General features: G+C 41.4%; 1 long non-coding RNA gene across 1 annotated transcript; it reads left to right on the plus strand.

The window, feature by feature from the left end:
* The first annotated feature begins 5,597 nt into the window (after positions 1-5,597).
* Positions 5,598-50,928, plus strand: LOC310749415. The gene is made up of 3 exons (XR_014541610.1): positions 5,598-5,638; positions 32,201-32,439; positions 50,760-50,928. It is a non-coding gene; the product is annotated as an uncharacterized lncRNA (long non-coding RNA).
* Positions 50,929-72,089: the final 21,161 nt, after the last annotated feature.

A 72,089-nucleotide genomic window follows, 5' to 3' on the forward strand; every position in this document is an offset into this window, starting at 1 on the left:
CAGTCTCCAACTGTTGTCAGCTTGGCACCTTTTTATGAACACAAGATAAGTTTCCTTTATATATAAAAAGTATAGCTCCTTGTGCTCCTGCTGCCTTGGACTTCATAGAAATCACTGTCTCCTTGCAGAAATTGCCGTCTCCTTTTAAATAAGCCAAGGTACAAAATAATCTAGCTCAAAGACTTCAGAGCATCTCAAATCTCAAAGCCTGCTACTTTGTTACTAAATAATGCAGTGAAAGGAAAACCTTCCCTGCACAGCAAGGTAAGACAGGACTGGAGGATTTGAGCCAAAGGAGTCAATTAAGGTAAGGATGGCAGCTGTCCCATAGGATGAATTTTCAATGTGCAGCAATAGTGTCCTGCAGAGAGATATCACCAGCAAAGAAGGTCTGATGGGTCTGTGAATGCAGCATTGCCTCACCCCCCATCACAGTCCCTCTCTAGGGCAGGAGCAACTGGGCATAACCTGAGTTGATGCGGCCTCCCCACAGTTTCTGTGAGTGCTGCCTGCAAGACATCTGGCAGCCTCTTGTTAATTTAGGGCTCAGTTTTTGCAACTGATGCTCTCAGGGATGCTTTTAAGAAGAGAAAAGTGGCAGCGTAGGATCTCCTATTAGGACAGCTGCTGAATCAGCATGCCACTTTCCACAGGCGATTAGGAAGGAGAAACTCAGAATGCTGTCATGCACACTTGAATCTGGCAGCCATTTGCCAGAGATGGATTGCAGGTGAACACACACAATCTGCATGGATGGGGCTACAGCACAGTGGCAGAGCACATATTCCGATGCAGAAAGTTCCAAAATGGTTTGGTTCTTCTCAGTTGGAAGATTCCAGGCAGCAGGGCTGGGCAAGTCAAGAGGGCTCATGGAGCTGCTGCCAGTTAGAGGACTAAGAACTGGTCTTGATGGACTAATGGTGTATTGAATGCAGCTTTGCTTATATTAGCATGCCACACAACTTGTGGCATATTTGGTTGTAAACAGATGGAAGGAAATAACAAATGGAAGGAAGGCTCGTATCTTAAGAACATAGGGAAAACTTTGCTAGATCAGGCCAAGACCCATCTAGTTCAACATCCTGTTTTTACAGTAGCCAACCAGATGCCTGTAAGAATCCCTTAAGCAAGTCCTGAGTGTAACAGCCTCTGCGCCAGAGAAGGTGAGAAAGAGTTGCAGTGGCAGAGCATATGTGCTGCATACAGACCCCCCCCCCATTCCCACCACCTGTCATCTGCAGGCAGGACTGAAAAAGATCCCTGCCTGAAACCCTGGAAGCTGTGACCAGTTGGTGTAGTAGACAATAACTGAGATCAATGGAACAATGATCTGACTCAGTAGCATCCCATTAATCCAATGCCTCAATGCATCCACATGCACACAATGGCCTTCCTATTGAGGTTTGCTGTGTCTAAAATGAATAAATAGCAGTCATTTGTTTATATGGGGGAAAAGAAAATGGGACCAACACTGTGTGGAAGCAAAATTTGCCTATCTAGTAAGCTCTTGACTCAATGACCAATCTCAATGGTATTACAGACTACAGCTGTTTTCTTCTGTCCATAGACCTAAAAGGTAGCCACTGAGAACCAAGACAGCCCCTATCTACATAGCTTCTGGAAGTGTGACAGAAGTTTAAAATATGGGGTGGATGGGTGGGTGGATGAATGAATGGATGGTTGGACAGATAGATGGTCCTCCAAGGAACCTATATGCTAGCATGGTAGAATGGATTGTAGGGTGGTACTTTGGGGCAGTTTGCTGGACTGAGCAAGATATTCATTTAGAAAATGGCAGCAATAAAAATCTTTTAGTTAAACTATAAACCTTTGACTGTAAGAGACCTAAAGCAGAGCAATTTGCTTCTTCTTGGAAGGTCTTCAGCATATTGCTGTCTCTTACCTTTAATGGAATAATGAAGACTTGCCTCACAGGTTTCTTATTAAGAGAAATGAAATAAGAATAAGAAAGACATGTTCCACAAATTATAAATAGAAGGTGTCCATGAACTGTGGTATATGTAATGGCTAATTGCAATAGTGTGTAGGCGACAGAGGGCTTTGGGTTTTGCATTCCACCTGCAACAGGAAATCACCAGACAGATCTCTAAAGCAGATATAAGAATGCTCAGCCTGTATTGCTCCTGCATTTGTATTATATCTTTTTTAAAAGGAAAGATTAGCTTGGATCTCCTCTTGGGTCCTATATCTGGGCATGCCTGGATGGCGGCCAAGAACAGATGGTCTGGTTAAATTAACACATTTCCCACAGTCCACAGTGTGCCTGAGAGAAAACAAAATGGCTCTGAATGGTTACCATATCCATAAAATATGTTTCTTAATAGCAACAACAAGAGCCAAAATGACAGTGCAACCCTGCCTCACATATTTATATTGTTGATGGTTGTAGAAATTTCCTTCAAAGGCTGGGCAGATGTTAGGAGGACTGCATTTTTGTACAAGATATCTCCTCTCAGTGTACACTTAGACTTGGGAGACCGCCGGGTCCCATTCAATTCAATGATTCGATGAACAGTGACATAGAGATCTCATTCTTGGGAGTCTGAGATATAAACCACATAGCATCTCATGGGGAAATATAGTTCTGCACATGGATGACAATAAGATTCTTGCATGCCAAATACAACCCTCATCATCAGCATTCCCATATCAATTACTTCCAAATGTGACTTTATCCTAGGGACAAGTGCATCAGTCTGTTTCTTTCTTTCTTTCTTTCTTTCTTTCTTTCTTTCTTTCTTTCTTTCTTTTAAAAAATAGTTTTTAAAGGTTTTTTGTGTTACAAAGCAAACAGATAAACAGGAAGCAGTACACCTATTGTCTCCATATTCTTTTTCACAGTTCATTTACATTTGGTGAGAGACACTTCTGTCATAGATATCTTGCAGTTGGAGCAGAGGAACGGGGATCTTCTTTCATTTTATTGCCTATTTTTAGTGTGGGGGTTTGTGTCAGCATCACGTGGGTAGGTCCTTTGTTTGCATATTTATTTATTTTTATTGATCTTGTGAGAGGTTAGGGGTTCCCGAGCTTGGTTGGTTGTGTTCAGTTGATGGTGGTGTGGCTTATTTATGTGAGGGGCATCACTCAGTTTCCACCCTTCTGCAGGTATTTATCCATCAGTTCACTCTAGCCCATTTCTGCATTAATCTGCAATGTGCTTTTTAAATTTATAAACCCATGCAAAAATAAATAAATAATGCATTCGCATGCATATTTAAACATTTTCTCTTACAATCACATTTTAAATGTACATATTATCCCTAGAAATATAGATTTTGAAATGAATAAGGAAGTGTGAACACTCAGTGCATAACAATATTATGATTCACACATTAACCCAGATAGTGTGAATCAGGTCAGTTCATAATGGAATTCGCAATGAATGAATTCCTCCAGCAGAGGATCCTAAGAACATAGAAAGAGCCCTGCTGGATCTGACAAAAGGCCCATCTAGTCCAGCATCATGTTCTCACAGCGGCTAATCAAATGTCCATGGGAAGCCCAGAAGCAAGGTAGGAGCACAACGACATTCATTAGCATATGATCTGCAGTAGGGTACCAGGCAAGGGATAACTTTACAAATTTAACTATTCAGGTAGGTAGCCGTGTTGTTCTGACACAGTCAAAATATGTTTTAAAAAATTTTAAAAATCGTCCAGTAGCACCTTAGAGACCAACTAACTTTGTTCTTGGTATAAGCTTTTGTGTGCATGCCAAGAACAAACTTAGTTGGTCTCTAAGGTGCTACTGGACATTTTGGGCCCCCCATTTTTTTAAACTATGTTCTGCTTGCTTCAGCTGTCATACTCTGAGCTGTATTAGCAGCTGTATCAGACACATCCCACCTGTCCTGCCTTTGACAACCCCAAATGCCTACTTAGGGGTGCCATATTCAAAGAGGGTCTTGATGTGTAAAATCCAGTGCACCCCAGCCCATTTTGCATAGTTGAGTTCTGGATTTTGCCTGAGATACTGACCACATGAAATGAGACCAGGGGAAACTCGGTTGCTGCTTTCTTGCCCTGGGTGATTAACTCTCAGCTTAGTCTGCTTTCTCATATCCTCAAACATTTCTCTGATGAAAACAGGGACGTCCCATTCCATACCTTCCAACATTTCTTCAATGAAAATAGGGACTTCCTAAGGAAAAGCAGGACATTCTTGAATTAAATCAGAAACCAGGATGGCCTCTGGGACTGTCCTTGGAAAACAGGGACACTTGGAGTGTCTGCTTTCTGGAACAAAATGTCTCCATTTGTGCCTAGGCAGAAGGAGCAAGATGAGTGTGCTTCCTTAAGAATACTGTGTTTTGTGATAGTGAAGAGGAACATATAAGAATAAATGTTTGAGTAAAAAGGAGGATGCATTCTACATTGTTGCTAACATCTAAAATAAATCTGATCCAAACTCTTGAAATATCCTTATAGTAACCATCTGCCTTGATGTTATGCAGGGGTCCTATTCACAAGCATTGCATGCTAGACAGAAGAACAGGAGTTAGTTCAATAATTTTACGAATTAGTTAACTGGGAGTAAACGATGTCAGAATGCCAGCTCCATGTTATATTTTGTCATGTGGATATTTGTGAGCAGATAACATTACCCAAGTGCCTTAGAAATGCCAATGGAAATAATATCATTCACACTGTGTTCACTGTACTTTAATTTCAAATAGTTACAGGCAAGGCTGAATCAGATTAAAAGTAAATAAATAAAAAAGCACCAAAGAGAAACAGCAAGCTGAGTGGAAAATTGGCTGGAAATTGGAAATAAAATTGCAATGGGTAATGGCTTATAGAGGCAAATAGTGGGGTTTCTTGGTTTTCTATCTCTATCAATTACATAGATGAAAGAATAACAAGCCACCTTTCAGAAATTTGCCTGTGATATTAACATGATAAGCAAAGGAAATTGGGTTTCAGATGCCAATAGTGCCTGATGAAACCAGCAAGGCAAGAGCTCTGACACAGAAACCCTGCAAATAGAATTTTAACACAGATAAGTGGCCTTTGCGTAATGAAAGTTAAATATTAATTGTAACAGTGAACTAAAGAGCAAACAATACAAGCAACAAATACTAAAGGAGTTAATGAACTGTAATAGGCGCTTCTTGCTAACTTTCATTATAAGAGCAACGGGGAAGGTTGAACACTGGCGTACTTGGTTTGACACAAATCATAGACAAATGGCTAGGTGATAATGGAATTCTATACCTAGCTGCTACTAGAGGTTAAGCATCTTTTAAGTAACAAATTTATAGTAAACACTCACAGATGAATGTGCTAGTAATAATTGCTCCCAGATATGAGCTCCTACACATTCTGAATGGCTGTACAGAAATCTGCCAGCCTCCTGGCAAATTTGCACATAGAAACTGTGAAGCAGGGAGTCATAATAACTGCCTTTCCTACACTTAAGATTCTACATGGTCACACATTATTTGTTCTATAATTGTAGCCCTACTAGAACGTTCAGTGTCTATCCATGATGACAATTGTATAAGGGAGAGTGGGAGGGCTCTTCTAAGCTCCTCCCTTTCCAGCATGTCCCCATCTCCTTTTTGCCATCTGTCCACAAGCTGCAGGGCAAAGTTGTAGAGCAGGAAGCTTCGCACGTAAGTTCCATTGTTTCTTCCTAATTTCTTCCTAGTAAGCATGTTTAAGGATAGCCATGGGTGCCAACTATAGAGGTTAAAGGGCTTTTGACCCCCTTAATATGGATAGCTCAGTTGGTTAAAGTGTGGTGCTGATAACACCAAGGTTGCAGTTTTGCTCCCCGTATGAGACGGTTGCATATTCCTGCATTGTAGGGGGTTGGACTACATGAACCTCAGGGTCCCCTTCCAACTGGACAATACTATGATTCTATTATTGCAGCTTCACAATGCAATCCTGTCTATTTATCTGTCTCTACTCATAGATGAGAGCATAGCTCAATGGGAATAAGAGTTGTATAGGGTTGTAGCTTTGGGTTGCAAGGATTTCTGTTTATGCAATGGAACCTCTCCCCCTCCTCTCTCTGTGCATGGCCCATGCCCTCCCCAGCATTATGTGTTCTCACAAATTCTTGTGATACCTCTTTGCAACAAACCATCTGGGTTCTCATGACACATGTCAAAATGTGCCCCCCAGGCTTTTTTAACTGGTTCTTGGAAATCTCCCCGAGCCTTTCCTCACAGTTTCATTGACCTGGACTGTATCCCTGTACTCTGATAAATGTTTATCTAACCCTGTGCTAAGCCATCTCTTCTACATCATCCAATCCTACTATATTGTCTTTAGTGTTAAAAGAACATAAACTTGCCTGAGAGTGGCTCGGTAGTTGCCCAGCTGAACATCACTATGATACAATGCAATATTTGATAAAATATAGATCGAGGAGGGAAGGACCACATGCATCACCCATGATGCAATTTGACCATGATCCCCTCCCCCCCCCCAAGCAGCATAACGAGCTTCAGCCCTGGTTACAATGCCACTCCCGACATCCGGAGGGGGGGGTTGCGGGCTCACGCCCCATTCACACCCTCGCGGGGCTGGCTGCAGCCCCGCGGGACCAAGGGAATCCCGGGATCATTAGTATTCATTATTCACCGCGCCAGCCAATCGGCTGGCGGCGGGGGCGGGACTTGTAAGGGGCATTTAAGGTCGGGGCAGCCCATGCTTGCCCCTTTCTTTTCCTTTCAGCAGCTGCGGTTTCCCACCCTCCCGCCCTGTAGGTTCTCATCTGGACTTTGCTATGGGCTTTGGCTGGTCGCCGCAAGGGGCCTGGTAGGAGTTTTTCCATTTGGCTAATTGGCTATATTTTGGAAGCCACATGTTTTTTTCGCCTACCTCGTAGCAAAACGTCACAACACCTTGGTTTGGGCGGTTAGGCATTGGCAGGGGTATTATTATGCAAATGAGATGGGGGGGAGGAATGCCATCACCTCCCCCAAATGTTGAAGGGTAGTTCGTTAAAGGACTCCGGGGAGCGTCGCCTCGTCCAAAACCTATGGAGGCTAGGGCCTAAAGCGCGCTCCCGAGCGGTAACCCCTCGGGGACCGCCTAGGGATGTGCATCTCGGGGGCTCCCCCTGTTGGTGCTTAATCCTTCCTGGTTATACCGGTTAGTCTGATAGGGCCAATGCCTAAAGCCAATACCGCTCTTACCTGTAATCAATAAAGTTGTGGCCATTTTTCACCCATTAACCTAAATTCTGGTGTCCTGTGTCTTTATTTATTCCATTCTGTGGGAGGGGGCGGGAATAGCCACCCAATGAAAAGGTGGGAGACAAATGTGTCTGCAGAGGGAGAGTGGACACATTGAAAACAGTGAGTTTTCTCTACCTAAAGCCAGGAAAACAACTGGTCATAGAATTCCTCCTGTGACTCACACTTGACTACTCAACAGGCAAGCTATTAAATGCACAATACAGGTGGCACATTGCTAACAGGTTTGTTATTTCCCTCACAGCTATTTATTTGTTAAGTGTGGAAACAAAGCATATCGTTTCCCCTACTTCTCTTGTAAATTACTTCTAGATGTGTGCAGTTACTGCTGATGAGGGGAATATTATGTGCAATAACAGTACAGAATAGAGGTTATAAAGGAACAATGAATCTGGGAAGTTTTGTGTGTATGTGTGTGTGTGTGTGTGTGTGAGAGAGAGAGAGAGAGAGAGAGAGAGAGAGAGAGACATATGCACAAAAACAGATGCATCACATCTATGTTTGTTGCTGAGAGACCCATAGCTTCAGTGTTCCCATTGTGCTTTGACACACTGGGGTCAAGACTGCTGAAATATAGATTTGTGGACCTCATTCAGATACCTGGCCTCTGTCTCTTCAGACAGCATTAACAGGGCTCTAGCAGTGCTCTCAATGCAATATTAATGTAGCAATCCATTCCACTCACAATGGTCCATTTTCATTTTTAATAGGGACAGCTCTGTCATCCCTGCAAAACCTATTTTCCTGTCAACCTATTTATTTCCCTTACCTCCTTGCCTGTGGACTTTATTTGTTGTGCACCTATTTTTGGCTCCTTCTTTATGGCCACCCTGGAAGCCATCCCTTTTCGGACTCCTGCTGCTATTCTGCTCTGTATATGGGAGATGGCATTTCATAGCACGGCGTCGTAGGCAAAGGTGCATGAGGCAAAAGTAGGAGAGCCCAAAACTTTATAGATACTCTGGTGGCAATGAAAACATTCTTATGACTCTTGAGGAGCCATTTCTCTTGACGAGCGATCGGTAGCTAACTCCATACCATTTCAGTCTCTCTGGTGTGCAATCATAGGTCTATTTTGTCCCTTTGTACAGATTTTTTGAAAATTAGTGCAAAGTTTGCATTTAAGTTCTGCACATTTGGTATGTCCTTTTTGAAACACCTGCTTTTCAATATGGCCTGGTCCCTGGATACCTGAAATATACTTTTCAGAACAGAGCTTGCCCCCACCCTCAGCTCTTTCCGGTGAGATGCTTGTCAATGACAGCTGGACCAAAATATTCTCTATTGGCATGATTGTGCATGAGGGAAATAAACTTATTTACTTTTGAATGGTCTCACTGTGGGCTCAGAGCAACAGGTAGAGCATAATAGAGCTTGGTGGGGGAAGAAGATGGATTTGGCCAAGCCTGGCGCCCCAAGTCGGAATCAGATAGAGTGGGATAAAACACAAACACAATTTTATTTTTATTTATTAAATTTCTATACTGCCCTTCATCTGAAGATCAGAGGCTGGTTTACAATATAAAATCACAAAAAAATACATACCGTCAAACAAAATAACCACTCCCCACAGTTTAAAAGGCCATAGATTATTTAATTATCGAAAGGTAAAATAGTCCCTCCCCCAGTTCTAGTTCCTTATGTTGAGGGTTTACTCCTTACACTAGAAACTCTGAGAAGACTTTCTCATTTGTATTAAATACTGATACAAGATAACCTTCAGTCCAAAGGGCCTGGAGTTCCATTTATCCTTACTTAACTTTTATTTCTCTGCTTTGATTGTATTGGCTGTTTTGCTCTGATGTCACAGAGTCAGGGGTCCACTTCTTTCAACAAATTAATCCTTTGTATAAGTATGTATAAGTGGGACGCGGGTGGCGCTGTGGGTAAAACCTCAGTGCCTAGGACTTGCTGATCGTAAGGTCGGCGGTTCGAATCCCCGCGGCGGGGTGAGCTCCCGTCGTTCAGTCCCAGCTCCTGCCCACCTAGCAGTTCGAAAGCACCCGTAAGTGCAAGTAGATAAATAGGTACCGCTTTATAGCGGGAAGGTAAACGGCGTTTCCGTGTGCGGCACTGGTGCTGGCTCGCCAGTTGCAGCTTCGTCACGCTGGCCACGTGACCCGGAAGTGTCTTCGGACAGCGACGGCTCCCGGCCTCTTGAGCAAGATGAGCGCACAACCCTAGAATCGGTCATGACTGGCCCGTACGGGCAGGGGTACCTTTACCTTTTTTTATAAGTATGGCATTGGAGAACCTAATGTAGGCACCAAGTATCACAATACTGCCTACAGCCTATCTGTCAGGATTTTGTAATCTTTGAGTAGGGCTGTTGGTTTCTGAATTCTGAAGTCAGGGAACTTTGCACTAACACAGAGCTGCAGTTTATTTAAATTGTGGAAGAGGAGCCTGTGTATCCCTCCAGATGTTGCTGGATTACAGGTCCCATCATTCCCGTTCCCTGGCTGGTGCTGATAGAAGTTGGAATCCAGAAGCATCTGGAGGGCCACAGGGTCCCCATCCCTGATTTACACTGTGGGCTTTTAGATGCAGATTGGTTGAATGGCCTTGGCCTCTAGTCTTTAGCCAAAAGTACACATTTCCTATTTACTGAATAGAATGTAAAATTTATTCTCATGGACTGATCTCTTTTTAAAGTTGCTCCCTTGGGACTTGATTAATTCAGTCTGATGGCAGCCCATTTCATTACAGTACAATTAGCAACATGGGGCAGTCAGTCTAAAATTGGGGATGATGCTTGAGCTTTAACAATTTTCATTTCTCATGCTGACAAGATAAGGGATTAAGAGCTTCTTAATGTGGATAGCTCACTGTCATGAATACCATGCCTAGTTGCATGAAATAATCCTACTTGGCTAAAGAAGCAAGATGTGATATATAATGAGATCTTAATGTAAATTTGAGCAACTGGCATTCATACCGGAACTGAAGATCTAAGGTGCTGGTACATATCTATTGCCTTTTGCCTGGTCTTGTCCACTACTACACTGTGTACATTAGGCACAGCTTCTAGAAATCACAGTAGTAGAGAGATACATTTTCTGACATCTATTACTGCTATCCAGCATTTCTGTAGGATTTTACATTATCCTCCAGATTATTTCCCATAGTTATGGCCAATATTATCTCCACAATGTGGGCTTTTTTGCATAACAAGGTGGTGCTTCCAAGTTCATAATTTCATCTCTTCTTGGTCATGGTGAAACAAAGGACTGTGGTACCATTGATTTTTTTTCATATATAGCAGCAATGTGCTTTACAACCACATCTTCTAAATTCATCTTCTAAATGGCCCTTGATAATAGGACAGTGTTATTTCAATTAGATGGGGAACTGAGACACAGTCACTTGCTGAACTCTTTGCAATGACTCTAGGACAGAAGTGGAGCCTGAAGTTATTGGACCACAGCCATTCTATACATATTACATGGCAGATAACCCCAGTTTGCAACTGAGTGTATACCTGACAGAGAGCTACACTCAATCCTGGCTTTCTGCTAAGTATCCATATCATTCACAGTATGTTTCCCTCATTGACAAATCACATTTTTAGGTGTTTTGGGGGCTTAACAAATTTCAATTCTTCACATTCAAATTTAATGCTTTACATATTTGAAACCATATGTGTGAAGTCACTTCTCTTAATTCATCTCTCCTCAGAACTCACCTGTACTGTGACCTTTTTGGCACACTTAGATCCAGTACCCTACCACAGAGGCAGCCAATGTGGTGGCCTTCAAATGCTGTTGGACTCCAGCTCTCATCATTCCTGGCCATTGCCAATGCTGACTGGGGCTCATGGGTGTTGGCGTCCAACAAGATCTGGAAGGCACCACATTGGCCTGCCCTACCATAACTAAGCATAAGTATACATATGTGAAATAAATTCATATTTTCCCCTCACCTATCTTTGTTTCCATCTTTCTACCTTTCTTCTTTTGTCCCTCTGTGTCAAATTTTAGACAGAACAGAGACCTATCCACCTATATTTTAAAGCACCATGCACAATGATTATCAGTATTCATTGTTGTTGTTTAGTCGTTTAGTCGTGTCCAACTCTTCGTGACCCCATGGACCAGAGCACGCCAGGCACTCCTGTCTTCCACTGCCTCCCGCAGTTTGGTCAAACTCATGCTGGTAGCTTCAAGAACACTATCCAACCATCTTGTCTTCTGTCGTCCCCTTCTCCTTGTGCCCTCCATCTTTCCCAACATCAGGGTCTTTTCCAGGGAGTCTTCTCTTCTCATGAGGTGGCCATAGTATTGGAGTCTCAGCTTCATGATCTGTCCTTCCAGTGATCACTCAGGGCTGATTTCCTTAAGAATGGATAGGTTTGATCTTCTTGCAGTCCATGGGACTCTCAAGAGACTCTTCCAGCACCATAATTCAAAAATTCAGTATTCATTACCAGTATTATTAAACAGGCCTTTATTTAGTTATTAAAAATGACCTTGTCCCAGAATACCAGCTTTTGCCTTTAAATTACAAGAGACAGAGTGCACCTTACCAATAAATTATATTACAGAATGCATCTAAAACAGCAGTGCATAATCTGTGGCTCTCCAAATATCATTGGACTCCAAGTCCTATCATCCCCAGCCAGCATCGCCAATGATCAGGATTCATTGGAGTTCAAACTGGTTTCCCATCCACGATCAAAAACATGTTATAATTGCATTGTTGAGAAAATAATGTCTTCTGCTACATAGCCACACAATCTAATTTTGTGTGGCTATGTAGCATGGTGATTGCCATAATCAGTGGAGGAAGGGAACTCCATCTGCATTACCCTTCATATGTTGGTTCCTGAACTCTTTTCTTGGAATCCTTTAGAAATTGTTCCCATTTCTATTCAGAACACTTGTCGGAAAGATTATCACTTCAAGTGAAGCCCTTAACCCAGTGACTCCACTTCGGAAATAATGTTTATTCATAAAGAGAATAATGAGCAATGTTTATTTATAAGTATGAGGTGGCATGATGAGCTATATTATGCAAATTGTCATCCAGGAAATGTAGCAATATTCTCAGTAAAATGGACAAGAACACCAATTTGTGATCTTCCTCTGCAAATGGGTTCTGCCCTCGGATGGCAGGCAGCAAAATGAAGGGCAAAGTTCTTCACTTGCTAAGCAGAGTGGGCTGGGTGAACATTTATTTGGCTACAGGACCTGGAACCCAAAGAATGCTGCTCCTTCCTTTTGAATTTATGGCCTAATCTAATGCATGCTCATGTTAAAATTAAGTATCATTGGATTAAATGGGACTTACTCCCAAGTTAGTGTGCATAGGATTATAACTGTTGTTGTTGTTTAGTTGTTTAGTCATGTCCGACTCTTCGTGACCCCATGGACCAGAGCACGCCAGGCACTCCTGTCTTCCACTGCCTCCCGCAGTTTGGTCAAACTCATGTTGGTAGCTTCGAGAACACTGTCCAACCATCTCGTCCTCTGTTGTCCCAGCTGGCAATAAATCACACCATTCAAAGTTGGAGTTAATTCTTCATTATCATAAACATAATCTTCACAGACTTGGTTGAGTATTAGGCCTAATTAGCACAGCAGCTCATCCCGGTAGGTCTTAGTTGCCAATACTGAAAGTCCCCACCTCCCCACAGTCATCTGCGTCCCCTCATCTCCAGGACTTGTTCCAGCAATCAAAGACTGCACCTGTGTGCAGCCTAGCACTGTTCCACCCCTTTCAGCCCTCTTTTGGTTCTGGAAGACGGGGTGGGTGGGCACTTGTCACAGTACGAAGGGAAAATACCCATGACTCTTCACCAGCCTGACTCATCTCTGCCTCTTGCCCTCTCTCCTCCCACTTGCCTTATTCTGGACTTCTCTCTGCCACAGAGTCTCCCAGCTCACTAAGTCCCATTATTTCTTCAGCTTCCAACACTTCCTCTTCTCAGTCTTCTTCCTCTTCTCCCTCTGACCACTCATCATTGTCCTGCCACTACTCCCCAGGCTCTGAGCCTTCTTTCCTTGGTGGTTCCTCAGCTGGTTCCTCCCCACATTCATCTACGTTCAACCAGTCAATGACACTACCATGTGTATAGACCCAATATATACTACTGAGAGGAACAGAACTTTTTGTGTGAGCTGTGAGCCACCTAATCATTGAAAACCTGACATTTAAGTATATTTTTGATGCTGACTAAGGAGAAGGGGGGGCTTGCTTAGTGAGGGAATAACATGGCCCCAAATCCTTTGAACTTTTTTCTGTTCCTTCTGGTTTACTATTATGTTTTGTGAGATAAGTTTGAAGTAAGTAGGACATGGCCTTAATTTAGGAAAGAGAACGTCTTTATCTCTGTAATATCTGAATCATAAATTTACCTTAAAAGTGATCTTCACTATCTGTTTGGAGTATGGTTCCTGCTTACAGATGTATGACAAACAGTTAACTCCCTGGCAAATATGTGAATTCCTACTCTGATCTCTTATTTAACAATTAGGGTCATGATGCTAGCTGTTCTTTACAGATCTTGTAGAAGGTAGCAGCTTGTACCAGGTGACCAATGGCTCATAAGGGGTATATTTTATATTAACTATCAGCTATTCTAATACCATGATCCATAGAAATTAACTATGTTAAAAGTCTACACTAGCACCTGTTACATCAGTAAGCATCCATACAGGTATCACAAAATAGATAAGGAGAAATTTAAAGGAAACAGGATAAAGAGTTGAACTGAAAGACAACTTTCACTTGGTAGAAAATAAACCACTGGGTCCCCAGAACTTTGAAACTCATGCTGTTTCAAGATTTTCATTAGCAATGCTAAGTGGGCAACAAAAGTAAAATTGTACAAATGCTTTTGCGATAGTGCCAATAAGAAAGTGGGTTGTCTAAAAGTGTTATGAAGACAGAATCAGATTAAATTAAATAGACTAACACCATTTAGTAAAATTGATCTTATGTTTGTGCAAATTGAATGACTAGGCTTTCAATTATATGGGGCTTCTGGAGCTGTCCTTGGGCCCTATTGTTTGGCATTTTGCAGCAAGAGCTGTTTTCCACTAAAAAAAGGACTGTATAATTCACAAGACCTTGACCATGATCAACACATGAATAATGAACTCAGACTCATATGTATTTTATAGCCCATTCCTAAGTATGTTTATTAGAAGTAACTGTCATGGTTTTTCAAGGACTGTCCACTTGGAAGTAAATCTCATTGATTTGTTTGGCGTTTACTCCTAGGTAAGTGGATAAACAACTACATTGTTAGTCTATCTAATGGCCTACAGTTTTAAAGTAGGATAATATTTAGCTTAAAAACATGTAGCTGGGGATGATGTTACTTCTTCAGTGACAAATCAAGGGTACACGTTATGCTTTAAAAAAGAATCACAAGGTTAGTATGTTGAAAAGGAATAGAAATTTGAGTCATCCCTGACTCTGATAGGATTCCCAGCAAGCTAGCTTAAAATACAACAGGAGTGACCTAAATAAATTGGGGCCTCATCCTAATTTGCTAAATTTGACCTAGATTCCAGGTACCTGCAGTGCCAGCTGTCTTCCTTTGGTACCAGATTCTAGAGTTATTAATATACTCTGAATGTTAAAATCCTAAAATCCTAATGTCAAAGAGGCATGATGAGAAGCCAATGGAAATGGCTTCTCTTTCTGTGTTGCAAACCTAAGGCAGTGGAAGCAAGGTGAAATGTGTGCACTTAATGTTATGAATCAGCTGTCAGACAATTACTGCTTTTCTTCTATCTGAACCATTAGAAATAAACAGTGAAAGCCAGCAACTGGTTGCTTAAGACAGGGGCTGTAATTAAAAGTCTGATTCTTTCTGCATGTGTACGCAAGCAAGGAGTGTTAATTACTGATTAACAGGGGTTGAGATGAGCTTGGGCACGAGGCGAGACTGCCTTGTCCAGCCCAATACTGTAGAACATTTTTCACCAAGGAAACACGAAGAAGCAAGCTGAATTTATCCAACTTTCTATAGCATTGGCAACAGAAGGTAGGAATACATTTGGCAAAGTTCTTATAAACTAAGAAGCTGAATATACGAAAACACAGGGGCAGGAATTGGGACTAGCAGTAATGGAACAGAGGGAAGACAAATTCTGGGAACTGGTGGCCCAGGGTTTTAATGATGTGAGATCATCACAGGAAGCCTCAATTCCTGCATCTGATTGGGTTAAATCTTTCTCCAATATATTTGGTGGTCAAACAGAGCAATCACATGTCCCAGCAGTGTATAAGGATTTCTGAAACCTAACTGAATGGCAACCATTCTCCTGTAATGACACAAAGGCCCTTATTTCTTGCCTGAAATCAAATAAAGCTCCTGGAGAAGATATGCTCCCACCTTGTGCTCTATAATGAATACATAGAATGATGGATGCCTATCCTGCCTGGCTTATTTACCACCATAAACGACAAGCGCCAAATGCCCTCTGGATGGAAAATGGGTATCATTTTCCTGATTTATAAGAAAATATATAAGAATGATCCACAAAACTGCCAGCCAATTAACATGTTAAATATCTCCTCAAAGCTATATTCATGGTATCTCCTTCCACATTGTTCATGAAGAACAAGTGGGGTTCAGAGGAGGACACAGTAACATTGAACAGTTTTTTACTCTGAACCATAGCAAGAACAATAAGTCTTTATGTAGCCTTTATTGACCTTTCTGCTGCGTTTGACTCTATTATTTGAAATAGGCTGTGGAAGAAACTTCAGATTGCCAACATCAACTGAAGACTTCTGCTATTGGTCCAAGAACTGTACAAGGACACAGAAAATTTTAAGCTTGTATATTAATGATAGAGTGCCATATTTAGCCAATGCAAACTCACACTTCCAGTAATTAGGAACAGAAAGATACTAATCTTAATGTATGCAGATGATTTAGTGCTCATCTCTCTTTCTGGATTGGGCCTCACTAATCTCTTGGAGGTGTTCAGCATACTGTAAACAGGAAAGCCTATCTATAAATTACTCTAAGAATCAATATTGTGATTTTTGGCAGATACAGTCCTAGGTATGGATGGTGCTTGGATCAGCAAGCTATAGAACAGGCATAGGAAAACTCTGCCCTCCAGATGTTTTGAGACTACAATTCCAATCATCCCTGACCACTGGTCCTGTTAGCTAGGGATGATGGGAGTTGTAGTCCCAAAGCATCTGGAGGGCAGAGTTTGCCTATGCCTGCTATAGAACAAACTCATTTATTTAGATATCTGGATGTACTCTTTAATGAACCCTCTCTTGGAAGTGTCATATGGAGGCAGTGAAAGTCAAAGCACAGAAAACCATAGGGGCATTGATGAAGTTCTATTACAATAAGGAAAGGCCCTGAAGATCTTTGGTAGAAAAATGCTTACTTAAATGTTCTATGGCATTGAAATTTGGGGCTCTGATTCAAACTCCATTTAAATGCAGTAGCTATATTTTGTACCATTAGGAATGCCAGTGGCTCTTCTTTGTACTGAATCCAGGTAGCCAACAATTAAGGGAAGAGTGTACTGTGCTCAGTTAAAGTTTATTTTAAAAATTGCTACTATGCCTATGGAGCAGTCAGTAGCATTATGATATATGGAATTGGGTGGTAACCAACTCTGGAAAACAGAGTAGGCTGATCCTTGGTCAATTTTGTGTGGCACCCGTGTGTGTAAAACTTTTTTTTGACTCACTGTTACATTAGTCTGCAGAGCATCAAGGTTCTTAGGCAAAAGTCTCTCACTTCACCCACTACCTAGAGATGCTATTCTGCAAAGCCTTCTGCATTTAGAAGGATGGCTGGGCCTGATCCTTCAAAACCACTAAGTCTAATCCCTAGCATATTTGCTTCTCACTGCAGGAAACAAAACAAAACAATCCTTTCCCATATCTGAGTTACAGTCTGATGCTCTTGAGATTCATTTGTACAGTATGAAAACCTATTGAATCTGTCCCGCAAAACTGTCAAATGTTAGGGAAATCAAACCTATTGCACAGCAGCACATTATATCTGTGAATTTTATTTTCATTGCCATCAGGTAATACACTTTTGATCAAATAAGACAGAGAAGAGCCTTCCAAGGAAACTCAGAAGTAGCACTGGTAGATAGCTATGTGCTCTCCCTACCAGATGTTCCCAACAGGTAGGGGATGTTGACGGATAGAAGACAGCTCTAGGCAACACACAGGCTGTCAAAATTTCCTTCTGGACAGACTGTGGTGTTCTCACCTATTTATGACAGTTCTGTTGAGCATATTTTAACTTCCATTTTAAGCTGTCTCCTGCAGACTCCATTTTAAGAAGTGGAAAAATGTAAGAGTGGAAGTTTACCCCTGACAAAAGAGATAGTGGTTTGTTCCCCTCCTAAATGTCAATATCAGCTCTGTCAGCAGAGCATGAGACTCTTAATCTCAGGGTTGTGGGTTCCTGTAATTTGGACTAGACGATCCGCATGGCCCCTTCCAACTAACTCTACATTTATATGTATTTACCCACAGATATAATTTGCCTCAATATTTGCCTAAGTAATAATATTCACCTCCTTTGTCCCAGTTCCAACATTTATTTCTTTGAAAATAAATGCTCACACATAGTCTACTTTGGCGTAGAAAGGACCCCTTTTCATTTTATTTATTTTACAGAGCAAATGTCACTAACTCATGGCAGGCACTTAAATACCTATGGCATCTGTCCCTTCCTCTCTGATTCTGGTAAATGACATAGCCACAACATCCAGAACACTAAGGCTTTGGAGATCATGGGAAAAAGAAGGGTTCCCCTACCAAGGCATTTATGGTTGTTGTGAAGCTGAATAATATAATTTCTGTAAGAAAATATATTTTGATCTTGTTTTTTTCAAAGCGTAGGCTTGCCAGTGTCACTTTTTTATTTTAATATTTGGGGCCCTGTTCTCTGATAGCTTCAGAAGAGGAACTTCAGCTGTGTTGCAACCACTGTAGTTTGGCCTTCCCTGAGAGCTGGTGATTGGCCCAAGATCACATAGTAAAATTGTTGGCTTCCCACCCCACTCTCCACACAAACACACAAGGCTACTTGGTGCCCTAGGCAAGGCTAACTACTTGCACACCCACACCCTAAATAGCTAACTTCAGTTTTCAAAAACAGGTGTCTTGTAGAAATGATAAACTTCTTCAAAATATAAAAACAAAATATTACCAGAAATGTATAAGACATAACAAAAACTAATCTGTCACTTACTTCTAAGTAAATGTGTGTAGGACTTAGTTGTGAAGCTGTTTGTTTTGCACCCGTTCAGTGTGTTATACTACTTTGACCCTCTTGCAATTTCCCTCCATTTACATTTCCACAGCTGGTCTAATTCCTGGTCTAATTACCATTGTTGAGTCCACATTTGTGTGTGTTTGTGTGTGTGTGTGTGTTTAAAGATCTGTATTGTATACTTAGAAGATTGCTTGCATTTTCATCCATGAATTTCTCCGACACTGAGACTTGATCCATAATTATGGGAGCCATCATCAGCCACATTACTTTAATTCCCTTTTTGCTGGCCTCTTTTTAATTAGGTCTATGTCTAGCCTTTTATACTCTTTTATTCTAAATTCAGCAGTCACGTCCCCCTGCTTTTGTATGTGTTGAGCTGGATTCTATTAAATACCCCATTGATTTTAAAATCCTGACTTTTAACATTTAAAAGTTTATATGCCTTTTGCTCCCTGGTATTTAGCAGAAGTGAGAATGTGAGATTTCCCTTTTTTTCTCCCCTTCCATTAAAGGGCAAGTATTTCTTTTATGGTCCAAATCCCCTGGATTTTGGGAGAACCTATTTCAGCAATATCCTTCCAGAAGTTACTGGAGAAAAGAATCCCCTTCTAAGTAAAAGCTCCTTCAATGCTCTGCTGCGAATAAAGCTCGGAAGTCCAGCTCCCAGGACCTTCTGGTGGTTCCCTCATTGCGAGAAGTGAGGTTACAGGGAACCAGACAGAGGGCCTTCTTGGTAGTGGCGCCCGCCCTGTGGAACGCCCTCCCATCAGATGTCAAGGAAATAAACAACAATCTGACATGTAAAAGACAGCCCTGTTTAGGGAAGTGTTTAATGTTTGATGTTTTATCGCATTTTTAATATTCTGTTGGGAGCTGCCCAGAGTGGCAGGGTATAAATATATTATTATTATTATTATTATTATTATTATTATTATTATGCAACCTAGCTAAGGACTTGCAGGGTATGTTGAATGGCACACATCGCTCTGTCCTCCAGCACCTCAGCACCCCCGGCATCTACCAGCTAGCAGCTGTCTCAGTCTGCCTAATGGTAGCACCCCTCTTTCTTATTCCTTTACAAATGAAAAAATATTCTCATTTGCTTAACGCTGACATTATCTAAGGCCCATCTTATGCTTTCATGCAGATGCTGATTTTTAAAAAATGTATGTCTTTGTTGGCACTCTATACATTAGAGCGTTTGCTGTTGTTTAATGAAAAATACTTGCTGCTTGTACATTGGTCCATAGATGCCTGTGCTTATCAGTGCAGGCACTCCTAGGGGTATACAGACGCTTCATGAGTATGGGACAGCATACAGGGTAAGTGGGATTTAAAAGTTATGCTGACTGTGAGAAGTGCAAACACGGATAAGTGCATTGTGGCTGTCTCCGCAGGGAGTAGGTCATAACATTCAAATCAGCCATACTGATGAGAAACAAAGGATTAGGACGCAAATGCATAAACGGGTAACTTCAAAATTACTAAAGCAAACATCAAGGAGTGAATTAGACTGCTGAGAAGGAAGGGATGGAATTGAAATGTTCAGTGGCAGTCAGGGCTGGATTTAGATGAAGAGAGCCCCTAGGCTACTCCACTTGTGAAGCCCCTCCCCAGCCGCAGGCCTGGGCAGGCTGGGTCTTCCTGTTATATACCTGCTGGGATTGACAAGGCATCTGACTCTCACTTGAATCTCATAGCTCTCCTGACGAGTGCTTTGGTCTGCCCACCAGATACCAGGCACTCTAGTATTCTAATTAGACCCCAGTGTTTTTGTTACAATCCCCTTCTCAATTAAGTAATCAATTTTAATCTAGAATTTAAATTCTCAAAACTTTCTTATTTGTTAATTTGAGCAAGTAAACTACTGCTCTCACTTCATTACAAACAGTATTTCTACCTGCAACACACTTGAACAAACCTGCTCCTCTTCCTTTCCCAGATATTTTGTTGCCATTTGCAACTGTAACTGCCTCTGATTAGTTATCATTTAACTCTTGGGGAAAATAATTAGCATTACACGTCATGTGCATGGAAATTGCAGAACCAATTAACCAGCTAGAAGGATTACTGTTAATAGCACCAGTTTTCCTATAACTTTATATTGCTGGATAGTTTTGATGAACTGCAAAAGCATTTTTAGTTTTCTTTCTGTTGCCACCCTGGAACTTTTCTTTGTTAGTGCCACTTTGTTTTGTACGATTCCTTGCAAATAAGGAAAACAACTTTTCTGCTCGTATGTGTTGATGATATAATTTTGGTTACTGAGGACAAACAAGATTGTACAAAAACAAGATTAGGTGCAGGCCTGGCCAGGACATAGGCGTCCTGACTGTGACAAAGGTGACCTGTGTGCTTGCTTGCTTGCTTGCTTGCTTAACAGCTGTTAGGAACTTCAAGGTCCCTGCTCTCCCTTCTTATGGTCTTTGTACTGGACCTGGAGACTTCAATAGAGAGCATTCCATATCAAGAAGGAGGGCAAGTGGGCACCCTATCAAATGACAGGGCAGGAGCTACACGGAACAGGGCCTTTTCACTGGTGGTGCCCATTGTATGCCTCACTCTTTCCAGACCTGTTCTCTTTTGGCCTGTATTTTGCTATTTTGCTAATCCCTATTGCTGAAAGCAGGGAATGCGTCAGGCTGAGCTGAAGCATTCCCTGCTTTCAGCAATAGGGATTGCTGTTTGGTAGTACCCAATTGGTTAGCTGTCAGATTCTAGAGCTCCCTATTGGTGGCTCTTAGGTAATTCACAAAATACAGAGTCCATTCATAAAACACAGCGTTCATTCATAAAGCAGTAACATAAATCTCCATTGCTACATATTGGGTGTGTATTTCAGCAGTTGAACATACAGGTTTATGGCCATGCTGTAGTGCTTATGTGACTGTGAATAAAAGGTGGCTGGGCTCATTGTCTTGGGGTTTGGGGGGGCAGAGGTGACAAAACTGATTTCCAATAAGTGCCCCCTTTATTTCCATAACAAGCCCTTGAGTCTGTGCTCTGAATAGTAACACCAGGGACCTAGAAGGTGCAGGGCTTGTCAGTCCAACCTTTGCACAGTCTCATCAGGGCTGATCTTAAGGCAATTGGAGGAATTTGGCCAAATTGGGACACACACACACACACACACACGCTCCAGGGCAATCTAGATGGATTTTATTTATAGCTATAAGATTTTGCAGACTTTGGCTGTGAACAGGGCCCCTACAAAAAAAAATAATCAAGTTGTGCCCCACTGCTTCAAATTGGGCCCCACTGGCTAGCCCTGAGTCTCATTGTTGCTAGGCCTGAGTTGCCCTGCCCTTGCATGAAGTCCTGAGTTTACAATTTTGGGATAGGGGAGACTGCGGCACTGGGGAGTGGGCAGGCTGGCGAGGCCCCCTAGATTTAGAGGCCCAAGTTGTCCTGCCCTCACATGAAGTATTGGGTTTGCAATTTTGGGAGAGGGGAGACTGTGGCACTAGGGAGAGGGCAGGCTGGTGAGGCCCCCTAGATTTAGAGGCCTAGGCTTCAGCCTGCTTACCATATACATAAATCCGGCACTGGCGGCAGTTTTGCAACTCCTTCCAGCTCACTGTCAGAGCAAGTCCCCGGGGAAAAGGAAATGGATGGAATTAGACCATTAGTGTCACAGAAAGGACTCAACGGCACCAGAGCCTCAGTGCAGTGAGTTGCCTGAGATCAGTGCAACTGGAGAGGCAACTGAGCTTGGCAATTAGGATTGGCCAGTGAGTTTCTGACAACATGATTTTCAAAAATAGCAACATAATCAACAATGGGACTGTTGTTTACTTCCTTTGTAGAAAACACTGGTGTTCTGATGCATGATGTGTGTCTCCCACAAGAGGTTTGTAGCACTGTGTTTGCCGTTCCATTGGAATTCTGTACCAAAAGAGCCTATATAGAAATAATACATTTATCTGGACCCTCCACTCCTATGCCTCCCTAATAGCTTTTGGGCCTGTCCTTCACCTCCCCAGCTTGCCTGCATTTCAATAGCTAAGGATTCTAGGTAGTGCTATTTTTCTAGAAAAAGAGATGCTGGAACACTTCATGAACACCTTCCTTGTTCTCTTATAATGGCAATGGCACCCACTTGAGAGGTGCCAGAACTGAGTTTTGGCAAGTTCCAGCTGGAAAAAAAGCCCTGATTCTAGGTCAGTGAGAAGTGGGATTCTCACACAAACCCAAGCTTGCATTTTGTTAGGTTACATCATATTTAATAGCAAGAACAGAGGTCTCCATTTGCAAAAATAAAAGAGCCAAATAACTTTATTTATTTATTTATTAGCCCTGTGCTCAGAGAAACACTCACACACTTGGTTAGGCATGGCCATGAAACCTATAAGACAGATTTATTAGGAGCAGGTCTTTCATTATCTAATTACAACACCCAATAATTGCACATCTTCAATAGTCAGGAGCAATTGATTTCCTCTGCCCCCCCCCCAATCTCTTCAGCACTGCAGAGCTCTGTGCCACACATTCAAGTCAGGCACTTATTTATTTATGCATATGGCTTGCGTATCTCAAGGCTAAAGGCATACATTTTTAACAACTGAAATATTCCCAAAGGAAGGAGGATGGGGAAAGGTTCCTTTCTGAACCTCTCCTGCGCTATCCCTTGTTTATCTGCTCATTACCATGACTGAAAATGGATTTGTCAGGAGAAATGTAATTTAAGAAATGGAAACAGGAGCATATAGAGGGCATCTTGATAACTTAGCTGCAGTCACACACCTGTTTTTCCCCCCTTGGTTTGTTGAGAATTCATCCCCTCTCCGCTTAGTATCCCCCCTCCTTTCAAAACATGAAGAATCTTGCATGACTAGTCTGAATAAATAGTCATCCATTCCCTTATTTGGACACATTCTGATTCATGACAAAACCAGGGCACCCCTAAGGGAGTTGAACAGTTGAACAGAACCTCTTCTGGCTCTCAGCACCTTCCAGGTGATCAGCTTTCAGAGCAGTACCAATATACAGAGAAAGAAACACCACACAGCTGACTGGTCCATTGCAATAAACTATTAGGTACAGGAATGTCACCAGGACCTCTTGAATAGTCGTTGTGTTTGTTGTAATTGATTGGTTGATTGGTTAAATTCTATTAAATTCATCTGATGATCACAGGGTGACTTACAATATAAAAACAAAAAACGCATATGATAAAAACTGTGACTGTGGAGACCAATTCTGAATTCACATATTCTTCCACAGTGGGGACATAGGTTTCCAGGCAGGAGGTGATAACAGGGAGGGTTTGCCAAGCATGTCTTCCTCTTAGTACGTTTCTCCCTTTTGTCCTGAGTTCAAGTGTCTTCAAAGCCCATGACACCTTTGGTAAAGACTGTTCTCCAATTGGAGCGCTCGCAGGCCAGTGTTTCCCAGTTGTTGGTGTTTATACTACATTTTTTAAAGATTTGCCTTGAGAGAGTCTTTGAACCTCTTCTGTTGACCACCAGCATGATGCTTTCCATTTTTTAGTTTGGAATAGAGTAGTTGCTTTGAAGAGTTTGGATTTGGATTTGATATCCCGCTTTATCACTATCCTAAGGAGTCTCAAAGCGGCTAACAATCTCCTTTCCCTTCCTCCCCCACAACAAACACTCTGTGAGGTGAGTGAGGCTGAGAGACTTCAGAGAAGTGTGACTGGCCCAAGGTCACCCAGCAGCTGCATGTGGAGGAGCAGGGAATCGAACCCGGTTCACCAGATTACAAGTCTACCGCTCTTAACCACTACATCACACTGGCTCTAGTTGCCTATTGCTAGAGGTTACCTGTGCCTAGGTGACAGAAGTTAGGCTAGTCCTGTCCAGATGATGGCACAGCTGGACTACTAGCTGAAGGCACTCTGCACCAATGAGACCACCTAAGCCTCAAGCAACAGCAGTGGCTCCAGAAGTACCACCAAGCTGAGTACCCACTCCTTCAAAGGGAGTGTAAACCCATCAAGAACAGGCAACCTCCCATCCATCTGGTCTAGGGAACCACCCACTAACAGCGGGTCTTATCTGGACTGAACTTCAGTTTATTGGCTCTCATCTAGTCCACTACTGAGGTCCAGCACATCCATTGCCACATCTAAGGAGATGTGAAGGAGAAATAGAGCTGTGTGTCATCATTATATAGCAGGCAATGTATTCCAAGGCTCCAGATGGTCCCCAATCAGTGGTTTCATGTAGATGCTAAACAGCATCTACAGCTAAACAGAATAGGGGATAAAATTGAACCCTGAGGAACCCAACGTTGAAGGCTCCACAGGACCGAAGAGCACTCCCCAAACATCACCCTCTGAAAATGACACCCAAATAGAACTGAAAGCCCCCGAGAGGTCAAGGAGAATTAAAAAATGACACATCTCTCTATCAAGGTCATTATATGAGGTGACCAAAGCCGTTTCTGTGCCCAAACCAGGCCTAAACCCTGACTCAAAGGGACCTAGAAAATGAGTTTCCTCCAAAACCACCTGGATCTGGTCAGTGTCTACCCACTCAAAAACCTTGCCCAAGAAGGGAAGATCAGAAACCGCTCAGTATTTACGTACTTAGATTTTCTGAATCCAGTGAAGGTTTCTGGAGGAGTGGGCTTACCACTGCCTGCTTCAAGCAGGCAGGGACCATCCCCTCTTGCAAGGAAGCATTAATCACCTCCCTAGCCTAGCCAGCTGTCCCCTTCCTGTTAGTTTTTATCAGCCAAGAGGCACAAGCGTTCAGAGCTCATGTGGTCACCCTAGCAGCTGATCTAAGCACCTTGTCCCCATGTGTTTCCCCAAATCTGCCTGTCACTAAGCACTCTTATCTAGTACTTTGAAGTGTGTTTTGTTCCTACTCCAGACTCCTGTGCAAGGTTTCTTCCCTGCTATAGAAAACATACAACATTAGCCTCCTTCAGCAAGGCCAAATGGCCAGATACACCATAAAAATAACCAATCCTCCATTAAAGTGTGCATGACAAGCATGCTGCTGGTATGAGTATCACACTAAGGAAGAAACTTCTTGCATTTGATTTGCTGGAAAGGCCTTGTAAGAGAAAGGCCTGTAGTTCACTGGTAGAGCACTTGCTTGCATGTAGAAGATCCCAGTCCAAACCCCAGCATTTCCAGATAGGGCTAGAATAGAGTCTCATCTGAAAATCTGAGAGCCGTTGCCAGTTGCCAGTACTGAGCTAGATTAACCTATGGTTTGCCTCAGTATAAAACTCTAAAATACATGCTTTGGTCTCACAATCACAGTCAGGGCTACTTTCTCCATATTTCCAGTGTATCAGATACATGAGAATCTGATACCTCAGGGGTTTTAAAAATCTCCTATTCATCCCCTCACCCCAAGTGAGCATGTTTCTGGCTAATATAAGCTTCATAATATTTAGGCTGTTCATCACAAAATCCATGAAGTTACGTTTGGACTAAGCAAAACTTCCAGTACTTTTTAGTTCAGTTCTTTTCCCTCTTCCCCTTGACTAGCAGAAGCAGCATAAATTATGCAGAATGAGCCTATATATGTAAATATGCTAAATATGCATAATTTAAATTAAAGAATGTGGCTTTTGTTGACATAGAATATAATCACCTTTGGAGAATAATTTGTTTTTAATTTTTTAAGGGTTCAGAACACACAGCTCTGGCCTCAATTGGAGCAGGCATTGGCTGAGATATGTACCTTTCAGTATTGAAATTTGCCTGTCACTTCTGCCTTTAAAGGTATTGGTAGAATTCCAGCCTCAATATAAACAGAGTTCTTTCATTTTAATTTTAAGAGAAGAAGAAATGAAAGGAATAAGGAAAGAAGACAGAGGTCATAGGGATGGGAGAAAAATGAACACTGGGATAAGGAAATGAAGAATGGAAGGCAATTCGGTAGGAAAGGAATTCAGGCAGTGGCAAAAAAGTTTTTACTCCCACAATGCAATCCAGAGGAATAACAAAATAATGGTGATGAAACTGATTTTTTAAAAAAATAGTAAGGAACAATGCACTTAGGTTAATGGCTGCCAGTCTAAGAGGTGCCATTGACTTCAGTAATATATGATGGAAAGACAGAAATGAAGGGAAGAATCAAAGGCGAGTATCAGAAGAAAGTGAGAATCAAAAGCAGCAAGGAAGGAAAGAAGGACTCAAAGCAAAGAACTGGAGGAGCCTTTGGAGGACATAAGCCTTTGAAGTCCCAGTATGTTTACTCAGAGCAAAGCCTGTGTGACAGTTGCTGTCTTGTGTATACTGCTCCTGGCACTCTGGGCCTGTCACTTTGCAAACAGTCCTGTCACCAACTAACACAAAAATAGCATGTGTTGGTCCATCTCCATTCTTCACTTATCATAAAGCCAAATAACTATTTGCAAGCGATAGCCATCCTCGGTGTTGTTGGTCTGCAGATAATCTGGAAGGCGGCATATGGAAAAGGATGATATTCTCGCCAACCCTGATTTCTTTGTCACAGCGCTATGGCTAAAAGAAAACCTTTCACTGAAAACAGAACTTATTCCTTGACAGTTACTCTTCAGTTTCAGAATCCATTTTTTCATTAATGGCACAGCTTCTACAATCTTGCTACTACCATGGATTTCATGAGCATCTCATTGTTTGATCCCCAAAGGATAGCTCTTTTTGTGAGACACCTTCTTCCACTTCCCTCACCTGAAAGTCCAAGAACTATGGAGATAGAGAAGGGGAAGGTGGAAGAGGTGGAAGTAGGTGCTCTCATAGCCTTGATAGAGCATTTTTTCCTTGCCAGAAAGGTATACGGGCAGGTGCACCAACTAGGGCCAGGACCTAGGGCCAGGACCACCTGAAAAAATTCAATGAAGGGTCTGGGCCCACTCAAAGTTCTGTGGCAGCCATGCACACATGCTGTGGAGCATGCTTCCATCATCTGTGAAAGCTACAGGGTATATGCACGACATCTCAGCACGCCCCGCAGAATGTGCGAGTAACATCAGCATGCCCTGAAGCATGTGCACATGACACAAGCACACCATGGGATGTGATGACATCATGTGTACTTGGTGGAAGGCATGCACACACAGCATGCTGACATCAAGTAGCCCTGGAGGGGAGGGGAGGCAGCACACGTGTGTCTGGGAATCCTTGGTGGAGAATTACGTGAATGAATAGCACCAACAGGGACGTTCTCTAATTGTAACTGCCATGCAGGGCCCTCAGTCTGCATCCTGGCCACAGTGTGTGTGAAAGACCATAGCCTCACTCCTAAGAAAGGTCCTGTGTGGCACTTCTTAAAAGTTCTCTTAGGCACCCCCTAAGAGGACTCTGAATACCAGTTGCTGTGAATCACAAGTTGGGAAAATGCTGCTGCATTCAGGTCTTGCTTGTGGGCTTCCCATTTGATTGCCCACGGGATGCTGGACCAGATGGGGCTTGGGTCCGATCCATAGGGGCTCTTCTTGTGTACTCATTCAGAGAGGATGGGTGATATCTCTACATGTTGTGCTTCTGCTATCTTAAGATACCAGTTGTGTGCTGCATGTTTCTTCTGGTTCTATCCTGCAATTCCCCACTTCAGTAGTTTTCAAGATCCAAAATCCTGGAATTATTCAGCACTTTATAAGAAATCCTTTCCATCCATGATAAGATATAATGGCAGATGAGTATCCCTGGAAGACAGTTTGCCCATGTGCACCCCACTTTCCAGAGCAGTATTATTATTATTATTATTATTATTATTATTATTATTATTATTTGTACCCCACCCATCTGGCTGGGTTTCCCCAGCAACTCTGGGCGGCTCACAACAGCAATAATAATAATAATAATAATAATGTGATAATTTTTTTTTAAAAGATATTTATTGGGATTTTACAAAAAACAAAAATTTACAAAATGAAAAAACCAACAGAGAAAAGTAAAAAATAGGAAAGGAATACAAAAAATACAAAAATTCATAGAAGAATAAACAAGAATAAGAAAAATACAAAATACAGAAAACAAGTAGATAGGAAAAAATTAAAAATCAAATCCATTTTTTGATATCTTTAAGTTCATTTGCTTGTTTCCTTGACCTCCTCACACCTCCCCCTTTTGTATTCCCATTTACATAATCAATTCAGCAAATCCTTACCCTTTTTCATTTATCTTAACTCTATATCATAGCATATTATAACTCAATATTTTTGTCCATTTGTCAGTTCATTTTTTACATATTCTTATTAACTTTTGTTGCTAATTACCACTTATTGCCAATCCAAACATAATTTTAACATTCATTAATTTTACAATATTTCTGAAGATAAACTTTAAATTTCTTCCAGTCTTCCTCCACCGCCTCTTCTCCCAGGTCTCGGATTCTGCCAGTCATTTCCGCCAGTTCCATATAGTCCATCATCTTCATCTGCCACTCTTCCAGGGTGGGTAGCTCTTGTGTCTTCCAGTACTTTGCAATAAGTATTCTTGCTGCTGTTGTTGTGTACATAAAGAAAGTACTGTCCTTCTTTGGTACCAATTGGCCGACTATGCCCAAGAGAAAGGCCTCTGGCTTCTTCAGGAAGGTATATTTAAATACTTTTTTCATTTCATTATATATCATTTCCCAGAAAGCCTTAATCTTTGGGCACGTCCACCAAAGGTGAAAGAATGTACCTTCATTTTCTTTTCTTTTTTTTAAATAGATTTTTATTAGTTTTCCATACATTCAAATCATTTATCCAAATTTTACCAAATTTTAACAAAATTCATATTTTGGACTTCCTTCAACTTCCCTGACAATCATCCATTTTTACCCTTTAATGCGCATTTCTTTAATAGCATTGCCATTTGTCTTCCCTCCTTTTTCTATTTACTTTCAGCAATACCTCTTTAAAAGTTTTTACAGTGCTTCTTGAAACCCCACTAGCGTTGTTTGCACCTCATATACATTTTTCAGATAATCAACAAATTTTCCCCAATCTTCGATGAACTTTTGGTTTCGAACATATCTTCTTTTCCCAGTCAATTTATCCAGTTCCGCATAGTCAGTCAGTTTCATTCTCCATTCTTGAATCGTCGGTATGTCCTCTTGTTTCCATTTCTGGGCCAAAAGAATTCTTGCTGCCGTAACTGCATACTGGAAGAGTCTAAAGTCTAATGTACCTTCATTTTCTTTACATTTCCAACATTTATTATCGGGCAAGTGATATATTTTTGCAAGCTTGACTGGTGTCATGTACCACCTGTATATCAATAATAATAATGTGATAAGACATCAAACATTAAAAGCTTCCCTAAATAGGGCTGCCTTCAGTTGTCTACTAAAAGTCAGATAGTTGTTTATTTCCTTGACATCTGATGGGAGGACATTCCACAGGGCGGACGCCACTACAGAGAAGGCCCTCTGCCTGGTCTATGAGAAGTCTATGAGCAATGGTCAAGGTTTCAAATTCCTTTACTCATGTCAAACATTGGGGATTGAAGGTGCTAACTAATAAATAGAATATTAGTTCTATTTAGAAATATACAAACGAGGCATATTGGAAACAGACACTCTTACAGCAGGCAGGCAATATGCTCACCTTAGAAAGAGCCCCTGCAATCCCATATTATTTAAAGAGGTTAGCTCTGTGGAGTGTCACCTTTCCTAAAGTACAGTAAATAAGTATTGAATTCCAAAAGCGAAGAAGGGCTTCCCAACAATCCAGAAAAACAACTCTGTGGTTGTGAACAACACATTTGTTGCCCATTCATAGTGATCAAGGTGGCCAAACACATCACCACCATGAATTGTAGTTTCACTGCCTCCAGAAATCTTGCCTAGACAATAGCTCTGTAAAATGAATTGCTTTCTTGAACATTTCTGCCCATAAATCTGAGGTTTTATCACATTAACAAGAGAACATGGGAAGTCTATGGAGTTCATTTATCCATAAATAACATGATCCATAAAGCCTAATTTCTCTTACTATGACAAAAGTGATTGTTAATAAACACTTGTGATCTGATCTGTGCTTTCAGGGATATTTATGCAGATGCTCAGTATGTTGCAAAAAATCTGGTTAGGTTCATTGCAATGTTCATGAATAATACATAGGTTCAGCGAGTGAGATTTTTTAAAAAAGTCAGTCAGGAGGAAAATGCCCTGGTCTGGGATGGAACAATGAGAAAGGCAAAGGGGGAAAGGCTGCCTTAATCCCGATGTACTTTGTCATTCAAAGGGGGACCCTGAACAACAATACCTGTCCATGACATCTATTGCTATTTGTGGCTGTCAATCCCAGGAGATTGATGATACTGGACGTGGCTGGTGATTTCATCTTCACTCTTCATCGTTCCATTCAGCAAAGCTCTTTGAATTGGACAATCCTGGCAGCTAATCATTGAAAGGCCCTTGGAGCATCAATACCGCCCTGTCATTTGCATTGATGGCAAGTGTTACTGCTTGAAAGTGAAATCAAAGAGGGACAAGGCAGACTGGAGACTTCGGAATGATAAACCTGAGTTAGATTTAAAAAGATACGAGGTTGGAGACCCGGGCCTCAACTACCTTGCTTCCACTTTCTCTCCCTCTCCCTCATCCCCTTCTCTCCCTCTCCCTCTCCTTACTCCTTCTACCTGATGGCTACATCTGAGATGAGTCTGCTTCCCCAGGACCGAATGTACCTTGAAGCCATATTGTTGCATGTTGATTGCATTCAAGCAATCAATCTAACATCAAGGCTATCAATGGCTACTAGCTAGGATGGTCAGAGGCAATATGTTTCTGAATGCCAGTTACTGGAAACCACAGGAGGGGAAAGTTGTTTTGCTCAGGTCCTCCTTGCTGGCTTTCTATGGGCATCTGGTTGTCAACTTTGAGAACAGGATGCTAAACTGGATGGACCACTAGCCAGATCCTCCAAGGCTTTTTTTACATTCTTATGCAGTTTGGCACTGAAAGGTTGTGTGTCAAAGTCTTCAGTGACTTGGCATGTGAATTTTGAGGTGGTATAAGAAGGAAGAGAGGTCATGTTGTTGTTGTTGTTGTTTAGTCATTTAGTCGTGTCCGACTCTTCGTGACCCCATGGACCAGAGCACGCCAGGCACTCCTGTCTTCCACTGCCTCCCGCAGTTTGGTCAAAGTTGTCATTGTCCATGGAGTTTTCTTGGAAGGATACTGGAGTGGCTTGCCGGTTCCTCCTCCAGGTGGATCACGTTTGGTCCAAACTCTCCACTATGACTTGTCCATCTTGGGTGCCCTGCTTGGCATAGTTCATAGCTTCTCTGAGTTATTCAAGCCCCTTCGCCACAGCAAGGCAGTGATCCATGAAGGGGAGAGAGGTCATAGGTGAGGGTAATGGACACGGCAGACAGTGAAGAGCCATTTAAAAGAGAAAGAGACTTTGGATACTTGAGAGTGGTGGAGAAGGATGACCAAAGGTCATGAACAGAGCTGGGGGTGTAAGAAGGCATGATTTTCCATTGCACACTATTTTCATCGCTTGTAGCACTGTCTCATTTCCACTGCAGTTTGTGTTATACTAAAAAACTATGTTACTCATTGCACTCATTGTCTGTTGGGGGCAAATGACAAAACTTACATAATTTATGTAATTAAATTCTTAAATTATACATATGACATTGTCATTGTGATATTCCAATGCAAAGGAAACACAACACAAAGGATGGCGGGGGGACACACACAATCAATTACAAATCATTTGAGGACTGGAAGCAGCAACAACAGCAAATAAGAAACATATTCACTGGACTGATTTCCATTCCAAACATGGGATAAATAAGCAAACGTTGGCCATTTCATATTCTGGTTTGTCAGAATTCTTTGACATCCCTAATGACAGCTGAGAGATAAGTAGGGAGACACAGGCATGGAGAGATTTGAAGGGAAGCAAGTCCTCCTCATCCCTCCAGGATCCTGAAATTTCATGGAATTCATTGTAAGAAATGAAGGAGGGCAATCACGTGGTCTGAACAATGAGAGAAGCAAGCAAAGAACTTGTGGACCTACCTGTTTCCAAGGAAAAGCTGTCCACAAAATGCAACATATTGCTCAGAGTAAGCAGCCATGATACTGTATAAATGCTCCTTTTATTTGTATTTATTCTATCTCTCCTTTTGGTCTTTTTCTGCTTTGTTTTATAAGCACTCAGCATATTGCACGGTGTTATAGCACACTATCATTTTTAAACCATTAAATGTTAACTTCATTTTCTTGTATGAATTATGCTCCCCTCTTTTAGGTTTGTAATGAAAAATAAGTACAGGTTATGCAAGCAATAACCTCCGTGTAAGCAGCAGCTATCTTTTTTAAACGGTTTATTATGCCACAGTCTGGTACTCCATTAAATATAGATTACAGACTGTTGAATAAATGAATATCAACGAAGCAGCCCCAGCCTTCTGTACATATCAATGCAAATAATGAATCATGGCATCTCATGAAAATGTATAACAGAGGAGAGCAGGTCAAGAAGTAATTACACATTTGTCTAATCTCATGCTTCTTGCACTCAAAGCAGGCTGAAAATGCATCACTGGTGAGAAAAAGAAGCAAGAAAGCAAAGGTGCTGCTGACCTCTCTTTGCGGGGAGGAAAGGACTAAAAAAAATGAGCTAGTTCTGCTCATATATTTTTGGTGGGGTGTTGTTGTTTTTTTGTAAACTCACATATTTATTTTAGTCACTACAGAAGCAGTTTGCAAGCTGATAGCTCTAGGGATGTGCCATGGGTTCATGTGGACCATGGGTGATAGATATCGAAGGCCGAGTTTAGATTTGAAATGGGATGTTTATAAAGTCAAAATTGCCAACTCTTTGGCATCAGAAGAATCTCTCAGGAGTCACTAGAAGTTTTAAAAAGCATATTCTCCTGGAAATGCTCTTTCTGAGGGAGCTACATTGGGCACAACCACAATGTTATCGTAGACTAAAATACCAGCAAGCATATTACAGAATCTGAGTTGGAAGGGAGCACAAAGGCATTTTGGTTGGGTGGCCTTCCAGATTCTGCTTAAATAAATCTTAGGAAGGAAAATCTATCACCTTCCATAGTAGCCTGCTTCACAGCTCACTTAATGTTTAGCAGAAATCCCTTTTATCTTATTTGCGGACATTGGTTTGGCTTCCATCCTCAGTTTATGTGATAGCCCATCAAATATTTGAAGATGGCATTCAATGGCCTGATGATGATGACAATGGTGATGATTAGGAGAAGGATTTTCCCAACCTTCACTCTAATGTCCCAGGGTGGGTTACAACAATTTTAAAATACAGTTTAAGAACTTACAATTAAAAAACACAATTACAAAGAATAGGATGGGTCCTGAAAGTGGGGTGTCAAAGGTCAGGGTAAAGAGGTCTGTCTCTAGCCTTCACCAAAAACTGTATAATAACATTTCCATATGCACATTTGTGGGGAGGGAGTTTCATGACAGAGAATGTCCTCTCCTGGGCCACTGCCACCTGAGCTTCTGAGGGCAGCAGAATAACTTAGAAGTCTCTTCTGCCAATTTTAGCACTGGAGAAAGTCTGTAGGGAAGGAAATGGTCTTTCAGATATTTGGGACCTATGCATTTTATGTCATTAAACACAAATGTGAGGATATTGAATTGGGCCCAGAAATGAACTGGCAACAAATGAAGTTTTCTTAAAAAAACAAAAAACAGTTGATATATGTGATGGAGTCCCAGCCAGTAATCTAGCTGATTCATTTTGAGCCAGATGAAGTTTCTGAGTCTTCTTCAAGGGCAGCTTCATGCAGAGCACATTGCAGCAATCCAGTCTGAAAGTTACCAGAGCATGGAACATAGTGGCTAAGTCATTTGGGTGCAAACAGCGAGTAGCTGGCAAACCAGCTGGAGATGAAAAAGGCACTCCTAGCCACCAAGCTTCACATGCAACCATAGCTTAGTGCGACCACCTGGCTCCTCCTTGCTTGTTCTGTTGCTGCACTGTGCTAAGCCAAGCTATGGTGTGGCTTACCATGTCACCGGAACTTGGGCTCTTGGTTTAACTTCCTGGACTAACCACAAACTGCAAACCATAGGATTATTTGCTGCTAGTTAAATTTATTACACCCCCTTTCACCAGCATTTCCCAGGGCAGATAACAATTTAAAATTCAGATTTAAAATTGGTTAAAAACATATTGAAACAAATGTTGGCTACAGTTTGTGGTTAGTCTGGAGAGAGCTAAACCATGTGCCTGGGGTCAGATGGCATGGACTATATTTCCATTATCCCTGAGCATTTTTCAAGCTGGTTGGAACTGATGGGAGTTGGATTCCCACGACATCTGGGCCAGAGGTTAGCAACCCCTGCTGCACTAGATAGATACACAGTGGTCTGACTTTGTATATATGTTTACATTAATAAAAATATGATTTCATTAGTGTATAAAAAAGTGATTTGTGATCATGTTGACAGAAGGTAATTGTGATTTTTGAAAGCAGCTGAGATACCAGTAAAAGTAACCCATAAAAACTAAAATATAAATTAAGTTTCCTTCTCCATCTGCTACTGGACTACTGTACAGAGGTCCAGTAAAGATACACATTTGCTTAGCTATGACTCTGCAAAAAAAATCACAGTAACATTAGGTATAAAAATACTTAATGTGCTCATTTCACTGGGTAGCTTATATGACTGGTTCTTCTATTTAAAATTCAGCTGTTGAATTATCTCAAAACGCAGCATGCAGCAAATCTTGGATGAGGTAAATAAGAAAATGCTGAAAGTAATGACTAAATCGATAGGGCCTGTGCCCTGAAGTATGTTTAGAGTGTCTTATGTGAAATATCAATAGTTATTTATAAAGTGCAATGACTTATTTAACTTTCAAAGAGTAGCCAGAAGATGCAGGGTGTGGGGGGAGAGAATTGAATTTCATACTGAGGCATATACCTGCCCATCGAAACTGTTCTGTAACAAGCACATGTTATTTGGGTTCAATGAAACTGGTGAACTATTTCAGATGATGTCCCTGTTTCAACAATAAAGCTGCAAGGGGACCAAGTAGAAGACCATTTTATATGAGCAGCAATTGGTTTCTTGCTTGTCTGAACTCAGTTGGAGGCACATGCTGTCATATGCTCTAATAGTGAACTCAGAGGGTGAGTGCTGAGAGAAGCAGAGCCCAAAGGGAAACACTGAGAAACAAGAGGGAGGTAACATGAGATACTGAAACATGAGATATGCAAAAGTACAAGCAATCTTAAGTGGGTGAGGGGACCTAAGGGGATGAACTTCCTCCAAAACAGTCTGCTGAGGACTGAGCAGTAGCTATGGGATATTAAATATCAGTGGGTTACATATGCTTCAGGTTACAGACTCCGCTAACCCAGAAATAGTGCTTCAGGTTAAGAACTTTGCTTCAGGATGACAACAGAAATTGTGCTCCAGCGGCACAGCAGCAGCAAGAGGCCCCATTAGCTAAAGTGGTGCTTCAGGTTAAGAACAGTTTTAGGTTAAGTACGGACCTCCGGAACGAATTAAGTACTTAACCCGAGGTATCACTGTACATTACAGCATTTACTGACAGGTCCCACCCATGTTGTCAAAAGCTGAAAAAGGATGCAAAGGTCTAATCATTAATTCTGGGTCGCGTCCAAAGTAGTGTTGATTCAAGCCTTGTCTTCAGAGGAATTTGGCCACCCTCCAGGTGCCCGGCTTGAATCCTTGTGACCTCCTGTCTGCGACTCCCGGCAGGATCAAAGGAGGTCTCCAATCGGCGATTCTTCCCAACGTGAAAGAAGAACACAACCATTCCTCCCCCTCCTCTCCCAGGGAGGGGAAAGAGACAGACAGAAATATATCTACATGTCTTTATTTCTGTCTTTCCTCAGTGCAGAGAACAACATGTCTGCACCCTCTGATACCCACAGCAGAGAGAGAATAACTCCACCCATGTACTTCCAGTACAGGGTCATGTGACACTCTGAGCTAACATCCGGTGCTCAGAGCACATAATAGACTGTCCCTGGTTCCCACGGTACAGTCCCATAACATAAACATCCTGTTTGGCTTTCCAGCCATCTGGAGCACTCAGCAGCATTGCTCCTTTTTCGTAACAACCTCCCCCAAAAGAATCAATGCATGTTGCGGCAAGCAAAGCGTGATCCAGAGAAGAAAACAAACAGTTGTTATACACATAACACTCCCCTGTTGTTTCAGTTCCACCCTTGGAACTACCCGCCACTGGTTTCCCCAGTGTACCTCTCTGGTTGTCTGGCTTCCAAGGAATGAGTGCACCTGCATTCCCTTGGCTAGCAACTCTCTGTTGTGTCTTTGTCTCTGACTTAGACACAGCTCCAACCTGTCCTCGGTTGTGTACAACAGCAACACATGCAACAGCTAAGTTAGCAAACTCTTCTGAGTACCTTTTGGGTGGTTCACCCTTTGTGACTCTCTCAGACCTGCGCAAGAGGTGCTGATCCTCTCTGCTCACTGGTTCAGTCTCAGGACTCTTAGGAGAACCAGTTCCAACAGTAAACAGTGGTTCCTCCTTCACCTGTGAAGGTCTATCCATTGTGTGAGATTTCCTCTCAATGACTGTGACAACTGAGCTGTCTGAGCTATCACTGTCACTCTCAGTACCACTGTACTCTGTGAAATCATCATGATCATCTGAATCGTCCTCTGTGGGAAATGTGTGCACTATCACTCTCTCCTTTTCAGGAGCACTCTCTAGAAATTTTGTGAGAATCACCTGACCAGATTCAGACAAAATTACTCTGTAGAGACCCTTTTCATACCCCACAAAAATGCCTCTGGCATTCTTTACTCCACCTGGAGCTTCTGTCCTCACATGAGACCCAAAAACCTTGAAATGGGCAACAGAAGGTTTTCTCTGGAACAGTTTCTCAAAAGGAGAACTTCCCAACTCTCTTGAAACCTTTCTCACCCACGCATGACAAAACGACATGAGTGACTCCGCCCAAAACTCATGTGGCAGATGTGAACTAAGCAATTGCGCATTCATTCCCTTTTGCAATTCTTTGTTCACTTTTACACAAACACCCCTGTTCCACGCTTCCGCTGAAACAGCAATCTTGTGTCTGATCCCCTTCTTCTGCAGGAACCTCTGGAAATCCTGTAAAAGAAAAATCTGCTTCTCATCTGTCAAAAGACAATCAATGTTAGCATCATGCATATCTTTAACTTTGTCACAAAACTCCTGAAACCTTTCTAAGGCTTCCTGTGGCCTCTTTAACACATAAACCCAGACAAAGTTAGAGAAATGATCCACACACACAAGATAAAATCTTGCATTGCCTCTAGATGGTTCTAGAGGACCAATCACATCAGCATACACCCGCTGAAACGCTCTGTCGACCCTGGCCACCTTCTTGGCGCTCGTTTTGGTCACACCTGCAAGAGAAATCATGTTAGACTCAGGATTACATTCCATGTAATCACTTTGGTCAAAGTCCAACAAATACAGTCCACCTTTCTGTCTGGCAGAAAGATATAACTCTCCATCTTTGAAGATCTCGCAGCTCTTATCATCATAGGACAGTTTCAGTCCTTTCTTTGCAATCTGCGAAACACTCAGCAGATTGAACTTCAGTTCAGGAACCAAGTAAACATTGTTTATTGTCAAGTTCAGACTCTTAAGATAGACAGATCCAACCCCAGTCGCCTCCAGCTTCTGACCGTCGGCTTGTTCCACAGCGAAGCTTTGCTTCTTAAACGTCGAAAAGAGTCCTCTGTGCGGGGACATATGAAAATTACATCCAGTGTCAATTACAAACGAGTTCCCAACATCTGGCGTGGTTCCTTTCGCCATCAGAGCCCTTGCAGGTTCCACCATAGACTTGGTATGACCTTTGCCTGCTGCCTCAGGCTTTGCTGAGCGGCCCTTCGCTCCTTTCGGCTGGCATGGCTTCTTGCAGCTCCGCTGAAGATGCCCAGCCTGTCCGCAATTGTAACATCGGACAACGTTCAAAGCTACAGCATCCTCTCCAGTAGCAACATCAGTGGGGGAATTAGAACTCCGTTCTTCCCTCCCCCTGTCCTTTACTTCCAGTGCAGCATGCCGGCTGTGTTCATCCTGAACCACGGCACTCAGGGGCACTCCCCCCTTCTTGGCATCCATGCGGAACTCAAGTCTCAGCTCTCCACTCTCGAGCTAGTAAAAATCCAAAAGCTCCTTTTTGAGCTGTTTTTCTGCCTCTCTCCCAGGCAGGCAATCTCCAAGCTGTCTGAAAGTCAAAACAACTTTCGCTTTCCCGGCTCTGACTGAGCCAGCCCCAGGTGTCAGTAGTTTTCCACTGGCCGACTGTCGTTGCTTAGCAACCTTCCCCGGGACGGGAATCCTTATCTCACCACAGGAATTTCTGGTATGCAAGCCTTTCTTTCAGAGCTTGTTTTGCCAAACGCAGCTCTCGTGAACCAGAGAATAAATCAATCTGCATTCACACTTTTAGCCCGATATTCAGCATACCTTTTTGGGGCTCCGTTGCTTGGAAAACACCCCCTCTTGGGGCCAGCCGTCTGTTCAGCTTCTGGCTGCAATTTCAGACGTTATCTTCTTTCCTTGGTGCAGAGGATGGCACACGATCCATCAACCTCTCACCTCTCATGCTGATTCCCATGGATCAGAAAACCAGCAGCGTCTGCTACCATATGTTGATTCAAGCCTTGTCTTCAGAGGAATTTGGCCACCCTCCAGGTGCCCGGCTTGAATCCTTGTGACCTCCTGTCTGCGACTCCCGGCAGGATCAAAGGAGGTCTCCAATCAGCGATTCTTCCCAACGTGAAAGAAGAACACAACCATTCCTCCCCCTCCTCTCCCAGGGAGGGGAAAGAGACAGACAGAAATATATCTACATGTCTTTATTTCTGTCTTTCCTCAGTGCAGAGAACAACATGTCTGCACCCTCTGATACCCACAGCAGAGAGAGAATAACTCCACCCATGTACTTCCAGTACAGGGTCATGTGACACTCTGAGCTAACATCCGGTGCTCAGAGCACATAATAGACTGTCCCTGGTTCCCACGGTACAGTCCCATAACATAAACATCCTGTTTGGCTTTCCAGCCATCTGGAGCACTCAGCAGCATTGCTCCTTTTTCGTAACAAGTAGTGCTAACATGAACATTCCACCACCATGAGCATTTATTCTTGTTCAATGGAACATTTTCCTCCTCTTCTCCCACCACGCACACCCCAAATGCTCTGGGGGTTCCAGAGCAGATTTGGCAACGATGTAGGACTCGCTTGAGGGGGAGAGAATGAATGGATTGGGTACCACCTTCTGCCTCTATCCTCCATGCTCTTCTCAGTGAAACATCCTGTGTTCTTAGGAGCACGGAGTGTTTTCTTCATCAGAGGCATTCTGGATTTAGGGAGTCAGCTTTAGGGAGAAGGGGCTTCTAGTCCATCACACAGCGATGTTCTACCATGCAAAGTGCATATTGTGGTGGGACACAGCCACCCTCACATCACAGGCATCACATAGCTGGAAGGGTAGGACAGTGCCAATGACATGGCTGCACAGACAAACTAGTGGAGCCAGTCCATCTGTACATCTGTAAAGCCATGTCCTCATTGCTGCCCTTTCTCCACCCAGGCCTGTCCTGTTCAAATAAGCTGAAGAGATGCTGATGATGAGGGGGTGGCTCTGTTCTACTGCGCTCGCAACTACTGAAAAGAAAATTTTGAGTGAAAACCACAGAGCTTTTTCCATTTGCACATTAGCTTTTCCATATACTGGTATATATATATATATCCCATGCTTTTCAACACTTTCTATTAACTGTACACTTTAAACTGCAGCCTTTAAATAGTTACAGGACCAACTGACATAAAGAATTAAGGTGGTGATTTCTCAAGTGATAAACTTATGACACCACAGTCAAATAATAAAAAGTTCAACATGCAATAACAGATCTGTGGGAGCCATTCCACACAACCAAGTCATAACATGCCATTTCAGTTATCATTACATGATTAACTCATCTGAATTAGAACCGAAGAGAGATTTTACATAGATTCAGCATTCAGTTACATTTGGCAATGTCATTGACAATCTCAGTTTCAAACATTTCCATATGTATCTTTAAAAAGTTAATTCTGGTTCCTTACAAAATGAGACTACACTTTTTTTTAAAAAAAAAAACACCTCTTAAATTATTAGAATATACAAGTGGGTTTTTTTGTAAGCAAACTTGGTATAAGCTGGAGCTGGTAAATTAATTATTGGGTGGAAGAACGGAAAACCCAATTACATCCTAAGTTATGTATGATCCAGAAAACCTATCAGACCTTTTCTTTATAACAGAGAATGCCAAGTACTTTGAAGAAATTCAGACTGTGTTCATAGAGTTTTATGATTAATCAAGAATTTAACATTTCAAAACACTGTTTCATTTATTTGTAATTTCCCCAAATAGCTCTTTTTTTCTACTGATCATTAGGGTTTCTTTTAATGGCTGTAAGGAAATTCTTTTATGTTTTCTTCTTCTTCCATAATATGGTAAGAAAGGAAATGTGGGTATGCAAAAGAAAGGAAAGAACAGTAGGAGGAATGGGAGTTTAAAAGGTTGTATAATAATATATGAAACATCAATGTATGAAAGATGAAGGGTCCAATCCTTCCATAGTTCAGCACTATTAAGTCCCATTGATTTCAAATGGGAAAAAGTAAGCACATCATCAACTTTCCCATTAAAATCAATGGCATTTAAATGTGCTTAATTTTGGTGGATCTTGCTCAAAACCCCAGGATCCAAAGTCTCATTTGCAATGTTCTTCTAATGTGTAGCAGCTTTTAAGCTCAGTAAAACTTCCACTGCCTCTCTTCTATTTGCAAGTTCCCCACATGCCTCCTAAATCTGTTCTGGGAATGGTCTAAAGCCTCTGAGGAGGGCAATAGGGGCATGCAGTCCTAGGAGAGGCAGGGGAAGTTCCATTGCATTAGCAGAACTGCTTTGCTGGATACTACCCAAGATCTCTATATGAGAAGCCTTGTGTGGTGCATGAAACAGCCCCATAAAATGGTATTGATGTATCACTAAGGGATGACTTCCTTCAGGTAGGTAGCCGTGTTGGTCTGACGTGGTCGAAATAAATAAATAAAAATTAAAAAATTGTCCAGTAGCACCTTAGAGACCAACTAAGTTTGTTCTGCGTATAAGCTTTCGTGTGCATGCACACTTCTTCAGATGACTTCCTGCTTGTTGGGTATGAAATATGGCAACCCTAAGCATATATGAAACTGTTTGCACATCACTAAGTGAGTACCAACTTTACAGAGAGTTATTTGGTACTCCTTTCTAAGCCATCACCTACTTCTCTTGTATCATTCTAAAACATATTTTAGCCTTTTAAAGCTTAAGGTTTGGGGGTAACTGGGAGGGAAGGAAGTGTTGGTTTTTAAATGTAGACTTGAATTAACTGGCCTTATGTTAGGTTGTAGGTCTGCAGTAAAAATACACATGCAAAAAAAGCTATATCTTCTGAAGCAGCAAAAAGAGCTGCATTTTGATGTGTACCTAATTTGCTATGCTTATTTTAATGCTCCAGGATGCTCCTGTTAAATATTTCAATATATTCCATTCAAATTTAATTCATTAAAAGACAGATCTCATTACGCACGTATTCGTTACATAACATAGAAGTAATTATACTAAAAGAACAATTATATGATTTCTACATTTTGATTATTAAAATGCCGAGGGATGATCTAATTTTATTATTCTGTTGATCCATATGTGAAAAGGAAGCAATTTTCTAGACAGAGCTAAATGGCATTCTTCCAGTGATATTGCAGAGAAGAATGCTAGCAATGGGTTAGAAATACAAATATATGAATTAAGCTCCAAAGAAGCAGGCACAGATTGGGCATTAGGGGTCCACAAACTGTGTGCTTGACATTGACCCCGCCTTTCCCTAAGGGAGAAGATGTGGTCTTGATTGTCTTGTCATCCCAGGCTTTAAAGGCCCTCCAGTCACCTCTAAATGCAAACACAAATGTGGGGGCAAGCCCTATACTTTCCTCCTGCATGCTGAAAAGGGAGGGAATTTGTCCCTGTTGTGCTGAGTCGCAGAGATGCTTTGGGATGCAGAAAGTCATCTTGTGTAAAACTCTCCAAGGAGGGTCCCCACCCTTTCTCTGACCCCGAAACAGGGCAGAGAATCCGACCAACCTCAGGCTGATTATTGGATGCAATGCATCTTGTTTGTTCCTCTTGATTCTAAACATTTCTAAAAAAAAATATTGAAATAGAAACATATTAAAATATTACTGAAAAATATAACACCTCACCAGCCAGAGGATGTCACCACAAGCACTGAGAATCTGCATTGTTCCAGGATGATGGACACTGGACACTGTGAACCACCAGAAAAAGGTGTGTTTCTTGCCTTTAGGGAAGTGTCTTACTGTCCACCTTCAATTCAAACAAGGTGAAAAGATGTTGTTGAGGTCATTACTACATGTTAAATGCCAGTGTTTGAGATCAAAAATGCCTTTGGGAAGGACAACTAAGAGCCAAGAAGCAGCAGGTGGAGAAGGGTTAAGACCCACCCCACTCCATTGCAAAGCACCTCTTTCTGGTGCTGCTTTTGCCTGGGAACAGGGGCTCTCTTTAAACATATTCGAGTGTAATGGGAAGTTAGACTCAAATATGGTTTCCCCATTTGAACTTACAGATTTCACTGGAACATTGTCGATTTGTTTCACTTTTGACTTTCATCATTTCATAACTTGACATTTCAGGTTAATGTTCAAACAAACAGAAAGGTTTCAAACATTTTTCAATATTTCTCCAAGCCTCAAAGCATATAAAAATGTTGACATTTCTGCATAAACCATCTATTCTTCTTCTTATTATTTTTCTTCTCCTCCTCCTCCTTTCTGTGTCTGATGACTGTGACTGATAGTTGATAAAAGGCATATCTTAAAAAATTCTTCCGCTGATGGAGAGATAAATATGATGCACCTTCCAGTCATGCTCAGATATTAATTACTTTGAGAACAGGCTGAAATAGATCACATCTATAGGGTGCTTTGATTGTTCTATGCCCAAATTAGATGCCTTGTGGAAACTATATCATTAGAGGACTACTGAAGCCTTTCCCCTGAACAGGAATGGTATTCAAGCCATCTAATACAGTATGTTTGTACATTACAATTTAATATTTCAAAAATCTCAGTTAAGACACAGTTCCATTAAACTGAAGCCATTTTCTGGGTATATTGATTTACTTACTTAGTCACCTTGCTGCCCACCCAACTTGCTTGTTTTCAACATTTATATACTGTCTGCTGCTTTTTGCCACACTGGATTTTTTGGCAATGCAGTAAACCCAGCCAGTTAAAACAGCATCACATTTAAACAGTAAAGCAAATAAAATGTCATAAAATCAATGTGACAATAATACTGTGGTTTCAGAACTACGTCACAATACTCTCCCATGAGCTAGTGTGGACGTACTTAAGAACTTAATCACCAAGAACCTGGGTGAATGGATATGCTTTTATTAGGCAACAGGAGCTCATTGTGGAGGGAGCCATCCATGCCTCCAGGTAAATGAATTTATGTAGCTGGGGTATTACTGCTGAGAACACTCTCCCCAAATCCCTACACAATGCACAACCATTTCTGGGATCCTTCTGCCAACTTCAAGGTCTGGGCATGCTGGTAAGGGTAGAGATGCTCCAACAGATACCTAAGTCCCAAGCGTTTAAGGGCATTAGATAGTGGCTAGCTCTATTAAGCTATGACAGGCAGGTGTTGAGAGAGCAAGTAGTTGCTCACATTCCTTCAAGCATCTTGTCCACGCACTCAGACCTCATTAATAGAATCTGATCCCAAATAACAAGATTAGACAGTTACTTGGATGCCTGTACAGTGGTACCCCTCGTTACAGACTCAATTCATTCCAGAGGTCCGTTCTTAACCTGAAACTGTTCTTAACCTGAAGACCACTTTAGCTATTGGGGCCTCCCGCTGCTGCCGGGCTGCCGCCGCATGATTTCTGTTCTCAGAAAGGCAGAGGGCCTTCTCGGTAGTGGTGCCTGCCCTGTGGAACGCCCTCCCATTGGATGTCAAAGCGATAAATAACTACCTGACATTCAGAAGACATCTTAAGGCAGCCCTGTTCAGGGAAGTTTTTAATCTCTGATATTTTAGTGTATTTTTGGTTTTCTATGGAAGCCGCCCAGAGTGGCTGGGGAAACCCAGCCAGATGGGCGGGGTACAAATAATAAATTATTATTATTATTATTATTATCATCCCGAAGCAAAGTTCTTAACCTGAGGTACTATTTCTGGGTTAGCGGAGTCTGTAACCTGAAGCGTATGTAACCTGAAGTGTATGTAACCCGAGGTACCACTGTACTTATAGCAGTGTCAAGGTTGGAGTGGAGATGAGTAGTCTGTCCCTTAAGCTGCCTAGCAGGTATGTCACAGCAGGCTACAGATGGTTCAGGTGTTTATAGGTCAGTGAACAAGAGTTCCTTAGTCCCCCTAACCACTATGAAGAGCTCTGCTAGAAGACTATATATGGATGCAATGGTGGTAGAGAAGTAATTTTTCTTAACTGCCATCACCACCACATGATTGGCATGACTATATTTGCTAAGTTCAATTTGCATCACTTGCATCCCATCCATTGTCTGAACTGTTCTGTTGTCTGAAGCTTGCAGCACTCCAAGCTCTACAGCATCAAAGAAAGCAGCTAGGGGCAATTCAGTTGATGGAACTTTCTATCTTGCCATTGTATACCAGAGCCTCAATAAGAGCACCAGCCATGCGAGAGCATCACTGAATTCTTAAGATTTCCTAAGTCTCTGGGGATGAACAATTGAGGAGGAGGAGGACAGAGGAGGACTGCTATCATCAAATCAACCCTCACCAGGAAATTGCCCATCCATGACAAAGATATAAGAGCATCCTCAACTACAGGGCCACTCTGGCAAAAAAACAGGGTATGACTTATAATATGTCTTGGCCCAAATATCTATTGATACGGTCTTTTGGGTTGCCATGGAGACCATGAAACACTGATCTGACCCTGATAAGACTGTTTTTATGTAGCTATTGAAGTCCTCAAATGCAATTGTCAGCAGGTGTTCCAACCTGAGGATGGTGGGTGAACTTTTCATGCCACACGTCAGCCCCTCTCACACCACATGAGTGACTCAGGAACAACTAAACCAGAAAAAGAGGATTAGTTTGGACTTCAGTCCATTTTCCCCCATGCCAGGTTCAGCCACCCCATCCCTTATAATGGCCAGCAGCCTTTTATTCATTACCTTCAATGAGGTGACAGCAGGGACTAAAGTTACAATACCTACTCAGAATTCATTTGAACTTGACTGACCTTCCTTTTTTGTCATTGTCCTCCAAATCTTCAGTCTGCTTTGACAAAAAGCAGTGTGGGTGCCTGTCGTTCAGGTGATCTTGCTGAAAACCAACAAACGGCAAAGGCCTTTTCAGGCAGGTATCAGATTATCCTTTACAATCCACAACATCCCAGGGTCTGCTGGCTTTTCATAGGAAAAGTCAAGCATTCTCTTCCCTATCCCCACCACTCATTGGATGGGCAAATACATTTTTAAAAGATATATATATATATATTTCAAGAGATGAGTATCAGGCTCTCCACACAATTGGTTCTAAAAATTTGTCAAAAAGCAATAAGAGAAAATAGAATTTATTTGCCAGGCTAGCTCTTAAATCTGGAAGGAGTCGGTGTGCTACCCCTCCATTAAATCTATTACTGTCCCTTCCCCATGCTGTTTAATTCTAATACAGATGTTGCTCACAAGGCACAGCTGGCAGTCATGCCCTTTCAAGTTTTTAATCAAGGAGGATTTGCCAATACTCGACAAGGCTGGACAAAGCAAATCTGATAATGACTTCTCACTCTCCAGCAGGATTGAAGTGACAGCAGCACCCTATGATGCCTTTCAATTCCTGCCTGTTTCTTTTGCAGGCTACTGTCCAAAGAACTGTCTGTACGGATTGACAAAGGAGATCACTGGGCAGGACCAAACCATGGCATCTTGGTGTCTGAGATGGCATATACAAATTGTGCTCCCTTGTGGCACATGTGCACATACATACTAATAAGTTATATAATGGACAATTTGCAGATCTTGAGTGCCATCCAAAATCTGTTAGCTGAAGTGCTCGTGCTATTCTGTTGCACTGTCAAACACAGAGCTATTGTTTCTTGGGCAAAAAGGCTCCCTTCTGCAATAGCTTGTACAACAGTTTGGTGAAATCCTGCTTGCTATATCTTGGGCTTACTTCAGTGATGTCGGTAGGAAGATGAAGTCCGGCTGCAATAATCTAGAAGTTGAGTCTAAAGGTTCTCTGCAGATGCTTAGAAACTGTCTTCAAGTGGGCAGATTGGCTCATGATTATGGTTTTTCTTGGGTTTCTTTTCTTTATTGCCCCATGAGCAGTTGTGAAAATGGTTGCTAATAATAGCAAGTAACCCAAGAGTTCTGATAGTAGACGAATAAATGGGAAAATATCTTCTCCTATCCTTCCTGGCCTGCAGAGTGTTGATGTTATTGTTGTCCTGTGCTTCCTCCAATGAGCTCAGGGTGGTTTGTGTCACCCGCCTCCATTTCATCATCACAGCAACAATGAGATACACCATGCTGAGAAATAGTAACTGGCACAAGGTCACCCAGTACACTCATGGATGAGTGGGGATTTGAACCAGGTCTCCCTTTATATGTTCAAAGCAAACAGTTCTCATCTATGGAGATCATTCAACTCTCAGAGGAAGGCAGGAATTGTCATTTATGAGAAAGCAAATAAAAACAGATTTAATTGAATCGGACCTTGAATAATCATTTTTGTGAGCAGGAAAAACAATTTAGGATATATTAGTGGCATTCTAAACTGCAGCCTCAGGAAGCATTGCTTCTTTTTCTGCAAATATATTCCATAGTGGTAAATGTTGCGGTCATGACAAATGCACCTAAACTGGGTAAGCCACATCGGCCCAGCAATCTAGTGATGGAGAGAAATCCTTTCCACACAGCCAATGAACCTTCTAGTTCATAAAGAGATCAACTACAGCTAGATTCATTCCTGTGGCTCATGAATCTTCTGGATTCTTGTAACTTCACCATATTAATTAAATATCAGTGGTACCCAAAGTGAAGGTGTTCAACATAACTGTTTTAACAGCATTTTCTGCAGAAGGAGTACCATTAATCTTTCTGAATCTATGAGACCATATTTTTCTGACATGTGTTACACAGAGCAAAGCTGCAACTCTACTTGAGTGAAAACCCACTAGCAAGGCTTAAAGATGATCAATTGGATAAAATGTTTTGCATTTCTCATTCCTCCCTGTCTTGTCAATAAATACTGTTTTTAATGCACTTAATTCACTCCCACTTTTCCTCCTTATCCATCACTATGCTGAAAAGCAGCATGCTGGAAAGTAAAGTCCAGTGACAGATGAGAGAGGGGGTTCTTTTTAGGGCAGCTGCTAAGGAGAAGCACTGGGATTTGCTCCCCAAATCAATGCTACTCCCTTCTTTAAACTTCCCATAGGAAAGAGAAAAGGGAAGGGCCCTATGCTTTTTGTGGGGCTTGTAGAGGCACTTTAATGAGCCTGTTTTGGAAAGGAATTACAATCCATTGGATTTTTGCTTGAAAACTTTCTTTTTTTAAGTCACATACAACCACATGACTTATCAAAAAATGTTTCATGCAGTCACATTCTCTCTGAATTGAAGTCCTTTCCAACTTCTGGTGATTTATTCTATTTTCATCACTTGGAGCCTCTAGCTTTTTGCTTCCACTTTAATTAAGCAAATGGCTATAGATCTGAACTATATTTAACCAAATGGCATAAAAGGTGGACGAGTATTTCTGACATTCTTTTATACACCCACTTTCAAATGCCTCTTCCAATTATTTCTTTCGGCTTCAATATTTTGACAGAGGCAATGCAGTTTCATTCTTTTTCAATAATTTTCAACATTTTTTTACTGGAAGCATATTAAGTGTCTTAAACTGAGTTCTAGAATGTTTCCTACCCACCCCTCAAAAAAAAAATTAATTAGATAAAATGCAGAGGAATCATTAAATCATGCCCTGAGTTCTGACTGAACATTTGTCATTGCTGTCATTAGAGGGGAAAATCTCTTTTTCTTGTAAGCAGTTGTGACTCTGTTTTCAGAGGGTTGTATTTATGATTTGTATTCTTTTAAAATCTCTGGAGGTTTGCTAAAGAATCACAGCAATACTGCAAGAAAAAAGCAATGGATACCTCAGACTCATGGCACCACATGGCTTTGTAGATGATGGTGGAGGACCCCTGAATTATGCCACCTTGAGGTCAGATGAGGAACTGCTGATGTCTCAGCTGGAACATTCCAGACAACAACTTATCTGACAACAGGGTCAAAAAGGCAACAGCTAACTGAGGAAGATATTCGTGTATGCAACCTCTACTGCGAGAATGCTGATAGCCAAATGGTGGAAGAGAGATAAAATACCAACTAAAATGGAATGGCAAGCGAAATTATTTGAATATGTAGAATTGGCAAAGATGACAGGAAAAATTAGGAACCAGACAAACCAAAAGTTTTAGAAAGAATGGGATGTATACAGATTGTACTTAAGAGAACATTGTCAGTGGAGAAAGTAGTCTGTAATATTTTTGTGTTCTAGTGTTGTCTTTCTTTCTTTTTCAAGTTATGTTTTAATTTTTTGTGTGTGTATTGTTTATAAACTAATAAAGACTGAATTGGGGTGGAAAGACCATTGTCCACATATGAAACCTTTGGCATGCTTTGATTAACTTCTGCAATGTTATATGCTACAAAGATTATAGACAATTTATGATAAGTTAACGGTCATACAATATGCAGTCAACAAGGAAACAAAGGACCCATACTGAGGAGGATGGAAGACTCAACGTATGGAATAACTTTATTTTATATGTAACATTTTCTTTGTATTTGATGTGATTTGTTTGTTTGTTTTTGTGATGAATGAATTCAATATTTAAAATCAATAAAGATTAAATTGCAAAAAGGCAACAGCTGGTTCTGTATGGTGAAGCATTCTTATTTTCACAGTGAATATTAAGTGTGTAAAGTATCTCTTTGCTGTTCTTCAGAACAAGCCATGTGCTAGGGCCAATGAAAATGTTATACCACACAAAGGCCACTGAAGGAGACTTCTGTACATGATAATCCACTCTGTTGGCCACAGTGAGCCAGCACATTCTTGTGCAGCTTTGCACTAGGAGAAGCTTTTATGGGGTCCTCTTCTCTGTTCTATGAATTATGAATATTATCTAGTAAATTCATTGTTACAATGGTACGGAAGAACATTACCATATATTACTAAAAGGAGTGGGTGTTGTAATATTACAGTAATATTTCCACTGTGATAATACCTTCTCCACATAAGAAAACACAATCTGGGTTTCTCTTGCATTCCATCTGCGTGCTAATTTTATACACTAGCATTATTTGCAATATTTACTGTCTATCTCTTCCTTCAGCCATCTCAATAATTCTATTTGAATCTAACCAAATCATTTCCAGTGTTTTCCAACCTGTATATCAGGGGTGGGCAGACTTCAGATTTGTGAGCTCTGCGCTGGTTTTCACTAGAACCTCAAGAACACCAATTGGAGTTGCTTCCATTGTACTTTTGATTTTATTGTTAAAGAACTGAGAGTCAGAAATCCTTGCCAATCTCCTCCTGAGATCTACCAACAGGTTGAGAGGGTTCCCCCCCCCCTTCTCTAAAGGACTCCATTTAAAAGAACACAAATTATTTTTTTCCCCAAGAGATTATAGCCTTATCAGGAAATGATAATGATGAATAGTAAATATTGAATATATGAATAATAAAGTCAAATGCTGAAATTTCAAATTTTTGCCAGAGCATGACATTAAGTTTGCTGGGATTTTTTATGTTAATTTGAATGTGAAAATTCTGTAATTGAACGTAGATAAGGTCACCACCCTTTTTTAAGGTCTGTGGGCACATATAGATTGTTTAGGGAGTGTCATTTCTCTCTTTCCTCCCCTACAAAAAGAGAAAGAGATGCATCTCTACATCCTATTAGACAGGCCACAGTTGCTCTGTCACAGAATCTTCCACTACTACCACTATTGTAGGATTGCTGTACAGCTACTTATTGGGATCCCATTTTAAATCTTGTCCCATTTTGCATTTGTAGCAAACTCTCTGTGCTGAAACTTAATGCAAACACCATCTCTTCCTACCTGCTAACCAAGCCCCAGCTCCAATTTTACTGCCTATTTCAGCTTCTTGCCAAGTTCAAGTCTCAACAGCTAATATAACAGCAGTCCCTCGCCATCTGCACAGCCCTCTCTCTTATGCTGTGTAATTTATTTCCTCTTTTCTCAGGAGCAGCCCTTCGAAAGAGTTCCAACTCACCCTTCTCTGAGCCTAAACCGACTTTGACTAGAACGGTCTTCCTGACTGAATTCATTATAGATGGCCTACTTTTCTAATTGAAACAACAAGATATTTTTCTCTCCCCCTTAATTAAAATAAACTATAATTGTGAAATACAGCTGGTAGGAACTTTTAATTTTTTTGCAAATCAACATATAAACTTCTTTTCATGGGTTTTGAATTCTTTGAAGAAAAGTAGAGTTCTGCTGAAATGGTTTTTTAAAAATGTATGAACATCTATATTGCAATCCTAGGGCAGTCAACTCAGGAGTAAGTGCTAATGAGTTTAATGAGACAAGCTCTCAGACAAGTGTGTATACAGAATTGCAACATTCGGCAATTATGATTGATGTAAATCTACATAAGCAGTCAATGCTTAAGTTTTTTGGCTGGTTGTTTTAAAAGAGTAGTGTCAATATATAATATTACAAGATGCACAGACATCCTGTTGAGTAAGTTGAGAGCCCATAAGGCTGCAAACAAGACTCTGTTCCAGCTAAGTGAATGCACCCCAATCTTAAATTTAAATGTTGTAAATTTATTTTATGTTGTAAACACTTGCAGGTTATGTTGTATGATTTTAGATTAAAGTTTTCCTTTTATTCTCCGTCATCAATTGCAAAGGCCTTTGGCTACATACAATAGAATTGACTGACTTGACTGGGACTTGGCTAGACTCATCCGTTAGTATTATGTATCAAGCCACATAAATATCTAGACAAACAGAGCTAGATAGCAGGAGAGGTCAAACTCTTCAGGACCTTGGATAGCTCCCAGATATCACTTCAACGGGGATCAGAGCACTAGTGAGGACCTCTAAATAAGATGGAATGTACAAGCAGTTTGGAATGAGTTTGTACTTCTCCTGAAATAACTGGTACATAGTCTGGATGTTCTCCTGGATCCAATGCTCTCTGTTGAGATACAGAAGGCTTGCAAATCCAGGAGTGTTTTTAAACTAGTTCAGCCACTGCAATGCTATCTGAAGGAAGAACACCCAGTTTTAGTGATACACACCAAGGGTATAACAGACAAGACTACTGTAATACTTTCTAGTCTGTAAACATGAACTGGTGCAGAACACAACCTGAATCTGTCTTGGCCTTGAGATTGGTCTAGGATGCCCTGCTCACTGGACTATTAGAAATATATCAGAGTGGGGGCCTTTTTAGCAGTGGCCCCTCAATTGTAGAATTTATTTCCCCATTTGATTGTCTTAAGTGGTTAAAAGTGGACTTCCTGATTAATGTGTCAATATAAATTGACTTACCAATTCTGTGAGCACACCTCCAGAGCTGCCTTCCAAGTTGGACTTATTAGTAATAAAAAGTAATAGGTAGGTAATAACATTGTTACCTGCCAAGAGAATGGAATAGGATAATTTTATTTTTGTAAAGTGCAATAAAAAGGGTTTTTTTAAAAAAAAAATGCAGCTTGTCAAAGCTTGAAAGTAATTATTTTTCCTTGATGAACAGAACAATCCTATAAATGCAACAGGTTTGTAGCCTAAAATGGGTATTTATATATGTTTGACACACACACACACAATTTCTGACAATGTGTTATATTCATATAATTTATGTATATTGTTAATTAATATTTTATTAATATTAATATTTTATGAGCTATCTTACAATTTCAAGAAGGGTTTTTTTTTAAGTAAGCACCCACTAGCTAAAGTTGAATAAGTGCCTTTACCTCATTATATTTAGTTGAATAGATTTACAATGCAAACCTATACATGTCTACTCAGAAATAAGCCATGTTGAGCTCAATGGGTATAGCTCCCAGGTATAGCATTTCAGCTTAAAATGGATTTGCAGTAAATCTTTTGCATGCTGACCTGGGAGTAAGTCTCATTATGTGCAATGGAGCTTACTCCAAGATTAGTGTGCATAGGATTCCACTATAAATCTCCCACTGGAATAAATAAATCCACTTAGGTTTAGCTGGATCACGATTGTCAAAATAAATACATATACTTAGACTGGAGTGATCAAAATAAATACATATACTCAGTCTCCTCCCATTGTACACACTGTCAAGAATTCCTGTAAATATAAGGCAGAAAGGTTGAACAGTGTTCAATTATAGCCCCTGAACTTGCTAATCAGTATCAAATCAAGACTATAACCTTGTCAAGGGTTAAAACCTTTCTGTGAGCAGGAAGAATGGGAATGAGCATGCTAAACTTTGTCCCCTGTCACTGTGCCTGTCACATTCCAATTTATGAAGGTCTGAAGTGGAGGCTTCCAGTGCAATTTAGAATGCTGCATAACCATGGTTATAAATTGCACAGGGAGCCGCCATTCCGACCTATCCTCTTTATGAGCTGGAGGGTGATGGCAATGGCAACAAGGGGCAGAGTGTAACATGTTCACTGCCCTGCCCTCCCATGTGGGCTTCACGCATGAACAAAGCACCCAAATAGGGCTTCTCTGCCCCATCCAGCCAAAATTTATCAAGAAATGAATTGAATGACATGTGCTGTAAGCTGCCTAATTAGAAATGGCTGAAATACTGTTTAAAGACTTCCATTTGGAGTGAAATGATCACCTCTGGAGAACCATGTTTAAAAAATCTTAGGCAAGGGTGAATTGCATGGCAAAGTGTCGCCCCTACCCTTTGGTCATCCCCAATACCAAGATTAAGAGACATGACAACCAATATTTAGGTGAAATCAGGCCACAACTTTATTGACAACAAATGTAAGATTTAGACATTAGGTAGACTCTACCCCTTCTAGACCGCCTACCAGGAGAACTTGCATTCCGGGGCCAGATTGGCTTCCCTGAGTGAAAGTCCCAATCCTGCACCCCTGACACAAGGAGATTTGCTGGTGCTGAAATCAGTAGGTTGAGGAAAGAGGGATTGTGTTATTTGTTCTTGAGTGTGGTTCTGTGGGTTAATGTATTAATGTTCAGTATTTGTACATGTGCAAAAAGTTTGTTGTTGAATTGGCTTCAGCTAAGTAGACAAATTGATATTAATGAACCTGAGTCACGTCTATGAACTTCAACTGATCTTCTGTGAGTGAAACTAGCACTGAATACCACCCAGTATTTACAAACCACTAAATAATTAAGGTTCTCTGGGTGGTCTACTGTAAAAATTTAAATGATGCAAAACCTTTGTATATTGTTGCAGCAGAAAATAATAAAAATGCTTCAAAAAGATAGACTTTGCAAATTTAAGAATTTAGAAGCATATAGTGATATGGATAGGATCTGTTGTGTGGTTTGGACACGTGTGTAATGTCTAATACAACCAGCTACATTCACATTGAAGACTGCTCAACTTAGACATTGCCATGTGGCCTCCCTTGAGAGTTAAGATTTTGGGTTTTGTTTTTTACATTTGTTTGCTTTTTATTCTTATTTATAATTCTTATGTATATTTTATGTTCATATGTTTCTATTTGGCTACAACCTGTATTGAGTTGCCTTATTAATAGATTTGAATATAAATATTTGACATTTAGAAGTATATGTCCCATTAAATACTGAGTTTCCCTCAACCTGAAGAGAACAAGGATTGGGGCTGAAAACCCAAGGAAAAGTGTGGAAGCTGGAAGGCAAATTTTTAAGTGACTCCTGATATTGTGTCATTTGCAGAAACAGAATGGACATTGTTGTGTCTCTGTGAAAACCATGAGTGTATTCTAGCTTTCCTCAAATTAGACAGTTTGCCACTGAGTTCGATGGGATGCAAACTTCCTCCACTGTGAGAAAGCATCAGGCATGCATCAAGATTATCCATAGTCATGAAAGCTGTTTCTAGGGCTTTGGAACTCTCTGGTCTGTCATGTCTCAGACATAGATATAATGGACTCTCAGGGTGCTTTGTGATTGCTCTGCAGAAACAATAATGCTTGTTGCAGGCTTCCCAAATGCAAGAGACCCATGCTTCTCAAGAGGCTTAATGAGAAATGGAAGTGAAACAGACCAAGACAGCATAGCATTTCTACAATAATAACACGAGGAAGGTGTTGCTATAAAAGGCAAGAATGTAATGTGATCCGCTTCCAAGCCTGCTATTTTAATGTTGCACTTCAATTGAGGTATCTCATATGGAATCCCGTAGGACACAGACTACATTTCCTCTCTAATAAGCAGCAAACGACCTCACCCTCCTTCCATCTGCCAGCGTACATATAGATTTTTTGCACCGTGAACAGATAATGAGCCTGTAAAATTCAATGCAACTCATAGCAAGTGGGAGCTCCACAAAGGGAATGATAACCAAGTTTACTTGGGGTTGAAGCCAAACACTTCCCAGAATGGTTCATGCTGGTTGCATCCATGCTAGCAATCACGTATTTTTAATTAACAGCTTTAAAGAAATGATGTCCCTTGTATATGTTTAGTGAAGTCACTCCAAATATTAGTGGTAAAATCCCATGCTTCCATTCTAGTTTCTAGTTGTTGTTGCTATCAACATCCCATACGATACTTTTATACCAGCCTTCAGTTCAAAATTTCTATTGTACTTTAAAATAACTTCGGTTGAGTGGCCATCTTCCCTCCTCCTACAATGCCATGAAGGGCAGGCTACAAGTACAAATAATTAATATAAATTTATTTGTGTTTGTGTGTTTTCAAATGTGTAATTGACTCTTCCTTCCCAAATGGAGCTGGAGGTGGGTCAAAATAATATAATTACATTGACTGTAAACTGGCAGGCACTAGGCAGGCACCTTTAATGTATTCTTTTGGGGCTACTTCTTAAAACTTTTTGTTTCAGCTAGCCTATCCAAAAATGTAGGTGTCAGCATGTTTTAATCTCCTTTATGGATAATGTTAGTTGTGGGCCCATGACCGGTGTGTCCTGGAGAGGGGTGTGGCAGCAGCAAACAGGGACGAAAAATCATACAACAATGTTTTGGAACTGAAAAATGACCTCCACTTTGTCAGGAGTGCGTGCAGGAGCCAGGCCCTGTGACTGGTAGAGCCTCGCAGGACTGGGGCCTTTCTGAGTTTGGCCTGGAAGGGCAAGGCACGACCGCACAGGTGAGGCCTGACAGAAGATTTGTGGCACCTGGTGGCAAGGGCTGGGAAGGGCATATAAGACCAGCATTTCCCTCTGGCTCTTTGCCACAGCAACGTGCTAGCCACCTAGCTGTGCTTTGGCTTCCTGACTCCTTGTTTCCTGACTCTTGGACCCTTGGTTTCCTGACTCCTGGTTTCCTGACCCTCGGACTCTTGGCTTCCTGACTCTTGGTTTCCTGATTCGTGGACTCTTGGCTTCCTGACCCCTGGACTGCTGATTGCTGCTTCACAACCTCTACCCCAGTCCCAACGTACCAAGCTGGGACTCCGACGGCCTGTAACCTGGACACACTTTATTGACTACAAATGTTGGTGGGGTATGTATGTAGGCTCAGGCATTGTCTATGTATCCTAAATCAGCCTCCTGTCCAAAGGCTGATGTTGAACAGAGTCATGCTTGGGTTAAGGTCACTTCAAGATGTGGGTCAACTGAGCTGACCCCAAGTCCACCATCTGAGAGCTCTATGGCCTGTCAGCTTTCTAGTTGTGCCGCGGGACAGAATTTTACAATCAGACCCCTTGACCAGGGTACCCTGAGATATCACCGTGCTCTGCTGACAGTGTTGCTGTCACCCAGCACAGCTAGCTTAAATATCCCAGGAGTGGACCAGAGTGAAGCCTTACTCCTTCCTGTTCACCATCGAAGCCCCACCCTGCAGGAAGGCCTTCATTGGCCAATATAAATTTAAATTTTTGGTGGCCTATTCCATCGTTCTCTGTGGCTGGCTGGAGTCAAAGCAAAATAGCTGGCCACAAGGGAGGTTGGGGCAGCCCCACCCCCCACCCAGAGGAGTCTGCCAGGCTGCAACCGTTGCTTCCCTTAAAAAGTAAGCAGTATTTATTTTAAAATATTTTGCTGGGCAATTTTAATATTTCTTCGACTTCCGGGTTGGCGCCATCGCCGAATGGCGGACTCCCTCCGAGCTCCGGAGGGAGCCGGCTCGGCAGGGGCTGGGTTTTACCGCACCGGCGATGCGGGGACCCTTAGAAACCACGGCCACGGGGGCCGTGGACTTGGAGACTCGGCTAGCACCGCTAGCGCCCTCCCGACTCGTGAAGGAGCCTTTTTAAAGGCTACGGATCGGGTGCCGGGGAGAAGCGTGGTGCTTTGAGTCCTCTGCCATCCCTGCCGAGCGAAGCCGCATGCCATCCGGCGGAGAGCGCTGACTTCTTCCATTGAGAATTTGGACTTTTAACAACAACCCGTGAGTAAATTGGAAATCGGGTTTAAAAGAAGAAAAATTTTTTGGATTTGAGACGAGCGGGGGGGATCTAAAAAGGAAGTCAGTCCCCCTCCCTATTGTAGACATTTTAAAACAAGGATTGGGAAGCCAAGGCCCAAAAAGAACGGTATCTTTGCTAAAATCAAGAATTCCATGATGGGAAAGTACAAGAATTGTGCTGGAGGAAGAATTGAAGGAGAAGGAAAATGCACCCCCCTCCCTGGGAACCGGGGCGATTGAGGAGTGAGCCTGGTGAAAAGAGCCGGTGATTTTGACAGCTGTCAAAGTAGCTGTCAAAGTCGGAATTTTAAAGAGGATTTTATTACAAGGACCTTGCTGGTCAAATTTGTTACAACTTGATATAATTTGTTAAGACTTGAATACAAAATGGCGAAAATACGGAGAACAATCGGATTTTTGGAAACAAAGTTACAACAACCCCCCTAGAGGAGCTTCGGGACATTACAAAGATGGGCGTAAGCCGGGAAAAATACAACACTTCGGAATTTCACAGAACTGGTTATCTCCTGGGAAAGCTGCAAAACTGAAACTGAATCTCGTCTACAGGGTGTTTAGACTAAAAGGAGACAACAGAATACTTTACTGAAGAAGGAAGGGACTGAACGCAAGTTTTTGTTCCTGAATAACAACAACCCATGTAGAGTTACTAAACTTCTGAATAAGAAAGTTTTAGCAGCGGAACAAGAGGAAGCTGGACTATAACCTTGAAAGAACAATGGGGGGAATTTTATAATTTGACATTTTTAAAGATTTAGGAATTAATTTTTAAAAAGTAATCCTAAAAATGGGAAATAATTCTGCAAGGAGTTGGGGGAAAAATGGGATTGATGGACTTAAGACTTCCAGGCTGGAAACATAGATTGGAGGATAAGGGAAATTAAACCGGGGAAGGGGAGGGAGAATTAGAATCCAAAGGCTTGCAACTATTTTCTGAATTGGTTTTCTTTTTTCTAATATATTTCTTATTTTTTTATACTTTTATTCTGTGTGCTTTTACTTTAATGGGAAAAAAGGGGGACATTGTGGAAAGAAAAGGGGGCGGGCTATGGGGAGAGATCTTTTGCTTTTTTTTTATCAAGGGTGTTGCATAAGGTTTGTATAAATTTAAATTTGAACAATGGGGTATATAAATTGTGCTTTAAATCAGAAACAGAACTTGTGGAAACAACAATATGAAAGGGGAATGCGGTAGGGGTGGGGGAAGGGGGGAGTCCCAGAAAGTGGATGTTTGAAAATAAGGTTCTGAATGTATCTTCATAATTTCTTTTCTTCTCTTTCTGTATTCTGGAAACTTCAATAAATATTATTTAAAAAAAAAAAAAAAAAAAAAAATTTAATATTTCTTGTAGACCATTTCAAGGTTTCACTACAACCAAGTGGTATATAAGTTTTGTTAAATAAGTATAAAACAATTAAAGGTATAACATATCGGAGACAGACGTTAAAACCAACAGTTGTAAAACAGTTTATGGAAGGGGATGGGGAACAGCTAAAATAGTAAAATACAGAATTAAAATTGATTATAGCAGAAATACATCCAAGGTTAAAAATATGCAGGAAACAAAGGAAAAGGTCTTTGTCTGGTGCCTAACAAATGTAAATTCAGGCTGGCTTCTGTAGGGAAAGAGTTCCACCAGCAGGGTACCAAAACCCAAAGGCCACCCTAGTTCTTCTTGTGCTCTCACACTTCCCACACCGTTCTCTGTTAAAATGAAATAATGAAATACATTTTGAAATGCTGTGTATTTTGAGAGAACAAATGCATCTGTAAGTGTGTATTTTGAGAGATAATACATGTGTATTTTGAGAAGAAATGTGCTTAGAGATATGTATTTATATACATATGTGGGATCTGTCAATGCAGAAAGGGGACGGAATTACAAAACGATTGCAAAAGTCGTAGAGACTGGAAATAGACTGATTCGCCCACACCTGGTATGCTTCTCAGACTATAGCTATGCTACACAATTAAATTGTTTTCCAACTATGTTAAGTAGCATAGTTTTCTGGAATAAACCTGGGAATTGGTTTGGTGAAACGGTGGAGAATTTCTCTCTGGTGACCCCCTGGTCCTTATGGGAACGTAGAACGTTGCCTTATACTGAGTCAGGCCATTGATCCATCTATGATGCACTGGCTGGCAGCAGCTCTCTGGGTTATCAGGCAGGGGTCTCTTCCAACCCTACCTGAAGATGCCTGGGAGATTGAACCTGGAAGGTTATGCATGCAAAACCCATACAGGTAGACAATTCCCATGATTCCCTGGGCAGAGGGACTGGCTATGAAAGCAGATTAAGTCTGCAGTATAGGTATGTCCTTGAGTGTGTAGAGGGAAATGCAGCAGTGAGCTCTTGGTTTCATAGCGCACACCCTTTTGTCATCTCCCCCCCCCCCACTTTGCTTCAGCCTTAGGCAAAATGGAAAACAGCTCTACCCCACATTATTTGATAAACCAGCATCTTAGCATCTGTTTCTCACAGCTGTAGCACAAAGTCAAGACAGATGGCTGATATCACCCCGCTGTACCACTTTACAAGGTCAGCAAATTTGGGGCCAAACTTTCACAGCCTTATCCACCTTTTTGTTCAAGAATATATAATTCTTCAAAATGCAAATGAATAACAAGAATGAAAGAATGAATGAAAGCATTTAAATGCCTTCTCAATGTTGCTAATTGACCTTATGCTAATGCGATGTGTAGTAGACTCAACGTGCCACTACCCGAGGATAGTAATGAATGAGGAAGAGACCCACCTCTAAAATCTTAATTATATTTGAAATACGTGATTAGTTTATTTCCAGTGTCCTCAAACAAACCTCTGCAGCAATGAGCTTCATCTGGAGATTTCCGAATGTGCTAGGAACTTGCTGTGCAACAACAGTAACATTTTATGGGGTAATCTACCTTGAAACCTCCACAGAAAAGATATTCAAAGTCACATTCATTTCTGGATCTATTATTGATTGAGTAATTTTTTTCACAAGATGAAGCAAAGTGAGTCTGTTTCTTTGGTGTACGGACATGGAAGAGAGTCCCTAGGAGCAGGCAGCAGAAAGGAGCTTTGCCTTACAAGTTCCCCAGCCACCCTTTGAAAGATAATATTTACATGATGCTCAAAGCATGGTAGGCTGTGGTTCTAGAATTCTGGACTGCAAGTGGGGGCAATGATCATATATTTAAATATTCCCTCAGGTAACAACCCTTTATAATGAAAACAGAATAACATTTTTTAAAAGCAGAATTTCATGAGCCAAACTTGAATGTCAAAATTTAGCAGAACTTTATTTTGGTTGTACAGTAGTACCTCGGATTAAGTACTTAATTCGTTCCGGAGGTCCGTACTTAACCTGAAACTGTTCTTAACCTGAAGCACCACTTTAGCTAATGGGGCCTCTTGCTGCTGCCGCGCTGCCGGAGCACGATTTCTGTTCTCATCCTGAAGCAAAGTTCTTAACCTGAAGCACTATTTCTGGGTTAGCGGAGTCTGTAACCTGAAGCGTATGTAACCTGAAGCGTATGTAACCCGAGGTACCACTGTAAGGGCTAGTAATAAATGATGCAAAACGATTTGTGGCTCTCTTACGGCTACTATATAAAGCCATGTTCTGTTTCCCAGACTTTCCTCTTAAGAGCAATCATGTTACTCTCCACTCTGGCACCCATATTGCCCAATCTCTCTTCCTCCAAAGTGTTATCACTTTAAAATTGTAAATCATCTGAAAGGGAATTTGTATTCCATCTGTGTGCGCATAATACATCTCTATGCTGTTGACATTTTGGATGCAATCCTAAATCCAGGGTCTCTCACCCCTGTTTAGTCTTTATGCGCACTTGACTGGCTAATTTGGAACAACTTGATTGTTCTTTCGCTGCTTTTAAAAAGTTATTGTTCTGGTATGTTTTGCATTTTTAATGTTGACAGACCTTATTTTTATTATGCTTTTTGCACACCATCTAGGTAAAATGTGTTTACTGAAGAGCCACTTCTAATTATATAAAATATCCTACATGTGTCCATTCAGAAGAAAGTCCTAAGCGCTACTGGACTTCTAAAGCAATCTACCTACCTTACACCAAGCTGTGGTGGGGGTGGAATTTTTGGGTGATAACTCTGAGGCCAATGCCTCCCCCACAACGTAGCGTCGCCCTGGATCCATCACTCCAGTCTCCCGTCACGCTGATGTGACCCATATCCAAGAACATGAGCACACGACTACCAGAGGCCAAACAGAAGCTCAGCCTTGAGGAGTAACATCTAAGCCTAAAGGTAAAGGGACCACTGACCATTAAGTCCAGTCGCGGACAACTCTGGGGTTGCGACGCTCATCTTGCTTTATTGGCTGAGGGAGCCGACGTACAGCTTCCGGGTCATGTGGCCAGCATGACTAAGCTGCTTCTGGCAAACCAGAGCAGCGCACGGAAACGCTGTTTACCTTCCCGCCAGAGTGGTAGCTATTTATCTACTTGCACTTTGACGTGCTTTCGAACTGCTAGGTTGGCAGCTAGCAACGGGCACTCACCCCATCACGGGGATTCGAACCGCTGACCTTCTGATCGGCAAGCCCTAGGCTCTGTGGTTTAATTGCAAATTAAATCAAACGTAACAGAACAAAGAAAAACATGGCTTTCTTCCTCTGTCTTTTTTCCTTAGAAAGAGAACGGCAAAAGCAATAGCTATACAGAGCGGAACAGCATATCTCCCTTTCCACTCACAAGAATCCAATAATCAGTGCTGGAATGTAAACAGACATGTGGCTTGTAACAATCGCACACATCTGCAGCACGGGAGGAATGGAATTCTCAACAGGAATATCCAGAAATGTCTCTGCACGCACCTCTCCTGGCTAAGATGGCCTCTCACTGGCTGCCATATATGCAGAAGGGAGGGTATGGAAGGTTTGAACGGGATTCCAAGTAGATTTCATTGTAATCTCTCACAATCCAGCTCTGAGCAGTCTTCCATCTCTCCACCCCCACCTTCCTCACTGGCTGCCACGTGCAGCAGGGATGTAGATGTGGCAGTGGTGCTCTTACTGTGTACAGCCCTGCTGGTGCAGGGGGTGGGGGTTGGATTGCAGCTTTCCTCTCAGGTAAGTGTATTTTATTTTAGCCTCAGAATGAGTCTTCAGAGGTCAAGTCATGCACAGTTTTAGAGATGTAACAATAAAGATAATAACAGTAATCTAACGGTGATAGCATGACTATCAAGGGATTTCACGGGGGGTGTTACATAAGGAGGAAAATTCACAAATGCAGGATAGACTCTTCATGATTGGCTACAGGGTTCTTGGCACTTGAAGTAATATTTTCCTTTTGCAAACACTACATTTCCCTCCTGGAACAGATGAAGTGCATATGCATTGAAATCAATACTGCATCCAAAAACGTTGTTGGTGGAACCAAGGGACGCATAATCAGCCCACTATGTTCTTCGCCAAACAAATTGATTTTCAGCACTTTTCCCCACTCGCTTCACTAGCTGTAAGCATTAAAGAAAATATCCCTTGCTTCCTGGCTCGAACATGTTTTCATTTTACATGGTGGCATTTCGCCTTGCCTTTTATGACCGGCCATATTTTAAGAACCAATAATGATATAATGTGAATATCATTCAGGTTATTTTATTTAATCACAACCTGATTTCCTGGCATTGTGTTGTTCTTTAGCCGGTGCATATTTTCCTTGGTACTGAAAAAGGCAGACAAATATTTTTCTGCATCAGTTCTTCAAACCAATGAGATGAGCCATTGTCAAGGTAAACATCTGATGAAAGTGAATATATGTAGTAATTTACTGCACGAAGACAGTTGCGCTAAAAGAAATTAACCCAATAGGATGTGATGATATTGGGAAAGTCAGGTTAGATCATTGAATGAAGATCAGATACAGGGGCCAGTCTTTGAAGCAAAAATGCTGCAAGCCAAGTCCAAAGTATGAGATAATACCACACTAGTCGATATTCACACAGATGTGACTTGTGTGATTTTGCATCTAGTCTACTGAGCCAGGTAGCAAGTAATAGTACAGTGCTGGAGAGGTAGATAGTAGCAAGCTCCTAACCATCAGCCAGGGCTGGGGAACAGGTTGTTCTCCAGATGTTGCTGGACTCCAATTCCCATCAGCTCTAGCTAGCATAGCCAAAGGTCACAGGTTATGGGAGTTGTAGTCCCAACAACAGCTGGAAGGCCACAGGTTCCCTGTCTCTGCCATAGGTCATAACCAGTCTTGAAGCCTTCTTGCAACTCGTAAGGTGTGCCACAAACTCCAGCCTCCATGCTACTTCTCATATGCACACTGTAGGTTGGCACATATGTTCTGATATTAGTAATCTCCTGATGCAGGGCTCAATCTGTTTTCCTACTGTAGTTCTGCTGTAGACAGAAAGATGAACACACCACACTAAAGTAGGTCAGTGGCCTAAGGACTGGAACTACCATGAGTGAAAGCAGAAGACTGACCTTTTAGGCTGGGTGTTTTTAAGGATTATAGAACCTCAGCCTAGAAAAGGTTTCAGTACACTACTACAGCTTTGCAGAGGAATGTGGTGCTATAGGAAAGGATTGTCAGTCTCTGCTGTAGGACAATTAACTGTTCAGGAACTAACAGGATATATGCTCTATGAAGCCTGATTAGTCTAGAAAACATCCTATATATTGTACAACTAGTGCAATGCAGTGGTACCTTGGGTTAAGTACTTAATTCGTTCTGGAGGTCCTTTCTTAACCTGAAATGCTGGAGCACAATTTCTGTTCTCACCCTGAAGCAAAGTTCTTAACCCGAGGTACTATTTCTGAGTTAGCAGAGTCTGTAACCTGAAGCGTATATAAACCGAGGTACCACTGTATCTGCTTGATCACAACTGTTAAGTACCATCACAATGTAGTAGCTAAACTGTTGTCTTGGGCAGTAAGAGTTGAGATTCAAATCCATAATCCTCTTTGAAGCTCATTAGGAGAAATTCAATCAGTTCATGTTTAAAGGCAAACCTACCTAATTTTTTCCCTTTTCAACTACAAGAGTGGAATACAAGACTGGAAGCAGTCATTTTTCGAAATTTGCACTTCTTCAAATTTTGCAACATAAGAAATGTGCTCAAAACTGCAAATACTAGAATACGGTGTGCATACAAATGTATAGTGAAAATAACATGCAAAAGTGCATTATGTTAGCGGAAATTGCTATGCAAAATGTGTATGTTAGGAAAAAATTGCATACAAACATACAAATATTAGGAAAAGTTTGCACTAAACTGCTGGTGAATTTTCATGAGGACCTTTAAAAAATGCAAATTAATTTGGGAATCTGCAAAACTGAATTTTAGATTGGGAAAAAATGTGAAACGGAGAGAAACCACAATTAGCAGATTTGCTTATCCCTATCTTACAGGTGTGAAAAAAGGATAACCACAAATACATCTTGAAGAAAGAATACTAACACAGCAAATAATACTAACATAACAAATAATTAAAACACATTAAGGCTTCTCAACTATAACTCTGGTTATAGGCAAATTCCTCATTATCTGAAGACACAATACCAATCCCATCCAAAAGCTCATTGCAGTGTCCCATACTAACCACTACTCAGAACACTGCTAAAAATTATAACGTGGGTTGTTGGTTTTTTTTTTAAGTAAGAAGAAAATAGTGAAAATAAACAGAAATAGACAGAAATATAGAAATGCCTGTGCTTATGGTGTGATTTTACTCAGAGAGACCCACTGAAATTAAAGAACATAACTAAGGTTAATTAATTTCAATGGGTCTACTCTGACTACTTTGCATGTATTCCTTCACCCTACTGTATATTCAGTACAACTTTCTAAATGTATGAATATTTATCTTACAGTTTCCTGTGCACCTAATTCACAATTCTTTCTTTCCAAGCAAGCTGAACGAAAACTCCTGTAGTTCTGCTATATAAAACTAAGGATATTTTTAATACTGCCTGACTGAATGACAGTTCCTACCTTCAAACCAATTATTTTTCAATTAGCAAGTATAATTAATTTTCACACTTCATATACTCACATGAGAATGACAGAAACACTTAAATGTTCATTAAAACTGCCAATGCAGGAAGAAAAAAAATCAACAAAAGGGATCTGTTCATCCCCCTCACCATCCTAAAATAGATCCCCCCTCCACCTGATCTTCCAGCATATTTATTACTTCCAGGTATGTAAAATTATTGTCAGATTCTGTAGACTAGCTCACAAAATGTGCATTTTCCAGGCAGGAGGGGTGAGCACATGACAGGCTGCAACATGTGATCAGTGGAGTGTCTTGGCGTGGGTAGGTCACTATTTGTTTTCAAGGATCTAAACTGGTCTGATCTATATGCACATTTAGTGTAATTCGCTCAACTAAATCAGGCATGGCCAAATTTGGCCTCCAGCTGTTTTGGGACTACAATTCCCATCCCTGACCACTGGTCCTGTTAGCTAGGGATGATGGGAATTGAAGTCCCAAAACAGCTGGAGGACCAAGGCTATCTAAATGGATAGCCAGACCACAAAAGCAGCCAGTATAGCAGAGAGCAGCTATTTCAGCTAATACCACATATTTTTGTACACAATCAGGAAGATGCTTATACTGACTTCTCTCTGAAGCACTAAACTGGTGCATGGAAAGTAAATGTTGGATTGAAGATTGGAACTCACATAACTAAATACACCTCTATTAAAAATATCGAATCTGCATTTCCAAACATAGAAAACTAGTATATCAGAAGACTTTCTGTTGCCATCTGGTGTGAGTTTTGTGTGTGTGTGTGTGTGTGTGTGTGTGTGTGTGTGTGTGTGTGTGTAGGGAGGAGTTGTTTTTAAAGTACAGGAGCATTCAGTCATGTGTGAACATCCCACATGCAATCTGACATCGTACACCCAAATACCTCTGTGAAAAAGGGGCCTGAATATATAGTAGAAAGGTCGACACATGATATCTTTCTGAAAGATAGATAGAAAACAAACAAAAGAAACAAAACAAAAGAAAGACAGAAAGACAGAAAGACAGAAAGACAGAAAGAAAGAAAGAAAGAAAGAAAGAAAGAAAGAAAGAAGCATTGATGAGTTTTTTCAGCATTTGACTTGAACGCCCAAAGATCCCAGTTGGGGGTACCAGATGCAAAACAAGACATGGGAGCAGAATTTGTGGTAGTACAGTCAAAATCACCCTATCCATGTGGTCCCACTTAATATTAGGTCAGTAACACTATATTATTCTACTTTTGCAGTAGCCAAGTTTTATTTCCTCTGTCAGAGACAGTATGACTCCGAATACCAGTTGCTGTGAACTGCAAGTGGGCAGAGTGCTGTTATAGTCAAGTCCTGCTTGTAGGCTTCCCATGGGCATCAGGCAGGGCCTGTGGTCTGATCCAGCAGGGATCTTCTTAACACAAGAGACTCTGCAGGGTAACTCCTTGTGCTGCTCCAGTCCTGACAGGAACTTGATAAAGTCACATGGTAAGAGTATCTGAAGTGGTCGTTCCTTGTAGCACTGCTGCCTGAGCAACCTGGAGGGTCAAGGAATTATGGGGAGTGGATGCATGAGACAAACTTACAGCAGCTACCATGTTACAAGGCAGGGGTAGCCAATGTACCCTGCAGATGTTATAAGACTCCTAGTCCCATCATCCCCCAGCCAGCATAACCAATGGTTAGGGACTATGGGAGTTGTAGTTAAGCAACGTCTCGGGGCACCACATTACCTATCTCTGCTGTTCACCTTCCTCTAGTGGCCATAATGTGACCGTAGAGTTCAAAACACAAGTCCCAAACTTTATTGTATTTGTCAGTGCGTCATGAAAGTTCAGTGCTTGTTTTACAACAAGGTTCATGTGCCCTGCTCTTAGATCAACAGCTAAAAAGCGCCTTCCCTATGTTTCCTTTAGTGGATATGTATTAATGAAGCCAAGTTTGGACCCTCTAACCAAGTTTGGATTTCTGCTAAGCAGGGTCTCTCATTACACTGACACAGTTATCACAGAGAAGCTTGTAGCTGCACAGCTAATTGCCCTCCTCTTTCCAAACAGATGCTGGGTGACCTTTAAATATCACAAAGGCTAAGTAGCAAAGGGAGAATAATAATGATATTATAATTGATTTGTGAATTATTGAACAGGGTGACTAAATGCTTGCAGCCGCAACCTTTTTCATTGGGGAAGAGATCTTTCTTGGATGTGTGTGTGTGTGTGTGTGTGTGTGTGTGTGTGTCCTCTTACAAGTCCACTTAGCTAGAGACTTCTAAGGCTATCACTGTCTCAACCAAACAATTTAGCAACAAAATTAAGGAGTGGATTCAACTAACTGGCCCAACTAGCAGAAGCCTGCACAAGGATTCCCAGTAAAATAATGGAGCTTTCCCACCTCTCTTCTGTTCTTTTCTCTCTCTTCTGTGGGAGCTTTCCCACCTCTCTTCTGCCCACCTGAAAATTGTCTCAAGGGCTAAAGAGAACCTTCAGAACGGTGTGCAGGGAGAGGAAAGAGAATATAATTCCACTATATTCTAACCTATGAGGGTGTTTGTGTGATTGTTCCTAGTGTACTGTTCCTGTGTCTCCTTCATAAATTACCAGCACTAGATGTTCATCGTCCTTTCTTGGCAGTAGTATATTCAAGATGGAGAAAAGAAAACACTTCGCCACCTGCCTATTTGCAAACATTAACTTGGAGAATTCATTAGCACAAGAAGCAATGATATCTGCTAGATTATATGGCTTTAAAGCAGGATTTGACAAATTTGTAGGTAAGCGCAGATAAAAGTTCAGATGTGTTAATTTCAAAGGATGATTGTGCTTTAGAAAGTGTGAATTTGATAGATTTTCCTTTCAATGTGAACTCAATCAAATTTCCCCCTCACTTCTAAATTGATATACAATTACTCAAATATATGTACAGAGCTCCCTCCCTTCCAGTGCATCCACAGTAGCTCTCTGCACATGATCAGGAACCTTGCCAAGGTTCTACACATGTTCTACTGAGCACATGCAGGTAGTCCAAGGAGTCATAGAATCATAGAATCATAGAGTTGGAAGAGACCACAAGGGCCATCGAGTCCAACCCCCTGCCAAGCAGGAGTCCTTTCATACATGTGTTCATTTTTTGCTAGACTGAATGAAAAGAACTCAGTTTTTGGGTTTGAAATAAATTTGGAGTCAGGCCTTATCTTAGCTCCCTCCTCCTCCTCGCTGCCTTTGAACTACTTGCCCTATTTCTACAGCGGTTTGGATTTTAAAATATGGTTAATTAAATGATTTAAAAGAACGGTGCACTAAAAAAAAAAAAGCTGTCATTTCCTTAGCTGTCTATAACCCAATTTAAGTGCTCAGTGGAAGTAGCACATCTGTTTCTCAAGACAATTAAGTTATTAGTTACAGATTAATTTAATAAGCCTGACAGATGATCCAAGAATCGTGAGGCATAATCAATAAACCTGGAATGCAAGGAATGGAAATTGGTTTTGGAACATTAGCAAAACTGTGCCGTTGAAAGATGGATTTATGCACAAGTGCTGCACTTAATAAGAAATCTCAGGGGAGCGGAGGGGTGTGTTCCTGCAGTTCCTATAGATTGTATTGAAGACAGAGAAATATTGTTAACATTTAAATAAATATAGCTAGCTTTCACGAAGACAAAGGCAGCCCATCAGCCACGTGATGCAACCAGCCAGGTCCTTGGCCACGATCCTCACAATCCTACCCCTACATTTCCAGGAAGTAAAAATAATATATTTTTAAAAAACCAGGAAGTTAGCAGGCTCCATATAGGCTGCCATTCATAGCTGGTGGGGCAGTGTTCAGCTTCAAGTTCTGGTATATGTGCTTAAAGGTTTCTGTTAGCAGGGTGGATATAAGAACAGCCATACTAGGACAGAAAAACAACCTCCCCAATGGCAGATGCACACAAAGAGTTGTGCTTCATGAGAAGCTATCAGCCTTTACAACACTGTGAAAGCAAAAAGGGAAGATGTCCCTGATATTAGCAGAACTATGAAAATTCAGAGAGGGTTGCAAAGTCCCCATCCAGTCTTGTCTTGTCTATTCTGGCAGGCAGTAGCTGTCCAAGGTCTCAGACAATAAAGTCTTGTCCAGCTTCCTTTCATGTGAGACTTCTAGGTGCAGATATTGGGGACTGAATAGAGGTATTGCTTCTACCTGCCTCACCCCAAAGCATATTGATGGACACAGACAAGCAATGACAAAATCAAAAGAGAAGGACTTCCAGCAACAGCAGGAGAAGAGAGGAGAGGAGAGGAGAGGAGAGGAGGGGGAATGATAACAATGTTGTTGTTGTTGTCATTAATTTCATGATGATGATGATACAACTTTTATATTTCACCTTCAAATATTCAAGGAAGAGGAGCAACACAATGACAGGAAATGAAGGCATTTTGAAATATTTATCCAAATGACCACAGCAGACATTACAAGGCAAAGAATATCTGTTTTAGAAATACCAACCTTAGCAACAACAACAAAAACTAGATTTCTGTATGTTAGTTGGAATGGGACCTAAGACTCACAAGTGAGTGCTGCAGAGGCAATGATGGTGGCAGTAGATCCTCTTTGGAAGTCTATTGTATGATTTTAATAAGACACATTAATGCCACTGATCCCACAATAAACTTCACCTGCAAGTACCTTAAGTTGGAGTTCCTTATGCACACAAGGTTTTTTGCACCAACTACACGATCTCATCTACATGACATCATTGGCATCAAAAGGCCAGCCCTTCCGCCATTTAATCTGGATTTGGCCTTCCTGGAGAAAATGCATTCTCTTCCTTGACATTTAATCCAGATCTGCCATTTCTGAGGGGAATGCAGCAGCAGCAGCAACAACAACAACATTTAAAAGCTGCTTGCCAAAAACCCAGTCACATAATAAGCTCCAATAGAGAAGCACCCTTAGTTAGGGGACTATTTTGCTGTCCTTCCCCCCACCACCACCATGGGGACTATACAGTGGAAAAGCAGAATATAAATCCTCTTTTAAAGAAATAAAATCTGCTGTGCTAGCTCAGTGGAACTCAGAATGTGTCATAGTCCCTTTGGCTGCCTTCATCCATCCTGGCATGCTCTAATATCACAGGAAGCCTGGGTAGGATAAGGCAGATAAGTGCAAAGAGGACTTAGGGGATTTTGATGGTTTAGTGAGTGACTTGGAACATATCATCACCATCATCTATGTGAGATTTTGAATGCTACTTTTTAAAACATTACCACTGACTTCTGAAATAACCCATTTTGAACTTTCAGTGGAAGTTGTCAGTTGCCAATTGCCACTTATGGTATGTGATCAATGATTTGCAGAATGCCTTCTTGCCAAAGTCAGCAATTTCCAACTTTAGAAGGAGCAGGGGGAATTCTTGCTGAGGACTGATTTGCATTAAAAGAGAGGAAGGGAGAGAGCAAAATCCCAGAGGCTATGATGTGTCACAGATGCAAATTAACATAGAATCAGAGAAGAAAAATTAAAACGTCACGCTTCGCTTCCGATGCTATGCTTACAGTTATGTTTATTTCCTCTGTTTATTCATGCAGTACCTAACACACTTGAGAATGCCAAGGTAAGTGCTATTCTTGTTCATTAACACATTACATGGATCAGTGCTCTCATGATATGCACGGTGAACACAAGTTTTTCTATTATTTTCTACTTTGGTCTGGCTTGTTGACTGGAGTGAGTCTTCGAGAATAACCTGTAAGATAAGAATAAAACCCCTGGTACAAGTTTGAATGCTGAAAACCTGAATCTCACATTGTTCTGCTGAAGTAACAATTCAGTCATAACCACAATGTATGCTCGCTGGATTTTACATCTATGCCTTCAGTTCAAAATCTCAGAAATGTGGAGTCAAACGATAAAAACCATATAGCCTTGGGCCAGCCTTGTCCCAAAACCACAAGTCATCCCAAATCTCATTTCCTCCAGGAATGACCAGGCTGCATAACATTCTAGTTTGTGTTGTCTGTTGAACTATGGAATCCAGGAGCCACACAGGGGTTGGTGGCTTAACTGGTTTACTCACAGAGTGCTATACAGCTTCCCAGAAGTAAGCTGTACAGCGGTCATTGAAACTCAGCACGGAGGAATGTCTATTAATCAAGAGCTATCCTGTTTACCTGTATTTATAGCACTTTTATCCTGATTTGCTTGCACAAAGCATATCTGGAGGTTAAATTATATCTGGTCTTTATTGATCATTCATTCTGATTTGTTTGAGGGGCAGTTATACAACAATGAACATTCATGCTGACTTGCTATGAGATTAAAAAAAAAATCCTTCCAGTAGCACCTTGTTGTTGATGTTGTTTAGTCATTTAGTAATGTCCGACTCTTCGTGACCCCATGGACCAGAGCACACCAGGCACTCCTGTCTTCCACTGCCTCCCGCATTTTGGTCAAATTCATGCTGGTAGCTTCAAGAACACTGTCCAACCATCGTGTCCTCTGTTGTCCCCTTCTCCTTGTGCCCTCCATCTTTCCCAACATCAGGGGCTTTTCCAGGGAGTCTTCTCTTCTCATGAGGTGTCCAGAGTATTGGAGCCTTAGCTTCACGATCTGTCCTTCCAGTGAGCACTCAGGGCTGATTTCCTTAAGAATGGATAGGTTTGATCTTCTTAGTAGCACCTTAGAGACCAACTAAATTTGTTATTGGAGCTCATACCAATAACAAACATAGTTGGTCTCTAAGGTGCTACTGGAAGCAATTTTTTTATTTTGTTTCGACTACAGCAGACCAACACGGCTACCTACCTGTAACTTGCTGTGAGATGTTTATATGTCTTCCTGTTAGTCATTCGTTCACCCCACACTTTTCAGTGCATTTCCCCATCATTTTCTCAAATTGTAAAACAGAAAAGAAAAAAGAAAGACAGAATCAAAATTCTTTTTTGAAGTGGATTTGCTGTGCTGGGGTGACAGGACCTGTTAGGCAAAAAAACAAAAAGGTAAAGGACCAGTCAAAGGTGATTATGGGGAGAGG

This window comes from Podarcis filfolensis (assembly GCF_964270895.1).
Source record: "Podarcis filfolensis genome assembly, chromosome: 1".
NCBI classification, from domain to species: Eukaryota; Metazoa; Chordata; class Lepidosauria; order Squamata; family Lacertidae; genus Podarcis; species Podarcis filfolensis.